This window comes from Meriones unguiculatus, chromosome 5 (assembly GCF_030254825.1).
Source record: "Meriones unguiculatus strain TT.TT164.6M chromosome 5, Bangor_MerUng_6.1, whole genome shotgun sequence".
Taxonomy (NCBI): domain Eukaryota; kingdom Metazoa; phylum Chordata; class Mammalia; order Rodentia; family Muridae; genus Meriones; species Meriones unguiculatus.
In genome coordinates, this window is record NC_083353.1 from 45,042,206 (window position 1) to 45,114,294 (window position 72,089).

The window sequence follows — 72,089 nt, forward strand, 5'->3', positions numbered from 1 at the left end:
TTGCTATTGCCTTGTTTCGTCTCTGAGGTTCCCATTAACTTGGCATTACAATAGCACTGGAGCTGAGAGGAGGCTGAGAGCTTTTTAAAATTAAATTCTGTTGCTTTTGGGGAAGGTTATAATATAGCCCAGGCTGGCCTTACTTCACTGTAGCCAAGGCTGGCAGGCCTGAAGATTGCTCAAAGTCTGAACACAGGCTGGGATGCAACCTGGATCTCAAAGGTGTGAGGGGCCACCTGGGAATGAGAAACAACTGTGAGTATTTGAATTGAAGCCATGTGCAGAGAGCTCTTTGAAGGGCGGGGTGAACTGTTCTGAGAAGCAACCAGCTGTAAACTATCTACAACCATCTGTAAACTATAGAGCAGAGTGATCTGATTTTCAGGTATAAAAACACTGTGCTATGCATGTTCAGGGTCGTCTCCTGTCTTTGGAGGGGCGACCCTATCTCGATAGCAATAAAACCTCTTGCTTTGGCATTGAGCTGTGGTCTGTGAGAGTTCCTGGGAAGGGTGCCATCCTGAGATCCTGAGTAGTGATACTCCAGGTCTTACAGATGAACTCCTCTGCTTGCTCTGAGGACCTGAGATTAAGATGAGGACTATGGGGATTGGGAAAGGTGGAGGGAGGGACCCACATGGAGGATACAAATTAAATAAAGTATAATGAATGAAGAATTTTTAAAAAGATGAGGACTCTGAGAAAACCCTCATTGTTCAAAAAAATCTGTCATGTTTTAAAACTTGAAAAATCATATTTTGACAATTTTTTTCATTTTTAAAATTTTTTTGCTTTAGTAGTTTTATTTATTTTTATTTTCTGTGCATGAATGCATGCCTGATACCTGCAGGATCAGAAACCATGAGATCCTCTTGAACTGGAGTTACTAACAGTTGTGAGTCTTCATCTAGAGGCTGGGAATTGAACTTTGGTCCTCTGCAAGGACAGCCAGTGTTCTTAACTCCTGAACCATCTCTCCATCCCCATTTTTCACTTTATTATTTCAGGGAAAATATACTTCACTGCTTGGTTAAGGTAACTGAACACATTTTTATTTTGGTACAGCACACACAACACAAGAATTTCCCATCTTCAGCATACTGCTTGGCATTGATTACATTTTTACAGTCTGCCTCCACCCAGCAAGACGCCCATGGCCTTCCCTCCTGAGTTGAGGATGAGAGTCTGCTTTTGTTTCCACTCCTAGAAAGTTTCCAAGCTCGTCCTGCTCCCAGTAGTCCACAGAATTTGTTCTGACTAGACTCTCATTGCAGTCAGTACAGTGGCTTCATGCCAATTTGTGTGGGACCATGTCCAGAATCTCCTTCTCTTTTAAAGCTGGAGTAACAGTCCAGTGCAGAGAAGCTGAACTCTGTTTATCCATCATCAGGACTGTGTTTTATACATAGATTCTATGTCTGTCTTTGTCTCTGTCTCTCTGTGTCTCTGTCTCTCACTCTGAGTGTGTGTGTGTAAGCTAAGTGATTTGAACATTTCTGGTTACTTGATAATTATAATGTGTTTACAAACCTCATTTGGCAAAACAGAGATAGCTGAGGGATTTGAATAAATGAAGACTATCATAAGCTGTCACGTATTATAAAGTTCTGTGGATAATCCAGACCGTAACAGGACAGTCACTTTATGTCTCCCCAAAAGACACACTGGGAAGTACAAAAGACTTATGTATCTGGCATGTAGTTTGTCTTTTATGTATAACATCCACGCATCTCATAAGAAATAGGTTTAACAACAGCAAAAAGACAACTCTGTAATTTCATTTAACCTGAAGCTCATGTAAACTACAGTGCAATTCATAGCTCTAATGCCAGAATACCGGCTCATCTTAAGGAATCTTACCTATACCCAAGTAATATGATGTCTACCATCCTTCCATACATGGATCTAAAAATGTTAATTATGTGCTTTTCAGTACTGAGAACCAAAACAGGGCTGACTGTGGCATAGCCATGGACTGTGAGAATATGGACACAAAACAAAATCAGATCATCATCTATACTTCTTAGGTAGGAGATGACACTGTCCAAGGTGTACATCACCATAAAGAAACTCATGAGGCACAGCATGGTCCGTGTGGCTCTTTGTTCTCCAGATCGTCTGAGGGAAAGGCTGGCACTGTGGAGAAGCTGGGACTGGTTCTTATGTCTGCATAGGAAAATCACCATGTACCCACTGGAGAGGGTCATAAGACCTACAAAGATGACATCCCTGGAGGTCAGTAATATAAAAAATGTGTGATGGACAGAGTAGCTCATGGGCACAACACAGCAAGATTGACTGAGGTATGTAAAACCAGATGAGGTCAGATTAGGCGTTGTAGTTATGTATGTTATAAGGGGACTGCTAATGGATGAATAAAAGATACTCAGGAAAAGAAGGCAACCTAGCATGTGGTGTGGAGATTTACATTTGAACTTTGCTAGATGGGAACTTCTGGGACTGAGGGTGATGTCCTGGAGGATGCTGAGCAGGCTAGTGGCACAAAGAGAGAGGCTCCTAAAAGACCTGTACAAGAACATAACAAATTTGCATGTGGAGTCACTCCATCTCTTCCCTGGCATAAAAATGTCTGAAGCTACTAAACTCACGACGACTACCAGCATCAGTATGTGGATTAGGGCCAAGAGACTGATGGGCAGATCAGTGAGTCTGGGCCTCTGCCCACGAATAAACATGAGGATGTGGAAGAGAAGAAGGAAGCTGTTGCCTGAGAGCCCAATCCCAGCTCCAGCATAAATGGTGTTTCTTACCTTGGTGTTACCTGACAGTTTGTTGATTTTGTTCATTTTAAGGCTGAAAGAAGCAGGTAGCAACTGTGAGGGGAGAACAGCAAGAAGATTCCTTAACACCAGTCTAGCCTTGCTCATCAGCTGCAGACAATGGCAGCTCCACTCTCCTTAGAAAGATGTTTATTTCACAGCTCTGCCTTATACCCCTTAAGATTGCCTTCATCTCAAAGTGCCCAGAAGCGATGCCCACTCTCTCCATTGTTCCGACACTTATATGCCCCATCCAGATAGAAGCTTTCTCACCAATACAATTGTCATGTGTCATGAAAATATTTCTTTTCCTACTGTTTCCTATTTGAGGTTTCCTGAGGCAAAAGCAATGTCTTACTTGTCTTTCATCTGCATCATGTTGATTGCCAGACACAGAGCAGCTCTGCAGGTTTTGGTGAAGTTCCATGAGGATTGCAAGAAAGTAGAAATAAGATCCTCAGATGAAGCTGTGCCCTTGTCTTAAACAGGCCCAGAGTCATTTTATTCCAGTCTCTTTGTTCTGCTCATTTACTTCAGACCTTGTGCTCTTCATGTGGTTCTGCAGGGAGCATTAGGTGTGGAAACCCTGAATCAAGACTCCTTCACATCGTACCCAATCCTGCCATATCCTGTGTGTGACCCTGAGAAGTCTGGGGCTGAGCTACAGGGTTAGAACATATGACATCTGTTTGCCTGTGTCAGGGAGATGTGTAAGAAGATGAAGTCTACATACCAAGAATGTCGGTGTTCCCTGTACAGGGCGAACTCTTGGAAGTGTAGGCTGCTGGCTTTATTCTCATGAAGGTTCCTTATGTTTGTGACTTGGGATAGTTAGTACAGATGTAAAAACAACTGTTTCATTTCTCCCAGCCCAAAACAGAGAAGGGTAAGCCTGAACACAATAGACTTCCCAAGCAATCCTTTCCAGAGCATCCTGGTAGCATTTTAGGCCTTCTCTGTGAATCTCACATTGTAACTACATCTGAGATATGTGCTGATGTCACAGCAAACAAAAGCCTCCATGAGAATTTTTCAGTTATCAGAGGCTGCCAGGAATGTGGTCTAAGTTTTGTCTCTTTCCACCTTTGAAAGCAAAACAATTAATAAGAATTATAGTTACAATAGATTGAGGGCCATTCCCATTGTAAGGTTTTAATGAAAGAAGAATTATCCAATTCAGCCTGAATGATGGGCTGCACAGGTGTGTAGGATTTCATACCTCCTTGAGGAAGCAGTGATGCTTCTCAGACTCAGGTGGCCAAAGCCTCAGATATACACCAGAAGATTTGATGAAGTGTCTTCTCAAAAGTTATTTCTCATGCAATGCAAGTATTTACTTTAATTCAAGTATCATAATCCTAAATTATGCAATAATATAAAAATGAAGTCATATAGTAAATAAATAATTATCATTTGAATATCAAGTGTATAAGATGGTTTTATTTTATCTGAAATGTGAGATATGAAGGGAAAGCAAAGTGCCCGTGTTACCAAACCTAATGCACCAGCGAAGTAAGTGCTCAGAGCAGGAGAAATGAGGGAGCCTCAGTGTTCAGAAGCGCTGGCCTCCAGTCATGATGAGGTACATTCTAGAAGGGAAGAACCAATTCCAAAGAGTGGTCCTCTGACCCTGAGATGTGTGCTGTGACATACACATCCTACCCCATTCCACAAAATACATAAGATGAAAAGTAACTTTAAAAAATGAGAGCTAAGGTGGATGGCCAGTTAAGGACTGTAAACATGGGGTGCTTGGTGTGGAGAGAACCTGCTGCTTTGACAGAGGCCCCAGGTACAGTTCTCGCCTGCCCATGGCAGCTCAAAACCATCTGTATCTCGAGGTCCAGGAGTTCCAAAAACTGCTGAGGTCCTCAGGCAGGAGGCATGCATGCAATACAAATATATAGACACAGTAAAATCAAATAAAACAAAACACACAAAAAGTGTAACACACATAACAAAATAACCCAAAAAATTTAAATTGAGATTTTCTAAAATAAAATGGTAAAGCATCATTATGAAAGGTTAAACTTCTAAAGATTAATATGCTGAGTTCTATGTACCAGCAGAGTTATAAATACATTTTACTGAGTGAGTCCCATTGCATTACCATGCTCTTTATATAATAGATCCATTTGATTACCCAGTGTCAATTTCAGCAGAAACAAAACAGAATAGGCAAGAAGAGAAAGAGAAAAAGGAGAAGCAAACTTTCAGGAGTTTTGGGAAATACCCTAAGAGGAAAATTACTCTTGTTTCCCATGAGGAACACAGTCCCCTGTGCTCTCAAGCTTCTCACTTTTGTTCCTCTCAAGCTCTTGGTGTTTGGATCCTGGCTCTTTAGGCAACAGCAGGAGAAACTGCCATGTATCCACTATGTATAAAATATCTAGCATTCCAGCGCCTCCTCAAGGACGTCCTCTCAGAGGACGTGTTTTACTATGCAGTGCACCATGAGCCAAGAGCATTTGCGTGAAATTCCTGAAACTGAAGCTGGCGAAGTTCTCTATAGATATTGATATTCAAGGAGATTTCCTTCCAAACACACTGGGATTACTTTTAATTACTCAAAATACAGAGTGACTTACATCATAACTAGTTTTGTTTCAGGTAAGAATATAACAAAAGTAAAAGGATTTTAATGAAGATATGAAATTAAAAACATGAATTTTTATAATAAGTACACAAATTAAATCACTAAAATATTCTACATGTAAGGATAATTCATGTAGTTCTTCACTGTGAGGTGCTTAATTAAAACAAAATGTAAATATGAAACAACGATGTTTCCAAAGAAAAAATTAACTAATTTCAGGAGTTGCAGGAAATATCCTAAGAGGAAAAGTATTCTTGTTGTCCGTGCAGAGCACAGTCCTCTGTGCTGAGGGGCTGTCAGAGCTCAGTGTCTCCTCTGCACATGCTGAAAACTTCCCACAGCCCAGTAGCCCAGGGCTCCTCCTCCCACAGACTGCCTGGGTCCCTACCACCTTCTGATTCTGCCCTGGGTGCAGAGCACTTACCCAGATGGACATAGCAGGGGAGGACTGTGGCCTGAGGAGATCCTGCATGGCTTAGGCTGAGGGAGAATTTAATGCATCTCTACAGCCTGCAATTTTACTGCTTGTGGAAGGTGACAGATTCCTGTAGGGGAGCATGGAAATGTGGCATCCCAGGGGGGATCTTCCCTGCCTGTTGATCTCACTCACTCTGTCCTGGATAACAGCCATCTGGGGAGGGCTGAGCACACACTTTGAGTCCCCCTGCCAGACCTGAGAAAGGGATCAGAAAGTTTATGACAGCCCTAACTTGTTGCTGTTATTTTAACTTACGGTCTAATGATGTTTATTATTGTCCCTATAATTATCACGGCAGTACACCTGACCTGTATCACAATCAATAAAAGACACAGACACCTGATAGATTTTATAACAGTCCTATTTCACCCAGGACAGGCAGATATTTACCCTCTAAACTACCTTTTCCTCACAACCCCATCCCAGGCTACCTCCCATCCATAATCCATAATGACTTGCTCATACTTTTATTTTTAATTTTATTTTTCTTATTGGTTACATTTTATTAACTCTGTATCCCACTCCCTCATTCCCTCCCCAACCCCACACTCCCTCCCTGGTCTCCTCCCTGCCCCTTTCCAAGTCCACTGATAGGAGAGGACCTCCTCCCCCTTCATTTGACCCTGTTTTATCTGGTATCTTCAGGGCTGGCTGCAAAGTCCTCCTCTGGGGCCTAACAGGACTGCTCCTTCCCTGGGGGTGTGGGGAGGTCAAAGAGACTGCTCTTGAGATCCTGTTAGAAATAGTCCTTGTTACCTTTACTTTGGAAAACTACTTGGTTACTGAGCTACCACGGGCCACATCCGAGCAGAACTTGTAGGTTATATCCATAGATGGTCCTTGGTTGAGAGTCAGTCTCAGAAAAGACCCTGTAACTGGATATATTTGGTCCTTGTAGAGCTCCTATCCTTTCCATATCATACTAACTCCCCTTCTTTCATATGATTCCCAGCACTCTGCCGAAGGTTTGGTTGTGAGTCTTAGTCTCTGCTTTGAAACACTGCTAGGTAGAGTCTTTCAGATGCCTTTTGCGGTAAACCCCTGTTATCCGTTCAATGCACATCCCATTTGTCTTTCTAAATGAGGATTGATCATCTTCGCCCGTGTCTGCTTTCTTGATTATCTTCTTTAGGTGTGTAGTTTTCATTATGTTTATCATATCTTGTAGGTCTATATAAGCAAGTATATGCGATGTTTGTCTTTCTCCTTCTGGGATACTTCACTCAGAATGATCTTTTCTAGATCCCACCATTTGCCTGCAAATTTCATGATTTCCTCCTTTTGATTGCTGAGTAGTATTCCATTGTGTAAAAATACCACAATTTCTGTATCTATTCCTCCATTGATGGACATCTGGGTTGTTTCCAGATTCTGGCTATTACAAATAAAGCTGCTACAAACATGGTTGAGCAAATGTCCTTATTGTGTACTTGAGCCTCTTTTGGATGTATGCCTAGGAGTGGTAAGGCTGGATTTTGAGGAAGTGCTATTCCTATTTGTCTGAGAAAACACCAGATGGATTTCTAAAGTGGTTGTACAAGGTTACATTCCCACCAGCAGTGGAGGAGGGTTTCCCTTTCTCCACAGCTTTTCCAGCATGTTTTGTCACTTGAGTTTTTGATCTTGGCCATTCTCATGGGTGTAAGGTGAAATCTCAGGGTTGTTTCGATTTGCATTTCCCTAATGGCTAATGAGGTTGAGCATTTCTTTAAGTGTTTCTCTGCCAATCGATGTTCCTCTTTCAAAAATTCTCTGTTTAGCTCCGTTCCCCATTTTTTAATTGGATTACTTGTTTTATTGCTTTTCTGCTTCTTTAGTTCTTTATATATACTGGATATTAGCTCTCTGTCAGATAAAGGGTTGGTGAAGATTCTTTCCCAATCTGTAGGCAGTCGTTTTGTTTTGATGACAGTGTCTTTTGTTTTACAGAAGCTTTTCAGTTTCATGAGGTCCCATTTATTGATTGTTGCTCTTAGAGCCTGTGCTGTTGGTGTTCTGTTCAGGAAGTTGTCTCCTGTCCCAATGAGTTCTAGGCTGTTCCCCACTTTTTTCCCAACTGATTTAGAGTATCTGGTTTTATGTTGAGGTCCTTGATCCACTTCAACTTTAGTTTTGTGCGGGGTGATAAATATGGATCTATTTTCATTTTTCTGCATGTAGATATCCAGTTGGTCTAGCACCATTTGATGGAGATGCTGTCTTTTCTCCACTGGATGGATTTGGCTTCTTTGTCAAATATCGAGTATTCATAGGTGTGTGGGTTTATTTCTGGGTCTTCTATGTGGTTCCATCTATCCTTTCTGTTTCTATGCCAATACCATGCAGTTTTTATTACTGTTGCCCTGTAGTACAGCTTGAGATTGGGGATGGAGATACCTCCAGATGATCTGTTGTTGTACAAGATCATTTTGGAGATTCTGGGTTTTTTGTTTCTCCATATGAAGCTGACAATCTTTTTTTCAAGGTCTGAAAAGAATTGAGTTGGTATTTTGATGGGAATTACATTGAATCTGTAGATTGCTTTTGGCAGGATGGTCATTTTCACAATGTTAATCCTACCAATCCATGAGCACGGGCGATCTTTCCATCTTCTGATATCTTCTTCGATTTTTTTCTTCAGAGACTCGAAGTTTTTCTCAAACAGGTCTTTCACTTGCTTGGTTAGAGTTACACCTAGATACTTTATGTTATCAGTGGCTATTGTGAAGGGTGTTGTTTCCCTAATTTCTTTCTCAGCCTTTTTCTCTTTGGTATACAGGAGGGCTTCTGTTTTTTTGAGTTGATTGTGTATCCTTCCACTTTGCTGACGGTGTTTATCATCTGAAGGATTCTCTGGTTGAAATTTTGGGGTCGCTCATGTATACTATCATATCATCTGCAAATAGTGACACTTTGACCTCTTCCTTTCGGGTTTGTATCCCCTTGATCTCCTTCAGTTGTCTTATTACTCTGGCTAGGACTTCAAGTACTATGTTGAAGAGATATGGAGACAATGGGCAGCCTTGTCTTGTCCCTGATTTCAGTGGGATTGATTTAAGTTTCTCTCCATTGAGTTTGATGTTGGCTATTGGCTTGCTGTATATCGCCTTTACTATGTTTAGATATGTGCCTTGTATCCCTGATCTCTCCAAGACTTTAAACATGAATGGGTGTTGGACTTTGTCAAATGCTTTTTCGGCATCTAAGGAGATGATCATGTGGCTTTTCTCCTTCAGTTTGTTTATGTGGTGGATTACATTGATGGATTTCCGTATGTTGTTTTCTCCGTCTATGAGAGTATTACTGGTTATAGTAGCCTGGGCTCACATCTGTGTTCTCTTAGGTCTGGCATGATATCTGTCCAGGCCCTTCTGGCTTTCATAGTCTCAGCTGAGAAGTCAGGTGTGATTCTGATGGGTTTGCCATTATATGTTACTTGGCATTTTCCCCTTGCAGCTTTTAATATTTATTCTTTCTTCGGTATACAAACTGTTTTGATTGTTATGTGGCAGAAGGACATTTTTTTCTGGTCTAATTTATTATTTGTTCTGTAGGCCTCTTGTATTCTTATTGGCCTCTCCTTTAAGTTGGTCAAATTGCTTCAATGATTTTGTTGGTAATATTTTCTGGGCCTTTGAGAAAGGAATCTTCTTTTTCCTAGATTCCTATTATTCTTAGGTTTTGTCTTTTTATGTTGTCTTGAATTTCTTGGACGGTGTGTGTCAGAAATTTTTCAGATTTAACATTATCTTTGACAGATACATTGATTTCTTCCATTGTATCTTCTACACCTGAGATTCTTTCTTCCATCTCTTGTAGTCTGTTGGTTATGCTTACCTCTGTAGTTTCTATTCTCTTCCCTAATTTCTTTCTGTCCATAATTTCCTCCATTTTTGTTTTCTTTAATTTTTTCTGTTCTATCTTCAGATCTTGAGCCATTTTGTTGATTTCCTTCATGTATCTGACTGTGTATTTTCCTGTTTTTCCTTCAACTCATTCAGCTGTTTGTTTGAACAATCCTCTGTTCCTTTTATTTCTTTCAGTGATTTAAGTATTTCCTCTCTAAAGTCCACAAACTGTTTGGCTGCAACTTCCTGTATTGCTTTATGCATGGCCATAATCTGTATGAGTTTATCTTCCTCCAGGTCTTTACACATTTTTTTCTTTGTGTTATCTTCTTCATGAGCATAGATGTTAAGTCATCTTCTTGAATTTCAATTAAACTTGGGTGTACAGGCCTCTTGCCCCTGGATAACTTGGTTCTGGAGATGTCATATTGCTCTGTCTTTTGTTCATTGAGCTTTTACGCTGGCCTCTACCCATTGGGATATCTTCGCTGTTGGGAGTTAGTTTCTGGTGGTTCCTGGAATCCTGTGGTGGAAAGAATCCCCTTAGCAAGAAGATGGATTTCCCTGAAGGAATCTCCTCAACATTTTGGGTATGGTCACTGTATGGCTAGTGTTTTTCAGGAGGTGCCACCGTTCACCTCAGGCGTAGAGACCTGAGTGTTAACTGTGGTCCTTGTTAGTCAAGGGGGTTCTCCTCTCTCCCGAAGTCCTAGAGACAGCTGCCCTGCTTCTGGGTTTCTTGCTGTAAATTTAGTGAGCTGCTGCTGTAACCTGTGTGTCCTGTGGTTTGGTCAGTTATGTGAGGGATAACTGGTTCTCCCTTGGAGCAGTATCTGGGGGTTGATCTCAGGGATTCCAGGCTTCTATAGGTCTGAGGTTGAGTCTCTTTGTCCCAGTACGCAAGTGGTAATCTGTGGCAGGTGAGTACTGCTCTCCTGGTAGCAACAGGCTACCTGGTGCACAGCAGGTCAGTGGGTTGGGCTGGTCTGTGGGACCTTTTCCAGGGATATACTCGGTGGTCTAAATCTGACCCCGTTTGCTTCATTCCCTGTGAGGATTTCTCCCGACAGGGACTCCCAGTCTCTGTTGCCCTGAGTCGCACAGCTCTGTCTATGACACAGAGCTGGGCGTGCAGCCAGACTCTGTGCTCGTGGCTGCAGCCCAGGTCAGAGCAAGTTTAGAGCTGGGGGCGCACACCTGCCATTCTCAGAAAACATTTCCAGGGAAAGACTGTGTGACCTGTGACCAGCCCTATTTCCTTCCTTCCCTGTGGGTTTTTCTACCGACTGGGGCTCCCAGTCTCTGGTGTTATGGTGCCCACCATTCAGCCTGGGAAGGTGATCAGGACATGCAGGAGTGTGACTCTGGTCTAGAGACCTAGTGCCTGCATGACCTGGGATCTCTTTTGGTTCTGGCTGGGTGACCTGAGATTGGACCCGACTGATTCACATGCTGTGGGGGTTTCCTCTTACCTGGGAAACACAATCACTGTTGTTTTAGGGCTCAGAGTACAGTCTCTTGGTCGCTGTACAGAAAATGCTGTCCTGCTCCTCAGAAGCAGTGTTCTCCTGGCACTGCCATCTTGGGATATCTTAGTTCTTCCTAGTACACACTCTGAATCCATCTGGCTGGAATACAGACCCACCCTTCCTACACCCCTTTAATCCTAAACAATGAAGCCTATCTGGTCCTCCTGCTGATTCCTGCTCAGACCACACGGTGGCACCAGAGAGCAGCATACACTTGGGAGAGCACAGGGAGAAACTTGAGCACCTGAAAGGGAAGTGCTGAATGCAGTTTCCAGAAGAGACATGAATCTTCAGGACATTTTACAACCTCTAGTCTCTGCTCCTGTCTCCATCAGAGAGGCCTGTAGTCACTCTTCCTCAACTCCTGTGATTTCCCTGACACTGCCCCGTGGGGTAGTGTATCTCTTCACCCATTCATTTACCCAACTCAGGGCTCCCAGCAGCTCTAGGTATTTCAGGAATATCCACCTCTCCCCCCCAATATGTGTTTTCTGACAATCACAACCACCACCAAATACAAGTGGGAAACGACAACCTATCCAGGGGACCTGACAACAAGAAGAGCCTTGAACACGATTTTGTAGATAAGGATTGCCCCATGAGGCAGCAGTGGATCTCACAACCTCACTTTGCAGAGGCACAGGCGGCCCTAACTGTGGCAGCACAAGACAGCACCTCAGCCTTCACAGCCACCTAAAGAAGTTAGAGCCATGTCCTTCTGGTTTGAGCAGGAGAATAGAAGCGAATAACTTTGCCAAGACCACAGAGATAATCGATGTTGGGGCCTAGATTGAGACCCAGAGGGCAGATCCAGTGAGCCCAGGGAAGTTTCCGGGCATGGCTATTGTTACCCTGGGACTGTTAATGCTGCCCTGGGACTGAGGTGGCCTTTTCTTCTGCTTCCTGCAGGTGGCGACAAAGCACAAAGCCCACTATTCTGACCTGGTGATAGCTTGGATTGCTTGAAGATCTAACACTCACTTGGTCATAGTGGGGGAGCAGGAAGGGAGGTGGGAAATGCCTCCTTCCTGGACCCATACAGAAGTTGCAAATGGGAGACTAGCCTGGACTAGCACCAATCTGCCAACCTTAAGTCTGCAGTCAGTCTGATCTCAGGAGGTACTGGATCTTAGGGTGGATCAAATTCAGTTTCTCCCTCAGAACTCACATCCTGGAAGTTAGTAGCTGCAGAGGACACCCAGTAAGTTCACACATGCACGGCCACAACGCACACAGACATGTTATAGCTGGTGTCAGCACAAGTTGTTTGACTGAGTTCCCTTCTGCTCAGAACATCCAGGGAGAGTCCAGTAAGTTCTATGAAGGAACGGTCTCCCCCGTTTCCCAGCCTCCTTCAAGAATTTACAAGAACCCAGAGCAGTAAAACTTGTTACAAGCAGTGATTTTTAACAGCTCAAAGCCCATTGCCACAGGGAAAGGGGGCCAGACCCTTTCACTCTCCCCAGTTCACTTGCTCACCCCAAACTGATACATTTTCTCCCTATTCCAGCATCCCCCTGCAGGGATCCTGGGAGCCTGAGCTGAGGTGTGTGTGTGTGGAGGAAGGAGAGAGGAAAGGGGAGCTGTGGCTGCAGTGGCCTTGCACACTCATGTGGGCTCCTGCTGTACTGGTTGGTCCAGTGCACAGATCACCTGTGGGACGCCCAGAGGAACTCTATCCACCCCATCCCAAGGGGACCAAGGAGGGATTTTGTGAGGGGCACATGCCATCTTTGTGGTCAACTCTTGGTCAAGGTTGTCTTTGCCTGGTTCATCCTTCATTGTTGCACCTTCTCCCTCTTCCTGCTTTATTCTTTAGAAGCCAGTCACCATGCCTGCCCACCACCATAAATGGAAGGCCCAAGCTTTCAAGCTTCAAGCCCCTGAGAGGCATCACCTATGCACAACCATTAAATTCTTCCTCAGGAAGATTTCCTCTTCTCCCTCACTTACTGTGTGCGGTCATTCTGTCTGTCCCTGTGGAGTGACATGTTCATTCTGTACTGCCAGTTCTGCCTGCTGTTGATGCTCACTCTCCAGTGCTGGCTGTTCAGGGGTCCCTCATCCTCACTCTCCAGTCCTTGGTTGCCCCTGTGTTATCTGGGGGCACTTCCTTCCTGGTAAAAGACAGCCAGGTTCCTTTGTATCTATCTTTTCAGTTCCCTGAATCAGAGAGTTCTGCAAAGAGTTAGGCTCCTTATACTGGCATTTAAATTTTCTTTGAGTGTGATGAGTGTGGCATACTTACTCATTTGTGTGGGTTAATACATATGTGTGTATGTACATGTACAAGTGTGTATATGTGGAGGCCAGAAATGATTGTTAACTGTCTTCCTCTGTCATCACCCACCTTATTTATACATTTCATCATCTGTGTGTGTGTGTGTGTGTGTGTGTGTGTGTGTGTAAGGACTTGTATGTGGAGGTAAAAGGTTAAGCTCAGGTGTCAGATCTTACATTTCACTCTCTGTGGGACAGGATCTTAGCAGGGAACCATTTAGTTGGCCTGGCCTGGCTGACTTGAGCGGCATTGGGTTTCTTAAGTTAGAGTTCATGGCTCCTGGGACACTAAGCGCCTTCCATTCCTGAGAGACTGACACAGTCCAGCAGGCAGCTAAAGTGTTGGGCAGTTTTGTGTTTCTCTGATGCAGGATATTTGATCCTATTGTGAGAGTGCAAAATCTTTCTTGTTTGGTGTGGCTCAGCCCTCACACACCCTTTAATCCAAGAGCTTTCTGTACACAGGATTAAGTAAAGTTAACCCCAGGTCAAGAGGCGGTTGAAGAAACCAGCTGTCAGGAAGTTAACAAGAAAGAGGGGCATTGAGTTGAAGGGAATTTAAGACAGTGTGGAGAAGAAGGTGCTTCCTTCTTGGACATGAGCTGAGTAGGAAGATCAGCTGAGCAGGAAGGTCTTTCTCTGCCTCTCTGAGCTAGCAAGCTTTCACCCCAGCATCTGGATCCTAAGTCTTTATCGGTAATAATTGAATGCTTGGGATTTTGTTTTTAGTAACAACAACATTTCTCTGCATGTTTTTTAGTAGTCAAGGAAACATGGAAACTCTACAGGACAATTACTCTTAGACATAAACCTTGTGTACCCTCTAGTGCTTGCAAATGTCAGTGTATCCTGGCAACTACCACTGTGTTGATCCTGGCAATGGCCATTATATCTGTTTCTGACAAAGGTATGAAAAGTCTGATTGCTCTTCATAAAATTGTCACAGCCTCAACCTTGCTGCGATCCCTCCTACCAGCCTGGTTTAATTCCTTGAAGCCATATTAAGCAATCTTGATCTCATAAGTAATTAGGTCGCATTTGTTGTTCTCTGCTGTATATTTCTGGTTAGTTGCCCTGCAAGATTCTAGGAATTCTCCTATCTCTACTTCCATCTCAACATAGGAGCACTGAGTACAGACAGGTACTACCCTGTCTGGCTTTATGTGGCTTCTCTGCACTCAAGCTAAGGTCTTCATGCTTGCAAGGTAAATGAACCTAATCAATCTGAACCTTATCAGTCTGGCTGTGGTATGTGGTCATTGAGCTCTACGGTCTTACTTGTCTCTGCCCCCTCAGTGATGTGGGATACAAAAACTCACACCCTGCATGGCTTTTACAGCTGTTGAAGATTCAAATTCAGTCTTTATGCTTGTGCAGAAAGCACTGTTACCTCACCTCTACCCAGCCAAGACCCCCTCTACCCCTCCAGCCTGTCATTTGGTTTCAGAAGATTACTGTGTTTTCTTCTTGTTCTGAATGGTCATTCTACACCAATTAAGAATTCTCCACTGTGCCATTCCTCAACCCCTGGCAAACACCATTGCATTTTCCTTTCTTGAAAAATTACAGTACAGTACTCTCAGTTCCATCCTTAGATGTACAGAAGCTTGTCATTCTGTGACTGACAGGTCACGGGAAGTATGTATTCCTCTGTGGTGGACCTACACCTACAGGTGGCTTTCCTTCCTGTTTAAGCTGAGTAATAGTCCATGATATATAAAGGCCACATGTGGTTGGTACATTCATCTGCTTACGGACAGAGAGTTATTTCCATCGTGGCTGTGGTTAAGTGCTGTTACCATAAACAAGCAAGCATCTGAGACTTTGAATCAATTATTTTTCCATAACTATGAAAGAACTGTTGATGAATGATATGCGATTTTGTGATAATGCATCCATATTTAATTAGGTAAAATACAAAGTGTTAAGGTGATTGGCTTATTAAAAAGTGCTATACAGTTTAGGTTATTGATAGGTGCACAGAGCACCCTAATCTGTGATGTGTAAGAGGTGTTCCTTGCTGACGCCAAGCAGAAATTCACATGAAGACATTTGGCTCAAATATCTACAGGTGCTGTAACACACATTTCAATGGAAGCAGTTTGACAAAGCAGGAGTCATTTGTTCACTTATCTGGAGGAGCATGAACACTAGCCTGGGATTCACCATCTGTCAGCGAGCATCTGTCAGTTGGCTCCTTAAGTGAACTCGTCCTTCCCTCACTAGGTAAGCATTTGCTGTCCTCCCCACCAAGGATTGTAAGAAGACAACAATTCGTTTCTCAGTGCCAATGAACAGCAAGGGGCTGACGGTGGCATAGCCATTGGATACCATCATGTGGATACTGTGGTGGTTTGGGGCACTGTCCTGCATCAGTCTTGAGGCAAATATGATGCAGTCCAAACAGTACATCAGGACAAAGAAGTTCATGAGCAGCAGGATGGTCCTGGTGGCTCTTTGCACTGGGGACAGTTTTGCAGAAAGGCTGGTTCTGTGAAGGTGCTGAGCCTGTTTCTTGTGTCTGCACAAGAGAGCCACCATGTACCCGCTGGAAAGGGCCATGAAACCTAGAAAGGACACATCTCGAAATATCCTCAGTATGGAAAATAAGGGTCTGCTGCTATACCCCATAGGTAAAATAATGCAAGATTCTGTGACAAATATGAGACCATGTGAGGTGACATTGTACTCAGCAACATAGGAGAAGGAGAAGTGAGGACCACAGGACATGTAGAAGGCCCATAGCACAGGAAGGGGGGACAGGCTCTGCTGTGGGGATTTAGGTTTGAACTTTGCCAGACAGGTGCTTCTGGGGCTGAGGATGATGGCCTGAAGGATGCTCAGCAGGCAGGTGGCACAAAGAGAGAGGCCTCTCAAAAGCCTGTGCAAGTGAAGCAAGGAGTTACACTTGATGTCATTCCACATATTCTGAGATGCAAGAATGTCAGCAGCTGCGAACCCAATGACTGTTAGAATCCCAAGGTGCATGAGGGCCAAGACACTGATGAGTGGGTCAATGATCCGGAGCCTGCGTTCAAGAAGGAACTCAAAAAGGTGGAAGAGGAAGAGGATAATGTTGAAGGAGATCCCAATGCCTACCTCAGAGAAAAATGTATAATGTGTCAACAACTCCATAAAGGGTCTTGATTCTTCTCATTGTATGAGACAAGGAACTAGAGTAAACATCTGAGAAGAAAGGCAAGAGAAATTATTCACCACAAACAGTAACAGCAACATTGGTACCAAACACTATTGCCTTTAGGAATATTGGTGGACCCAGCCCAATACACCCTCAGTACTCAAGTTTTCCTGAGGTCCAAACCACCTCATTGTCAGTCATGGCTGGATTATGTACCTATTGGTGGGCTCCCTTGCTGCTTCAAGTTTCCTGTACATTAAAATAATCATGTATTACAGAAATGATTCCCTACCACTGCCTCATTTTCAGTTTTTTGGGGGCATTGCCTGGTTTTTGTTTTTTCATCTTGTCAGGTATAGGAAAAACTTCAAAAGTTTTGATTATTTCTCCATTCTGTTTCCGTTGCTGCACTAAAACACCATAACCAAAACTGGCTTAGAGGAGGACAGGGTTTATTTGGCTTAACTCTCAGGTCAGAGTGCACAGTTCATGAGAGATGAAGTCAGGAGCACAAAGCAGATAGTCAGGTCACAGCCACAGTCAAGAGCAGAGAGAGGAGGCTGAAGCCAGGGCTTGGAAGTTAAAAGCTCTGGCTGGTCTGGCAGGACTGTTGAGTTCAGTTCCAGCACTTAAGTCAACTGGCTCACAACCACTGGTCACTCTAGCGCCAGGGCATGGATGACCTCATCTGGCCTCTATGGCACCTGCACTCACTCCCACACAATGCAAACAAATAAATAAAAATAAAAGTAAATAAATCTTGAGTTAAATTATATAAGAAATGTTGATAAAGATGTTAGATAGAGTATTTCCTGTAAAATACATATTTGGCCTGGAGAGACAGCTCAGTGGTAAGCACACATTTAGAATACATGTTTACATGCCGAATTTTGCCCTCTGTGAGCACTGCACATGTAAACAGCACACTGATATACACACAGACATAACACACACACTTCAAATAAGTAAATACAACACAATTTATGATTCCTGTTTATGTTTTTATTTCAATTTTTTAAACACGAAGACAATGTTGCTGTAATTTTTTTTCCCCTCATGTATGGAAAAGGAATTTCATCAGAAAGTTAAGGTTTATAAGGTGCTTGCTTTCTGTAGCTTATTCTATGTCTGTGTGCTTAAGGATCCATAAGTTCCCTAGAGAAGAGGGGTGTGTTTAGCACCCACGAACAAGTTATGCTATTTAAAGTTTCAGAACTGAGGTAGACAATTGTAAAAATCTGGACAAGTGGACTTCTCTTCCATTTTACTTGGCATAGATTTTTACTTAGATGAGGGGTACAGTATCGTACTTCAGCACATCTGTGTGTCCTGCTCTGACCAAGTCAGGATAATTTCCACCTTTTCAAATACTGTCATTTCTCTGTGTTTGACACCTTCAGTTCTTTGGATTCCCTTGGAACATGCAAGCACTTGGTGTGGACAACAGCTATGCTGCAGTGCTCTAAGGCATGAGCACCATGACCTCACACAGCCTCTGCTCTGTACCTACCTTTCAGTCCTGTTCCACCGACTCTTTCTGGCCTTGACTGATCATTCTTCTTGCTATTTTGTGTAATCAGCTTTGTCAGCTTCCATACTGACAGAGAACAGACAGTTTGCTCCCATCAAAAGCTCAGCAAAGTTATCAATACAAGATATTTATCTGTTCCAGTCTTTAATGGGACACAGTTGATCACTAGGACCCAGCACAACCTTTGTGACATGCATGGATTTTAGTACATTTGTTTAATAAAAGGTAAAATAAATATTGATAATATATTGATTGCAATATTATACACTGGAAATATCATAAGATTAACTTCAGATCTGGCTCCCTGCTCCTTTACCTCATTTTAAACACATGAGATTTACAGACATAGCAATATAAAGCTCATACCATCCCAAACTTTATTTACTTGTGAATCAAAGGTGCTGGGTGCTGTCATTTTCAGTGTGCTTTGGCTAACTGCCCTTACAGATATTAAGGGACAGGGTTGCCTGGGTGCTGTGGGCTTAGAATAATGATTATGGTTTGTGAGTTTATTTTATAATTACTTTAAAACCACTGCAAAGTTTTTTCTACATGTTAAATTCACAGATACAACAAAGGGAGAACTAGCCCTTTTCTTCGGAGTACAGTCCAGACACACTCTGTTGGCATCCTAGGCACCAATTCACCTTCCTCAATGCAGCCCCAGGAAATGCTGCAGAAAAATATTCCATTAGTCATCTATTACAGACAACTAAACCAGCAATCACGTTCCTCAGGCAAACATGGCTCATGTAAACATCATGACTCATTAAAAGAAAGACATATAATGACTTCTGAGCCAATGCACCACTGTTTTCTTAAAAAAAAAAAAAAAAGACTTTAAAATGTTTCATTTTTACTTCATGTGTAAGTGTAGTTTTTCTCCTGAATTGCCGAAGTGTCCCTTGCCTAGCCACTGTGCCCTGCACCAACAGTGCATTTTGCACATGGAGACATCACACTCTTTCTGCCTCTGCTGCTCTGAAGAAAGGGAAGGAGATCACGGTCACAGAAAATGAATTTCTGAAATGTCACATCTGACTAACCTGCATCTGGGAATTTTGTGCACTGGGATGGAGGCATGGGGCTATGCAGGCAGATTAGAAAGCATGCCCAATATAGAGAAAGAAGCAACAAGGAGAAATCTGCAGTTTCATTGGTGAGAGCCAGCAGTAAAGGCTGGACCTCAGATCAAAGTGGTGCTAAAAGTCCCATCACACATGGGTCAAAGAGCAGTCTCTTCAGTTTCACAGAGTGGCATCCCAAGAGAAGTCAAGTCCACCATCCTGTGAGACATAGAACCTCACATGGCCCCAAAGAAGGGACACATTTCATAGACAGTGGACTTGATGCAGTGGTCAGGACAGAAGCAGAGAGCAGAAAGCCCTAACAGACTCTGCTCTAAGTTTGGTCACTTATGACCTTTCTGGTGGGCAGAATCCAGGGTAAAGTTTGAGGGCAGGATGTCTGTCTTCTCCTCTGCAGCACAGGTTCAAACATATCTGTTTCTGAATGACAAGATGGTACGTAGTGTGGTTACCCCACACTTACACCTCATGTCCAGACTCATGCCCACAAATACTTTGGTTTGCCGTGATCGTGTTGCCTGACAGCAGCCTGTCACACCATCGCCACCTAAGGTGAAGCAAACCTGGGCAAAAGGCCTGAGGGGTGTGGTTGCACTGTATGTGTTTGGGGTTGGACTGCAGTTAAATGGAGAACCTGTCCTTCCTATGGTGCTGTTCTGCTTGGAAAATTAGGGATACTGGGGAGACATGGCTGGCAACATAGGGAAGGCAAGACAGCCACCAGCCAGGTGTAGATGCTGCCTGCAGAGATACCGTGGAAGGACTGCAGTCCGGGATGCTATGAGCCAACATCTGGGAGGGTTCAATTAAGTTCCAGCAGCTAGCTCTGAAGACAGCTAAGAAATGTCCACTGCATTTGTACATGGATAGGATTGTGAGATTCAGCTTAGGGTCACACAAAGTAGTTACAATAGTCATAATAACCACTGTTAAAAATCTCTCTGTAGAAGTCAGTAGAAAGAAAATACTCTTTAAAAATAGAGAAATAAGAGGACTTAGGGGACTGCCCTATATACTCCAGCTGTTGACACTGGTTTTTGCACAGGTCCACAGCCCAACCTGCCTCCCCCACCACCCAGTGACTCCTCCTGTGCAGCTGTGACCTCCCTCCCAGTGTTCTCATTCTCTCAAGGACAAGGGAAGTTGGTCAGTACCTTTCCATCTCTTCACATAGGTTCTTCAAAAGATGAGGTTTGGGAAAACCAAGTAGAGGCAACAGGACAGGGTGGCGCTCAGTTGTCCAAAATTTTCCTGGAACTAAGAGATAGTTGGGCATTTCTATTATGAAAAAGGAATGTGTATACAATGGCTGGAACACAGAAAATATTAACGGACACACGTATCATCTCCATTAGGACCACATTCACTGTGCAGTTGACAGTCATTGTCCTGGCTACCTCATCATCACAGCCACTCAGTTGACCATTCCAACAAGCAGAGCAAGGTGAAGGGATGACATAAAATTAAACATTGAATGCAAATGCTCCTAAGAAAATTCTAGTAGGTAAAAGTCAACAAGGAGCTGACTGTTAGATAAGGTTTGAACATACAGCCCATTTCCTTTCCTAAGGCTTTTAGTGCCTCTAAGTAGTCAGACTACAGAAGCCAGTGTATCAACAATGATCCTTTTATAGTACATAAACAACAGAAGTGAAATTAATTGTATTTGTTTACATTCGAAATTAAAACCTCACCTCCTCAGAAGATGCACACAAATGAGCAATTCTGAAAACCTTTAGAAATTATACCAAACAACTTACAGACGATAATGTGAAATTGGTAATTTACTTTAGAAAAGTAAATAGAAGTTAAAATTAACTGATATCCTATAACAGTGAAGTAAATTTAGGACCTTAAGCAATTGAACATCCTGGGAAGAAAATGTTTCAGAGCTCAGGTCTCCTCCACAGATGTGAAAACCTCCCTGCCTCCCAGTGCTCCTCCTCCCACAGCCTTCCTGTGTCCAGGCCACCTCCTGACTATGCCCTTGGGTGCAGAGCACTTACCAAGACGGACTCTGTGCAGGGGAGATCCTGCGCAGCTTCGGTGAGGGGTTTTTAATGCACCTCTGCAGCCTGTAGTTGTAGCTGCTGTCACTGACAAGTCCCTGCTGGAGAGCATGGAGATCTGGCCTCCCAGGGGACCATCTTCCCTGGGGAGAGCAGAGCACAAACTTTTCTCTGAGCTTCCTTGCCACATCTGTGTGATGGATCAGGTCACAATGTCGTCAAACCACGCTTGCTAATTTCCCCTCAGACCAAATGAGTCCAAACTAGCCTTCTACTCTCAATTCCTGTGTGGATATTGAGACTCATGGTTCCTTCCTTGAACTTTAGTCTTTCTGATTACACCTCTACAGCAAGTGATGGGTTACTTCTTCCTGTGTCCTTCTGCACACACACACCTGTTTCCAGCTTCATGTTTCTAGATTTCTAGCTTTCTGTTTCCTGTTCTTAGCAAATGTTAAAAATAAATTTAAAGAAAGACCAAAAGCAAATGTTAAAAATGAATTCAAAATGAATAAAGTGTAATTAATAAAAAATAAAAAAATAGAAAAAATGAATTAAAAGAGAGAGACCACAAGTAAAGAAAGGCTTGGAGTTTGGAGCTGTGCAGTAATAGGCAGCTTGAACACAAACGTGCCTGAGGCTGAGGCCATCCCTGAGCTGGATTCTTCTCTCTGAGGCGCTTGAATGGCCAGCTTCCTCCTCACTGGTGGAGGCAGGAAGTCTTAGCATCTGCTGTGACAAAATGGCATGCATGTTTGCTTTCGTCCCCTAGGTTCTTTATACACAGTCTATAAAGCTCCTGACAAATGCAGCTCAGGATCCACAGTCAGAAGAGAGGTCTAGCAGCATCCAGTTTGGCCTACTTCTGTTTCTGGTTCTCAGACTTAGAAGATATTACAGACTCTATAATAATTGTTCTCAGTATGTCAAAGAAGGACCAAAAAATGGACAATTAGCTATTTCCAGAGAGTCCTGAACACTTAAGGAAGTAAACAGATATAAAAAAACCAAACCAAACAAAAAAAACCAGAAAAACAAAAAACGAAGCCTGGGCTGGGGCTGTAGAACAGTGGAAAAATAACTGTGGGCCAAGTGCTAAGCTCTGGGCTATGCCCCAGTACCACATAATAATTAAGTAAGTAAGTAAGTAAGTAAGCACGTAAGCCATATAGGCTTTAAAAAATCCCAAAGACTATAACATCTACTGTTTAAGATTCCACTCAAGTTACCCAGTGGGAGTGGAACTCTCAGAGGAAAGGAACGGCACCCATTATCAGATACCCAACTCATGCCAAGGGGGTAAGTCCAAATGCTGCCACAGTGGCTCCATGAGCATGTTAATGTGCATGCAACAGAGCTCAGCTGGGTGGGAAAAGCCCACACCTCTTCCCCGATGGTGCTGGCTTCTGTCCTACTCTCTGGAACAGGCCATTTGCCATCCAGTTGCAAGTGGTTCCTTAAAGACTTCTGGGGCTGGTGTGGCAGAAGTGGCTTTGTCTCCTTGCTTTATGAAGCCATTGTTCTCTGGAGGAGAGGGAGAGAGATACCAGCACACATTCCAGGCCAACCGCGAACCTGCTGTGTGACCCTGGGGAGCTGAGTCCACCTTCCTGAATGTTCATTTCTCTGAGATCTTAAAAATAGATGCTTATTTTTGAGTGTTTTGCAGGTGTGTATGTAAGTGCACTGCGTGCTTGATCCTTCTGAACTGGAGATACAGACTTTTTGAGAGCCTCAGGTGGATGCTGGGAACCAAACTGGGGTCTCCCCCAAAGAGCAACCAATGCTCTTAACTGCTGAGATTTACCTCCAACCCTTGTTATAAAAAATCCTTTATTGTTAAATATTCAATGTGCATTGTCTTTTGTGTTCATATAAATCCTAGAATGTATTTCCTACTTCTGTCAGTCCCCTTGTGTTTATTTGCACTGAAAAGCATATAATTAAAATTTTGAGGTCCGTGTGGGACAGGACAGTAAATATGTGATTATTCAGGAATGGGTATGATCCCTTAATACAGTCCAATATGTTGTTATCAGAGCTATGATCATGACATAGTAGGAACATTCCAAGGTTTAAACTGATATGTGAAAACATCCTTTTCCCATTACATCTGTTTACTCTGTTTGTGGATGGCAAGTATGTAAAAGAAGATTAAACTGCATTTCCACTCAGATATCACATGAGGTTTATCTTTCTCAATTGGTTTTCCACAAAGATCTGTGAGATGTCTTTCATCTGACCTTCATTAGCACATTACTTTTTATTATTTATTTATTTATTTATTTAGGAATTTGAGGCAGGGTTTCTCTGTGTGGCCCTGTCTCTTCTGGGCTTTCTTTGAAGATCAGGCTGACCTCAAACTCACAGAGATCCACCTGCCTCTGCCTCCCTGAGTGCTGGGAACAAAGGTGTGTGTCACCATGCATAGTTTATTTTTAATTTTTTGAACAATGATTTAAGTTTTAACTGTGTGTGTGTGTGTGTGTGTGCGCACTTGAGTGCAGATGCTCTTGGATCCCAAATATGTCAATTACTGTTAGAGCTAGACTTATAGGCAGTTGTGGGCCAGCCAAGTGTGAGTGTTGGTAATTGAACTTGAGTCTTCTAGAAAACAGTTCACTTATGTGCTGAGCCAACTCTCTGGCACAACCATTACTTTAAATATGTGGCAACTATGACATTTTCAATAAATGAATGCCTCAATTGTTTATATTTGAAAAAATACACAAGGAAACATTGTTTTGAGAATAAATTATCACAGGATGCAGAACACACACACAAATACACAGAGCTAAAATGATATGCAGAGAACCATAATGTCATTTGCATAATGGTGCTCCTATGGCCAAATTTAAAATAGTCAAAGGTAGGAGCAGCCACTGTCTAGTCTAGGGGTATCGGGATGTGGGATCAGGTCATGGCCTCCCTGTGCCAAGGAGTGCTAGTCAGAACATGAAGAACACCTCGAATGTCTGCCATGCCAGTCAGACACACTGCACAAACTTGATGAGTTACTTATGAAAGATGAAGCTTAGGGGTGTGAAAGGAATAGAGACCATAAACAAAGTGCTTTATCTGTGCTCAAAATATCATAGCCAAATGTAAATAGTAAACTAGTCACAGATAGTTACTCATCTGTACTATTGATATACTCCAGGGAACTGAGGGCTTGCAGCATGCCTGCTTATTGGAGACTAATCAGATACCTCCTCAGAGTACCCTTCATGTGAGGGAACACAGACTCAGTCACACAAGTCACACAGCTGAGCAGACTCACAAGAAGACTTCACACAACCAAACACAATCAGCAGCATAATTCACAATGATGAACACTCTCAGAGGCACAATGCACACTGCTAAACACAATCAGAGGCAAAATGCACACTGCTGAACACTCAGAAACTCTTCACACAACGGAACATACAGTGAAAAATTTACACAGCTGAACACACCCAAAGGCATACATTACAGAGCAGAACACAGACTTAGAGGCATACTTCACACAGGAAAACTGTTATCTGTCACTCAAAGCAAGGGAATGTCACAAACATGAACCCCACCCTCACCTGGAATCCAGTAATTTCAGTGTTGACACTTATATAAAATCTAAAAAAAAAAAAAAAATAACTGGAACCTGGTTGTTGGAAAGAGAAATATCAAAGAAGATCTATTCCATGTTCTGTCTACACTTTGAGTAAGGCCTATAGCCTCAAACAGGCTGTATTGTAATGCAAGGATCATGGGATCCTCAGAGACCTCCAGGAGACAACTTGATGCAAGAGCATGAGAGCTTCATGAGGAGAGCAATCCAAATCAGGACCCAAGTCTCACTGACACAGCAGTACAGAAGTGGGACTCTGAGCCCTGATTTTTAAAGGAAAAGACTGAAAGAAGGGGGTTTCCATGACAGCAAGCAGAGGTTCATGGTTCCATGATAGAAAGCAGGAGGGTTCATGCCTTGACGTTACAGAATTTGGTAAAAGCCACAGAGGAGAGGTGACTGTTTACATAATCACAAATGCCAGGGAATTTGTCTTTATTTTTTACTAAACATTTATTCTGTGATATTTCCTGGTTTCCATTGCTTAGAGAGATAACTTTGTTTTCTGCCAGGTGCATATTCTGTGATATTTCTTGGTACCTGAGATCAGCTCCCAGTCAAGATGGATTCTTATTTCAAAATGGAGTCACCCAGGCTAACTTAAACTCTTCAAAAGGGAAGGGAATTTAAGAAGCGAAATGAGAGAACATTTCACACATCAATGACTTGGAGGAGGAGAAAGAAACCACACAACTGTAAGTTGTATAAACCCATGAGCAGAGGTTTGCCTGATGGCTCAAGTCTATAACCCTGAAGTCGAAACAGGATAGTGAGTTCAAGGTCCACCTGAGCTACAGGAGTGAGTCCAGACTAGCACACAACAGTCACAAAGCAAAAAATAAGTATAAGAATAACATATATTTTTTTTAAAATCCAAAATAAGATGAGCGGTGGAGGTGTATGCATTTAATCCTAGCACTCAGATGGCAGAGGCAGGGGAATCTCTGAGTTCAAGGCCAGCCTAGTCTACAGATCAGGTTCCAGGCCAGCCAGGGCTATGCAGAGAAACTCTGACTCAGAAAAAAAATCCCAAAATAAACAGAAGGAAAATATACACAGGAAAGGATTAATCTTACTTCTTGATTCTGGGTTAAGAGCATAAATGTTCCAATGAAATGTGTAACTGCACATCAGAACAGCACCCTCACTGACTGTCTGAAGGAGTGGCAAACACTTTGAGCTTGGGGGAAAGATATGGACATTTCTCACCCATAGCACTGGACAGAGTACCCTCAGCCACAGGCACCTTGTGGGAACACACCCACAGCCCCTCATCTTCATGCCGAGAGATTTGAAAAAGGATGAAACAGGTAGAGACCAATTAAAGTTGACATTAAGAATAAGCAAAGTTGGGTCGCTTCTGTGATGTGACCCTTTCATTCTTCTGTCAGATGAGCCAATTAAACAAAAACTGCAGTTATTACAATGTATCATGTAAAAAAAAAAACCCTATAAAATATGTTGTTCTTCATTTAAAAAGGTTTTTTTTTTTTTTTTTTTTTTTTTTTTTTTTTTTTTTTTTTTTTTTTTTTTGGAGATTCTTCAATACAAAATGTTTGCTTATGCTCTTTTACAGGACAAAAAGGACTACAGTTCCATGTTAGCCCAGGGTTATATTCAGATCATTGTTAACCATTATATAAAACATATGCCTGGCTGCTAGTACCTAAATAAATTATATAATGCTGTTACTTTCTGGCCTATAGATTTGGTATGGCCAGAATAGTCCATTTTTGCTGAGGGCTACAGGCAAAGTTTAGTTCTCTGTTTAGTGCTAAATAAAACTTTTGTCCTTTAATATTATGCTGTTAAGTTTTAATACAATATGATAGGATTAATAAGATTTGCTAGCCCCTTTATAAATTATGTTTAATTAAAAGTTTTGCTTCCATTTTAGTTTAAAAAGAGCAGATTTAAAGTTATGCTAAAGATTATAGTTGAGTTCAAGATTAAGTTTTATCTAGTCTCTTTGTTTAGGTTGCTTTTTCTTAAGGTTGAATTAAAAATGGGTAACTATCACAAAAACACCAGAGAGTGGGAGTCCCAGTCGGGAGAAAAACCTACAAGGAAGGAAGGAAGCTGGATTGGCCTTGGATCGCCCAGTATTTCCCTGGAAAATGTCTTGCAAAATAGCGGGTGCCAGCCAGCATCACTGCACTGGGCTCTAACAGAGAGCACAGAGATTGCTGCACACCAAGCTCTCTGCAACAGACAGAACTGTGTGCTTCAGGGCACCAGAGACTTGGTGTCCCTGTTGGGAGAAATGCCCCACAGGGAAGGAGGCAAATGGGGCAGATTTAGGCCACCCAGTATATCCTGGAAAAGGTTACACAGAACACCCCAACCCAGGGAACTGATGTGCACCAGCTAGCCTGCTGCTCCCAGGAGAGCAGTACTCACCTGCCACAGATTACTGCTTCAGTACTGGAGCACAGAGCCCCAACCTCAGAATTACAGAAGCCTTGGATTCCTGAGATCAACCTGCAGATGCTCCAAGTGGCAACCAGTTATCCCTAACAAAGCTGACCAAACGAAGGGATACCCAAGTTACAGCAGCAGCTCACTAAATTACAGCAAGAAACCCAGAAGCAGGGCATCTGTTTCCAGGACTTCTCTGGGTGAGAGGAGAGACTTCTTGACTAAAAAGGACCCCAGTTACCACTCAGGTCTGTATGCCTGAGGTGAGCTGTGGCAATTCCTGAAAAACACCAGCCATACAGTGACCATACCCAAAAAGCTGAGGAGGCTTGCTTCAGGAAAAACCATCTTCCTGCCAAGAGGATTCTCTCCGCTACTGGATTCCAGGAACCACCAGAAACTAACACCCAACACCTAAGATAGCCCAATCTGTAAAGGCCAGTGTAAAAGCTCAACCAACAAAGGAGAGGGCAATATGACATCTCGAGAACCCAGTTATCCAGAGGCAAGTAGCCCTGGACACCCCGCATAAAGGAAATTCAAGAGGATGACCTAACCTCTATGCTCATGAAGAGGATCACAGAGGAAACAAATGCTTAAAGACCTAGATAAAGTTAAACTCAAACAGCTTATAGCCAACTGTAAAGAAATAGAGGAAGATAAAGAAAAACAGATTATGGCCATCCATAAAGAAATACAGGAAGTTGCAGCCAAACAGTTTGTGGCTTTTAGAGAAGAAATGCTTAAATCACTAAAAGAAATAAAAGAAACAGTGGATTGTTCAAACAAACAGCTGAAGGATTTGAAGGTAAAACAGGAAAATACAGTCAGACAGGTGAAGGAAATCAACAAAACGACTCAAGATCTGAAGATAGAATTGGAAAAATTAAAGAAAACACAAATGGAGGATATTGTGGAGAGAAATAATTTAGGGAAGAAAACAGGAACTACAAAGGTAAGAATAACCAATAGACTCCAAGAGATGGAAGAAAGAATCTCAGGTGTGGACAATACAATGGAAGAAATCGATGTATCTGTCAAAGAAAAGGTTAAATCTAAAAAATGCCTGACACAGACCATCCAAGAAATTCAAGACAACATAAAAAGACAAAACCTAAGAATAATAGGAATAGAGGAAAAAGAAGATTCCATCCTCCAAAGAGAATATTTTCAACAAAATCATTGAAGAAAATTTACCCAACTTAAAGGAGAGGCCAATAAGAATACAATTGGCCTACAGAACCCCCAATATATTAGAGCAGAAAAGAAAATCCTCCTGCCACATAACAATCAAAATAGTAAGTGTAAGAACAAAGAAAAAAATACTAAAAGCTGCAAGAGAAAAAGGCCAAGTAACATAATGGCAAGCCCATCAGAATCACACCTGACTTCTCAACAGAGACTATAGAAGCCAGAAATGCCTGGTTGAATATCATATAGACCTTAAGAGAACACAGATATCAGCCTAGGCTACTATACCCAGCAAAACTGTCAGTCCTCATAGACGGAGAAAACAAGATATTCAATGGCAAAAACAAATTTCAATAATAACTACACACAAAATCAGTGTTACAGAAGACACTAGAAGGAAAAATACAACCCAAGGAAAGTAGCTACTTTCAAGAAAACACAGGAAATAATTAACCTCAATATAGTAAAAGAAAAAGCAACCAAGTGCAAAAACTTATAACCACAGCCGACATCAAAATCAAAGGATCTAAGAGCCACTGGTCATTAATCTCTCTTAACATCAGTAGACTCAATTCTCCAATAAAAAGACACAGACTAACAGAATGGATGTGTAAACAAGACCCAGCAATTTGTTGCTAACAAGAAAGACACCTAAGTCACAAAGATAGACATTACCTGAGGGAAAAGGGCTGGAAGACTGCTTTCCAAGCAAAAGGACCCAAGAAGCAAGCAGGAGTAGCCATTCTAATGACTGATAAAATAGGCTTTCAAACAAAATCAATCAAAAGCGATGGGAAGGACACTTCATACTCATCAATGGAAAATTCCACCAGGAAGACAGCACTATCCTGAACTTCTATGCCCCTAATACAAGGGCACCCACATTTGTAAAAGATACATTGATAAAACTTAAACCACACAAAGATCCCCACACATTAATAGTGGGAGACTTCAACACCCCACTCTCAACAAAGGACTGATCAACAAAACAGAAATTAAACAAAGAAACAATGTCTCTAACAGAGGTTATGAATCAAATGGACCCAACAGACATTTATAGAACTTTACACCCAAACACAAAAGAATTTACCTTCTTCTCAGCACCTCATGGAACATTCTCTAAAATAGACCATATGGTTAGTCACAAAGCAAGCCTCAACAGATACAAGAAGATTGAAATAATTCCTTGTATCCTATCTGATCACTATGGAATAAAGCTGGACCTCAATAACAACAGTAATAGTAAAAGGCCTCCACAATCATTGAAACTGAATAATTTGCTACTAAATGACAGCTGGGTCAGGGAAGAAATGAAGAAAGAAATTGAAGTCCAGCATACTTTCATTGACAGCCAGGTTGAGCGATTTGCCATAGGGTATCAATTTGCTCCTGCAAGAGGGCAATCCTCTGATTGAACACCATCAAGCTTCCTTTTAGTTGAGCATTAATTCCTTTATGTACAACTAAGGCATGAGCTACATTGGCTAAATGATTATTCAGGGTCTGAGCAGTCTGCCCAGTATGACTCATGGCTAATGCCCTGGTGGTAGCTCCAACAGCCGCCAATGAGATGGTAGTAACAATGGTGGCTGTAGTTCCAAGATCCCTTTTCTGTCTGAAGAGAGTCATAGCGTGAGGGGCATCAATGGGCATAGGCACCCAGTGAGGCATGCGAGTAACCAGGGCATACCTAACTTTACTAGCATTCCAGCATTGGGCAAAAAAGCAAGTATCATTACCACAATTACTTGGCTCTATCTGGCTAATAATGAATAAAAATGGGGGATATAGACAAACAGGTGTGGGCTTATAGGAAATATTATGAGAAGCCTTAACCCCTCGTTGGAACATCCTGCGTCAGTTCTAGAACTAGCAGTGGTGGTGTCCGAGGTCTGAGTAGGTTCAGGAGACCATTGCCCCCAGGGGCGAGACGCGCTCCATGCCAATTGACTAACTCCATGTTTTCCTCCAATTTTGAAAATCATTTAAGGTTCTTAAATTATTTTTTTCCCTTTTTTCTTAAATTTTTCATCAATTACACTTTATTCATTCTGCATCCCCCCATAAGCCCCTCACTCCTCCCATCCCAATCCCACCCTCCCTCCTCCCTCTGCTTGCATGCCACTCCCCAAGTCCACTAATAGGGGAGGTTCTCCTCTCCTTTCTGATCTTAGCCTATCAGTTCACATCAAAAGTGGCTGTATTGTCCTCTACTGTGGCCTGGTAAGGCTGCTCCCCCCCCCCCCAGAGGGAGGTGATCAAAGAGCAGGCCAATCAGATTATGTCAGAGGCAGTCCCTCTTCACATTACTATGTAACCCAATTGGACTCTGAACTGCCCTGGGCTACATCTGTGCAGGGGTTCTAGGTTATCTCCATGAATAGTCCTTGGTTGGAGTATGAGTCTCTGGGAAGTTCCCTATGTTCAAATTTTCTTGTTCAGTTGCTCTCCTTGTGGAGACCCTGTCCTCTCCAGCTCTTACTATTTCCCAGTTCTTACCTAAAATTCTGTTCACTCTGCCCAACAGTTGCCCATCAGGCTCAGCATCTGCTTTGATAGTCCGAAGGGCAGAGGCTTTCAGAGGCCCTCTGTGGTAGGTTCCTAGGTTGTTTCCTGTTTTCTTCTTCTTCTGATATCCATTGCTGGACTTTGTGTCACTAGCATACAACATGAGAATTTTTCCTGTGCTGCAAATCTGTCTAAACAATTATCGAGCTATATTTTAGGTAATTGGACTGGAGAATTCGATACTACGATGGAGCAGCTGAGAGTGGCCATTGTCACAGTAAATTCTACCGGAGTGGACGCAGGACTAGCCACAGGATTATCAACATGGATTGCTGCAGCCATGAATCATCTGAAGGAATGGGCGGGCATGGGAGTGTTAGCAGGCCTTCTGGTGTTGGTCTCCTTGGTTTGCCTGTGGTATATATGCAAGATTAGAGTCTCACAACAGTGTGATGCAGCCATGATCATTCAGGCCTTTACAGCCATTGAAGCAGGACATTCTCCCCAAGCATGGTTGGATACCATAAAAAGCTAAAATGATACACTCAGGATGCGAGGCTAAGCACTGCACTCAGGGTCAGCCGCTTTGGACCCAGAGAAGAGCATGTCTGATTGCATGCGGGTTGATGCCCCAGGTCCCGCCTCTGAGAAAAAGGTATCGGACGGTCTGATGCTCTTTGGGTGGATGACACCTAAATGAACATCTGTACAAAGTCCCAATTTATTTCTAATATCAGAGATCAGACCTCTACTCTTGCCTGATGCGTCTAAAACAAAAAGGGGGAACTGTAGAGAGCTGCGGAATGCTATGCCTTAAAGATGGAGCTGGTTTCCGCCTTCCACCTTCCCGATGGTGAGTGCTCTCTGTCACGAACAACTCCACATTTGGCTAAGGCCGAGGATCTGGCTTGCTTCCATGTATGTGGACCTATCTGCATTGCCCCCGTGGCACGCCTGGGTTGGCTACCCAGAGGCTATTTAAGCTGTGGGCTGGCTTTCCCCGGGGTCCGAGGATTGTACAATGTTCCTGAATAAACTGCATTGAAAAAAAAAAAAAAAAAGAAATTGAAGTTTTCCTAGAAATCAAAGAAAATGAAGGCACAACATACCCAAACTTGTGGGACACAAGGAAAGCAGTGCTAGGAGGAAAGTTCATAGCACTAAGTACCTTCAAGAAGAAATTTGAGACAGCTCATTCAAGCAACTTAATGGCTCAGCTAAAAACCCTGGAAAAAGAAGAAGCAGACACACAAAAAAATGAGTAGACGGCTGAAAATAAACTCAGGGCTGAAATCAATCAATTAAAAACAAATAAAAAAATTCAAAGAATCAATGAAACCAAGAGCTAGTTCTTTGAGAAAATCAACAAGATAGAACAACTCTTAGCCAAGCTATCTAAAAGGCAGAGAGACACCATCCAAATCAACAAAATCAGAAATGAAAAGGAGGATATAACTACAGACACCGAGGATATCCAAACAATTATTAGGTCTAATTTTAAAAGTCCGCATGGCATGGCACAAAATTTGAAAATCAAAATGCAATGGACAATTTTCTTGATCGATTCCACTTAAAAAGCTGAATCAAGACCAGGTAAATCAATTAAATGGTCCTATATCTCCTAAGGAAATAGAAGCAGTCATTGAAAGTGTCCCATCCACAAAAAGACCAGGACCAGATGGTTTCAGCATAGAATTCTACCAGACCTTCAAAGAAGAGTTACTTCCAGTTCTCTTAAAACTATTCCACAAAATAGAAACAGAAGGAACATTACCAAACTCATTCTATGAAGCCACAGTCACCTTGGTACCTAAACCTCACAAAGATGCAACAAAGAAAATTTCAGGCCAATCTCCCTTATGAACATTGATGCAAAAATACTCAACAAGATACTTGCAAACCCAATACAAGAACACATCAAAGATATCATCCAAGTAGGCTTCATCCCAGGTATACAAGTGTGGTTCAATATATGGAAATCCATCAATGTGACCCATCATATTAACAAACTGAAAGAAAAAGACCACATGCTAATCTCCTTAGATGCTGAAAAAGCATTTGACACAATCCAACATCCATTCATGTTTAAAGTATTGGAGAGATCAGGGATGCAAGGCAAATACCTAAACATAGTAAAGGCAATATACAGGAAGCCTATAGCCAACATCAAACTAAACAGAGAGAAACTTAAAGCAATCCCATTGAATAGGGACAAGGCAAGGCTGCCCACTCTCTCCATATCTCTTCAACATAGTTCTGGAAGTCCTTGCTAGAGCAATAAGACAGTTGAAGGAGATCAAGGGGATACAAATTCGAAAGGACAAAGTCAAATTATCACTATTTGCAGATGATATGATAGTATACCTGATTGACCTCAAAAACTCTACCATGGAACTCCTACAGTTGATAAACACCTTCAGCAAAGTGGCTGGATACAAAATTAACTAAAAAAAAAAAAAATCAGTAGCCCTCCTGTATACAAAACACAAAGGGCTGAAAAATATATTAGGGAAACACCTTCACAATAGCCACAAATAACATAAGGGAACTTGTACCTAACCAAGCCAGTCAAGGACATGTATGAAAAAAGTTTCCAGTCTCTGAAGAAAAAATTAAAAGTAGATGTCAGAAGATGGAAAGATCTCCCATACTCATGGCTTGGCAGGATTAACATAGTAAAAATGGCCATCTTACCAAAAGCAATCTACAGATTCAATGCAATTCCCGTCAAATTACCAATACAATTCTTTACAGACTATCAAAGCAGATGCTGAGACTTTTGGCTAATTGTTACACAAAGATCATGGAATCTTATGAAAGAAGTGGGAAATAGTAAGATCAGGAGAGGACAGGAACTCCACAAGGAGAGCAACAGAACCAGAAAATTTGTACACAGGGGAATTTCTAGAGACTCATACTCCAACCAAGTACCATGCATGGAGATAACCTAGAACCCCTGCATAGATGTAGCCCATGGCTGTTCATTATCCAAGTGGGTTCCATAGTAATGGGAAGAGGGACTGTCTCTGACATAAACTGATTGGCCTGCTCTTTAATCACCTTCCTTTGAGGGAGGAGCAGTGTGACCAGGCCACAGAAGATGACAATGCAGCCACTCCTAATGAGATCTGATAGACTAAGATCAGAAGGAAGGAGAGGGGGAACTCCCCTATCAGTGGACTTGGAGTGGTGCATGCGTGAAGTAGGGGGAGAGAAGTTGGGATTAGGAGGGGAGGAGAGAGGGATTTATGAGAGGATACAAAGTGAATAAAGTGTAATTAATAAAAGTTAAAAAATGACATTAAATTAAAAAAAAAAAAAAACAGTCATGTACTCGACAATGCTCCTGACAATTTTTCAGCATTCCAACAACCTAAGATCTAGAACACTCTGAACACAGGAACACAACTGTAGCCTGTGCATGAGTGAACTGTTATTTAGCATTCAGAAAGGAGGAGACACCTGCACATGAATCAATGCCCATGAGCCCCAAAGCTAAATTTCACTTAGCAAAGTGAAATTTCAGTCACAGAGGAGCAGACATTGTATGAATACATTTATAGATGACAGGACTCAGAGTAACCAACAGGAACAAAATCAGAATGTTATTCTAGAGTTTCAATAGCATACGCATTGTGGAAGTTTTGCTGGTGGGGTCTTTAGAGGCATTCGCTCTGGCTGGCCAGTAATGTGACTGTTCTCACCAATGTATGTCCACAATATTCAGAGGGGAACTGTGTATCTTAAGTCCATTTTCTCATTATGAAAATGTATACAGTTAGTTTAAACATGCTGCAAAAGCATTGCCGCTGCAATTAAAAACAAAAGTATTCTAAAAGTATCAAGCTGTCATTTCTCAACAGTTTACAGTCCTTAAGGTAAATTTGCCTCAAGCAATGTATTGTCTGTTATTTCCTAATGCTCTGACTCTTAGTCTCAGGTTTCCCATGAAAGCAGAGAAGTCCTTCAGTTAAGCAGTGCTCTTAGGAAGCTACTCCTCCACCCTGGAAGGGTTTCCTACCTTGTGCTGGCATCCAGTTATTACCTTCTGGATGAGATATTTTAAATTCAGTCACAGCCATAAAAAAAATGTAGATTAAACGTGGAAAATTACCTAGCTTGAAAACAAGTGATGGTATGTAAATTGTGGGCTTTTTCTTTTGTTATGTGGAAAAATCAACCAAACATAAAACATACCCAGCCCTGTATTTTTACATCAGTGATTGAAAAATCATATGTCCCTTAATGTTTCAAAAGAGCAACTCTGTAAGAGATTATGAACTAATAAGACTTATGTCCTATTACGTAGACATGCTCTTTATATGTCAATATGGTCATTTAGCTTTCAGGATTGTCACTTCTTTCTTAAACGAAAACTTTAATTATTTCTGATGTTTCCATCATGGGCCCCATTCCAACTCATGTCTCTGTTCCTTGGTTTCCACCCTGTACCCTTGCAACCTCTCCTCCAAATGAAATGAAATGAAATGAAAAGTTTTGCTGTGGAACCGTAGTGTGGCATCTTTTATTTACGTGCTTATGTTCACTGCAATGAGTCATGGGTCTGGATTGAAGCCTCTGGCTTCTGCTACACCATCAAGACTGCATCCACATGGGGACTTCTCTCAGATGCCCTCTTGTTGCCCTGTGTCTTCGGAGCTCCGGCAGCTTTGGATCTACAGGACCGGCCCTTTCATCCTCTCCAGCAGGTCACAGAAGGACAGGTGTTGGGGTGGACCAACTCAAAGCTCTGGATCTGCCTGGGTGGTAGCTGAGTTGGTGAGCCACCAGCTCTCCTGCACCCACACCCCAGGGTGAGCCCACCAGCTCTCCTGGACCCACACCCCAGGGTGAGCTCAGCACGGCCCTGGATATCTCACACAGTGCTGCAGCCGGCAAGGAGCAAGGTCATCTTTCCTGCTCTCCTGCTCTTGGGGCCAAATCACCCATGCCTTCACTACCAGGGCCAGCTGTGCTGTGCTGCCCAGGGGAGGTGCTCTTCTGAGTTCTGCAAATGGGGAGAGGCAGAGACAACTCTCCTGCTCTCATGACCTTGGAGCCATGTCTCCAACCTGCTACAGCTGGTGAGAGACAAAATGTGAGGAGCGGGGAGGGGATCTCTTCCTTGCCCAAGCCATCCCACAGCAGAGCAGGGGCAGGCCCAGCTCTCCCAAGTTCGTGGCCATTGAGGGGTGGAGCCAGCTCAGAACAGTGCTTCAGTTAGCATTCCTAACCAGGGACACCTGCATGGCCTCTGGTGGAAACATGGGCCTGGGTCATCGAACAGACCCTGGCTGCCATAGGACCAGGGACCCAGACTTGGCTCCTGGCAGCAGCATGGTTCCACATGTCCCCATGGCCTAGGTGGCAGTGGAGGCCATTCTGATCATTATATCTTCCTCAGCAGCACATCCTTCAGACAATCACACGGTCTTCAATGGCATCCCTAACCCTGACATTCACTTGGCCTTTGTTGGTAACTTAGGCTACAGACATAGCCAAAGACCCAAGCTGCAGAAGGACCTCACCTTGGCCTCCTCATGGATGTCTGTGACATCCACAATTCACCTTCACCTCACTGCCATTAAGTCTCCAATTCTGCCATTTTCTACAGTGAATAAACCCCTCCACTTCACTTTCTCTTTCATCTTTCTGCCATGTACTCCATCTTCCAAATTTTTCCTTCACACATTTTTTTCCATTGAAGGGTCACCTGTTGCAGCGCTGGGAGGCCACATATGGATACAAGGCCTGGGTTGTCGTTTCTTAAAGTAACTTTACAATTGGGTGCTGGCCTCTTTATTTTGGATATCATGAATACACACACACACACACACACACACACACAGACACAGACACACACACACAGACACACAGACACACACACACACACACACACACACGCACACACACACCAGAGAGAGACAGACACAGAGTAGACGGACAGCAAACAGAGATACAGACAGAGACACAGAGACAGAGATAGAGAAAACCTCCTAAGTTTAAATGCAGAATAAGACATGGAACATAACACAGTTTTGACCTCAACTAATGCCATGAAAAGTGGGAGCTTGCTCTATCCTGATTACTTATAAAGATAAATCAATTGCAAGCCTCTAACTCAGGTGGGCTTTTCTATACTAATTACAGTTTCATTTGTTATTCAGTAACTGAAAAGAGCAATTTGGGGAGATATTACAAATCAAAGCACACTCATATCCATGAGCAGTGATGTCACTGTCCATGTGTAGATCTCATAAGTTAGCCTTAAGGATCATTTAAAGAAATGACTTAAGTACTAGGTAATGTAGGCAGGGCAGCTGGAGAAAAAGATCACATGTCCTTTATACATACTGGGTTGGTCAGAAATGCTGATGACAGGCTATATGCTCGCAAAATTGAATGTTGTGAATGACTCTAAGGGAGGGAATATTTACAGATACATAAAGATGGAGAAAATGGGGAGAAATTAATAAACTGTTAAAACAAACATGTGAACTCATGAACAGGTCCAAATGTGTGTGCACATGCCTTTAGTGCCAGCACTTAGTTTGCCGGCAGGGGCAGAAGTTGGCAGAGATCTGTGAGTTCAAGGCAAGCCTGGTGTATATAGTGAGTTCCAAGCCAGCCAGGGCTACATGGGGAGACCCTGACTAAAAATAAAAGAACATTCAGTATCATCTCTGAATTTCCAGTTCTCTCTAGAATCATGTTTCCATCTATCCTGTATATTTAATTGTTGACATAAGACAGGAGGTTTATATTTTTAAAGGCTTCTCTTCTAATTCTAGTGTCCTTAATGTAAATCATCCACCTGAAAACATTATGTTTGTTTAACTTTTGTAAGTGAGAATGTCATTGTAGCCAGGATAGCCTTGAATCCTCCTGGCTCCACCTCTGGAGGCATCCCTTTATTCAGACTTTAGAGCTCGGCTTGTCCTCAGCCTCAGCTGGGTCCCATCTGCCTCTGGTCACCCTGGCTCTCCAGCTCTGCCTTGAGCTCTCAGCATTCCATCTGATTTCTTCTACAATTCACCTTCAGATTTCACTCACAGCTAACATCCTGCAACTAGGAGTTTGGATAGACTGGAAAATACATCAATAAAGCAGGTGCTCCATGGGAAGACTGACCTGGGGAGAGGCTGTCACACACTGTAGAAGGAGGACCCTCAAGTGGGCATGTAAATCATTGGAGGACTAAAAGTTCTGCATCTCAGAAGAGAGGCAGTACAGTGGAGAAATTGCTCAAAATTAAGCCTAAGGTGTAAAGTGAGAAAAGAAACTGTTGTCTATTTGGTGCAAACTTTCTGATCACTCCTGCAGGTGTGGCAAGGGAGCTCAGATAAAGTTTGTTCTCAGCCCTCCCCAGATGGCTGTAATCAGGACACAGGGAGTAAGATCGACAGGCAGAGAAGATGCTCCACTGGGAGGCCAGGTCTCCATGACCCCAGCAGGAACGTGTCATCTTCTACAGACACAGAAATAAATGTCACAGAGGGGCCTTAAATTCTCCATTCACCTAAGCTGTGCAGAATCTCCTCAGGCGCACTGTCCTCCCCTGCCACGTCCATCTGGGTAAGTGCTCTGCACCCAAGAGCAAATTCAGAAGGTGGTAGGAACCCAGGCAGGCTGTGGGAGGAGGAGGCTAAAGAGGGGTTTTCAGCAGCTACAGAGGAGTTGCAGAGCTCTGACAGATCATCAGCACAAGGGACTGAGTTCTGCATTGGCAACAAGAACATTTTCTTCTCAACATACTCATTTCCTTAATTTTTAGACTTTCAAATTGCTTTAGAATTCATGTTCATTCCTGTGAACTAAGTAACTCACACTGTATACCTGGATAAGCTGTTAAGTTACATTTCTTTTACTAATTTACCTATTCCTAGGACAAATTATCAGGGAAGTGAAAGGTCTGGAGAGCTCACTTTCCTCGGTTGTGCATCTGTAACTTTGGTGTGCATAGAACTGTTTTGATGTAACATCTTCTGTGCTGTGAAGTATAAAAACTTCCAAAGTCTGTGTAAGTAATAGAGGCTGTAGATTCAAAATCTCATTCCACAGAGGGAGGCCCCACAGGACTGCAAATGTTCCTTCTAGTGTTTGCTCATGGCCTCTATTCTTCTCAGCTCAATTTCAGAGATCACAAATTAGTGGTGTCAGCCCTTAGCCACTACTGGCTTGGTAGGAGGTGTCAGTAAATGGCTATGATGGTGAGGTTTCCAGGACACTAACTATTAATGCACAGTGACAGTGGCAGATTCCCTTCCCTGACTCACTGAGATCAGGAATTCTGGGAAGAGCTGGTTGCATGTTTTGTCTTTTCTCTATGTTCTCCACATGCATCTGTGCAATTTTTTATGATAGAAAAACTTGAATCTCATTTTATTTGAGGAAATTTGGAGAAGTGAACCCCCTCACCCTGTCCTGCTGTCTTTATTTCATTTCCAGACTTATCCCAAAGCTCAAATTTTCATGAACCTATGTGAAGAGATGGACAGGAACTGACCCCCCTCTCCTTTCTCTTAGGCAATGAATGCACTGGGAGGGAGGTCAGAGCTCTTAGCAGCAAAGCCAAGCCTCTCCTGAGGCTCCCCTGGGTGCTGGGGGAGCAGGTTGTGCTGCAGCACCATGCATGGTCCAGTGTTTGTGTCTGGAGTCTGTGCCATCCTGCTCCTCAGGGTCATCGAATCTTTCTGTTTCTGGAGGCTGATTTGGAAACCTTGGGGTACAGCCTCACTGACACTCTGAGCTCAGAGATGCTGTACAAACACTTCAAAGTTCAAAAACACAATTCTCAGTCAGGCTTTCAGACAGAGCTGTGATTCCTTAACCAAAAGGCTCTTCATGATTTGCCTATAACGTTACCACAGTTCATTTATTTCTTGCATCTCTGAAACAGCACTGGCCTATGCTTGGTGAAGGTTTTGCCTTCCCTGGAGTACTGGCCATTTATCCCTAGAGTCTTCCTATTTTTAAAGTTAGGATTGTGCCAAAGGTAGACATCCTGACTGAGTAACTTTCAGCCATTTTCATTGAGCATGGACAGTGTCTCCACCAACCCCCTCTATGTGCTGATGCTATGGACTGTGAGTTGTCCATGATTTGGGTAACTGTGGGCTAACACAGGCTAAAGTCGCGGCTTCTTGAATTCCTGCAGTACAGGGAGTTCAATTCCTCCCCCCACCTCCTGAGCAGCTGTAGTCTTCACAACTGGTTTTAACTGAGGAGATCTCAGGTTCCCCGTTGGTCATTTCTTGCTCTGTGCAAGTTTTATTTTCCTAATCTTTCCAAATGCTTTCCCTTTCTCTTCTCCAATACAGCCTTTCCTAATGGGACCTATTTCACAGATTGGTGAGTTTTCCTGGTGCCATGTACAGAGTTTCTTGCCTCTAGGAAGCAGCCTATTTTGTTGTGTTGTGTAAAGTGCAATCATAGTACATGTTACAACAGGTCATCCCAGGCTGGGCACAGCTTTCTTCACTCCAGTCCTCTAGGTTGGATGAGGTGGCCCTTGACCCATTCTGCAGGTCTGAGAATGTGGGTCCTATCTCCTGGTTTCTTACAGCATACACAGGCTGGCAGGTGGGCTGATGAGGCTCAGCTGGGAGGAGCCAGGCTAGAGGATTCTCTGTGGCTTGTTCCTGAGGAGAGGAACACTCACCAGAAGGTTTTCTCTAGAAATTATAATCTGCCTGCCTTACTGGTCCTGATTGTATAAGACTTAGATGTAGCTGTCAGTGCATGCTATGTGTAGATATTTGGATGACTAAAGACATGTCTATCCCTCCTGACAAGCCTGTATGTTTTCTCTTTTGCTACTATTGAATTCCATTTCCAGGACAGAAGTGGTTTCAAAGCAGGAATCCCTGAAGCCATGATGTTAATATTAAGACTCATAACCTAACCTTTGGCAGAGTGCAGGGAATCATATGAAAGAAGGGGGAGTTAGTAAGACCTGGAGAAGACAGGAGTTCCACAAGGCCCAAATATATCAGGGCACAGGGGTCTTTCATGAGACTGTTTCTCCAACCAAGGACCATGTATGTAAATAACTTAGAATCTCTGCTCCTATATAGTCCATGGTAGCTCAGTTTCCAAGTGGGTTCTCTAGTAAGGGGAACAGGGAGTGTCTCTGACATGAACTCAATGGCTAGCTCTTTGACTCCTCTCACCCCCCGCTGAAGGAGGAGCAGCCTTGCTAGGCCACAGAGGAGGACATTGCAGCCAGTCCTGAAGAGACCTGATAAGTTAGGGTCAGATGGAATGGGAGGAGGTTCTCCCCTATCAGTGGACTTTGAAAGGTTCAGGGAGAAGATGAGGAAGGGATTGTGGGACTGGGAATGAATGAAGGAGGTTGCTACAGCTGAGATACAAAGTAAATAACCTGTGATTGATATAAAAATAAAAATTATAAGAAAAAATGAAATTAAAAAAGAAAAGAAAAGAGTATCAGGGAGGATTCACAGTCTCTGTGGCTGCCTTTCTCTCCTAAGAGCTTTTGGTTTGTAGGGCTGTGGTTTCTGAAGAGATGCTGAAAACAGCACAGCCTGTGCCCTGCTCTGCAGAGCTGACAGCTCACTGCCTGGGCAGTCTGATAGTGTGATGTGCTCATAAAGACCAAGTTCCTTTTTCTTATTTCTTTTCTTGTTAACTCAGTGGAATTAAAGAAAAAATATATGCATTTCCAGAAACGACACGAGAAAAAGCATGTTAGAATTCTTTTGCTTCTTAGTTAGCCAGTGCTAATACACATGCAATGCAAACTATTAGTTAAAATCTACAAGTGTGTTTTCCTTCCATGAAATAAGTATAGAACATGCACCTGACACTCAGTGCAGAAACCATAAAATGACATTCAGAGCGTGTGCTTCCGATGACATTTGTAAATGTAGTTTGTAATTTTAAAAAGTTGTAAATAAAGCTTGGAAACAATGGAGCCCCATCAGTCTCTCCATTGTTTTCCTGGTCTATCACATCACAACTCTAATGTCTGAGTTGCTCAAAGTAGAGACAACTGCCATTTTACCTGATCATTGGAAAACAGAGCTGCCCCCAACCTACTGTGTTCTGCTTCTTGTGACTGGGATTTGGAAAACAAACACATGAGCTTTATAAAGAATAATTGAGCACCACTCATTTAATCAACACTCTACTGCTATCTGGAGTACATGGTCCATAATCTAATAAAGGATTAACCATTTCTATGATGCTACAGAACATTTATTTCAGAAAATCTGCTTTATTCAATGTTTTCACCAACCATCTGCTTCAGGTATAACTCCTGTCATGGTACCCCATACTTGTGAAATTTTAAACCCTTTGCCTATCCTTAGTATCTTCCATGACAATGTCCCATGGTTGTCACACGCGGTAGGATTTGCCAGTTGTGGTGACAATGTGACATAGTTTAAATAAGTGTAAAACAATTTCACTGTACACACTTGACTTTCAGTGATAAGTTTTTACTATGTCACTGGAATTTATTTACAAAATTACATCTCCTGCATGCATGGTGTCTATGCTGGAAAGTTTTATGTTAGCTTGAAACAAGCTAGAATTATTTCAGACAAGAGAACCTCAGTTGGGGAAACATCCCTACCAGACCGGCCTGTGGGCAAGCACCTGTACATAGTAGGGCTGTGGTTTCTGAAGAGATGCTGAAAACAGCACAGCCTGTGCCCTGCTCTGCAGAGCTGACAGCTCACTGCCTGGGCAGTCTGATAGTGTGATGTGCTCATAAAGACCAAGTTCCTTTTTCTTATTTCTTTTCTTGTTAGCTCATTTTCTTGATTGATGATTGATTTCATATGGCTGGGCCATGCTCACTGTGAACAGTGCCGTCCCTGTCTGTTGGTCCCAGGTGCTACAAAAAGTAGGTTGAGCAAGTTCTAAGAAGCAAGCTGCTGAGCAACACTACTCCATGGCCTCTCCATCAGTTCCTGCCTCCAGGTCCCTGTCTTGAGTTCTCTCCTAGCTTCCCTGGCTGGAGAACTACAGGCTGTGTGGTGAAATAATCCCTCATCTCCCCACAGTAACAGAAACTCGAGAAGACAGAAAGTGGTACTAGGTCGTGAGATATGACTATGATAGACCTGACCTTGGGAGAAGTGTGGAAAGGTTTTGAAACTTTGGAGTGTAAAGTACATAGAGTGCTGATACTCCAGTGGATTATTTGGTGTGATATTAGAATGTAATGCTGAGAGCAGAGCAGATGATGGAGGCTTCTCTTATGCAGTTCCATGGGGAAGCTTGAGAGTCCCTTAAAGATTCTATGAGGGTCACTCATATTTTGAGTTAAAAACCATTAAAATGATTTGTCCTGTGCAGCTCCTGTCCTCTCCAAGTCATACTAACTCCCCCTTCTTTCATATGATTCCCTGCACTCTGCCCAAGTTTTGGTTATGAGTCTCAGCATCTGCTTTGATACACTGCTAGGCAGAGTCTTTCAAAGACACTCTGTCCTGGGCATAGAGGGCTATTCTGAGACTGTTTCTCCAACCAAGGACCATGCATGGATATAACCTAAAACCCGTGCTTGGATGGAGCCCATGGCAACTCATTATCTGAGTGAGTCTCCTAGTAAGGGGAACAGGGACTGTCTCTAACATGAAGTCAATGGCTGGCTCTTTGACCTTCCCACCACCCCTGAGGGAGGAGCAGCCTTGCTAGGCCACAGCGGAGGACATTTCAGACAATCCTGAAGAAATCTGATAAGCTAGGGTCAGATGGAAGTGGAGGAGGACCTCCCCTGTGAGTGTATTTAGAGAGGAGATGAGGGAGGGAAGGTGAGATTGGGAGGAAATGAGGGAGGGGCTACAGCTGGGATACAAAGTAAATAAACTCTAACTAATATAAAAATAAAAATTTAATTAAAAAAAGGAACCACTAAAATGAAACCTTTGCCTTGCAGGAACAATTAAAATCCTCTGAAGTATTTTCTCAGCTTCAGCCTACAGACATTGTGGCCTAAATACTGCTGAGGCTGCATCTCATGCTGGTAGCCAAACTTGGTAGCTCAGGAGTCTCTCAGGTGTTCAAGACCAGCCTGTTCTAGGGAGGGAGTTCAGCACAGCCAAGGCTACATAGAAAAACCTTGTGTCAAAAAAAAAAAAAAAAAAAAAAAAAAAAAAAAAAAAAACAAAAGAACAAAACAAAATAAAAACAAAACAAAACAAAAAAAAACAACAAATAAACAGAGTTTCTCAGGTGGTACTGTTCTGAAACATGGAGGGATCATGGAGTGAAGCTGTGACTTGGCACCATACGACTGTATAGAGTCCCTGAAGAGAGCCAAGAGGCCATTGATGAAGGCTCGGCCCCTTTGCAGTGCAGAGCCAAGCCATTTGGAGATGTCAGTATCACATGCCAGCAGCAGCTGCTGTGGGACGAGGCCAGTTTAAACCTAGGAGACAAGCTGTGTGGAAGGCTTTGCCAGCAGTGTGGAGGACCCCAGAAGATCACTGGTGAGTCCCAGAAGCCTGGCACTGAGAGTTACACTGTTGGACTTTGTTGAACTTGATTGTGACTGTGCCCTGGTTCTTCCCTTTTACATAAGAAAATATTTATTTTTATTTTACAGGAGCCCACAAAGTCTCTTGACTCTGAACACTTAAAGGGATTTTGGAGATTTACAGAGAGTTTGGAGTTCTAGAGAGACTGTGGGTATTTTAGAGAGACTTTGAAAATGTTAGTGAAACTAAATGTTTTAGAGGCTTGAATATTTTGTAGAGGCTTTGAATGTTGAAAGAGACTTGAGAGATAGAACTTTTAAAAAAATGGAACTTTTCTATTGCAATGTTGACATTAGTTTAATATCTTGGGAACAACAAAATTGAGAGACAAAGTTATAGTGTAACAGAGATGTGTTTAGTGTCAGGTAGATAGGGGGTCAACTGTGGCAGCTGTTTTTGTCTTTTGTTTGTTGAGTCAACACACTAGACTCATTTGGGAAGGGAACCTTAGTTGAGAAAATGCCCCCACTAGATTAGCCTATGGGCAAGTGTGTGATGCATTTTCTGGATAGATGATCAGTGTGAGAGGGCCCACATCACTGTGGGTGCAGGCTCTGGGCTCAGGGTTCAGGATACTTAAGAACACAGACTGAGAAAACCATGAGACACAAGCTTGTAAGCAGCGTCCTTCAGTTCTTGCCTCAAGACACGTGCCTCAGTTCTTGCCCCAGGTTCCTGCCTCAAGTCCCTCCTCAGCTTCCCTGCACAATGGATTATCAGCTGTAAGATGAAATAAAGGCTTCCCAAGCCAATTTGGTTTTGGTCATGGTGGTTTATTTAGTCTGTGTCTAAATCAAAAAACTACAATAATTCAACAGCATGTACACCACATTTATTAATATAAACCTGGAGCCAGCATATCAGGTACCTGGTAAGTATAAACTGTAATAATTCAACAGCATCTACACCACACTTACTAATATAAACTTGGACCAACAAGTTTATATCAGGTATGTGGAGAAGTATCGCAGCTCCATTATGGAGAGAGGGAATGTTGACTCCTATGGAGTCTGCCTTTCAAGACTGAGTTGGACCATTTTTCTTTAATTAATTCTGTAATATGGACAGCTCCAAGTCTGTTAGAACTGTAGTTCTATTTACTCCCTGACTTCACACGCTGAAGGAGAAAGACACGGTATATGCTCCTGCTGACATTTGCCCACCTTGCCCTTCTCTTGTAGCAGCTCTGGACTGAGATCAGAACCAAGCAAGATGGAGGTACAGAGCAGTGATCAAAGACTGAATCATCCACCAGAGTTTTCTGAAAGGACTCCGTGCCAATGTGCTATTGTTTTCTGATTTGTCTTTTATCTTCTGTTTCAGGCAGTGACAGAGCTGAACAGTCTTTATGAGCTGCCTGAACTCTCCCAGACCACAAACATAAGCCACCAACACATCCACAGAGACCATCATGTGCTGGAATTCTCCCATGTTTGGTGTGTAAACAGTGTGTTCTTGCTCACCCAGTGTCTCTCTGACACAAGCACTCTGCTGTCCACATGTTCAAGAGGAGGTGACTGGGACCCGGCCTCAGAGTATTGAAGGACATACTTGGAGGAAACAGCAGATCATGAATAAAATCAGAAACATCTGGATTCATAGACTACAACCCCCAACATTTGCTATAGAAATTTTCTAAGAAATTAGGATTTTCAATAGAGTACAGATAGCCCTGAATAGAATAAGTGCATACCCAATCCATGGGACCGCTTTAGTTGGCAAGGTCTGCTTTTTTTTCTTTTATACAATCCTTCTCATTCAGACTCTACCCAAAATAGGAAAACTGTCTATAATGTGTCTGGCCATCAAGATGTTGTGGGTAAAAACCAAGTAAGATGCTGCTCCTGCTCCAGGAAAACCCAAACCTGCAAACATGAGAACACATAATTGCTGCTGTTTTTAATGTTGAGGGAGCTCACACACTGCAGCCACCATGGGACACAGGGTCCAGCCATGGCTCAGCTTAGGACAAGTGAGAGCAGGAGGATGGTCTGTGGGGTAGGAGTTAGAATGGAGGTCTTCAGCGGAATAAGCATTCAGGAGCATCTGCATGTTTTCCTGAGGCCAGAAGACTGGTCTGGAGTGGTATGTGAGGTCTTGATCATGGTGAATCATTGTTTTACTTTTCTCCTCAGCCACTCTTTGTTTCCACATAAGATGACTTCACACTCTTCTGACATAAGGAACACCTTCTTCTCTGAAATTGGCATTGGGATCTCAGCCAACAGCTTCCTTCTTCTCTTTTACATCCTCAAGTTCATTCCTGGGCACAGGCCTAGACCCACTGATGTGCTCATTGGTCTGCTGGCACTAATCCACCTACTGATGCTAATGTTCATAGCATTCATAGCCACGGACATTTTTATTTCTTTGAGGGGATGGGATGACACCATATGTAAACTCATTGTCTACCTGTACAGAATTTTTAGGGGCCTCTCGCTTTGTACCACCAGCCTGCTGAGTGTCCTCCAGGCCATCATCCTCAGTCCCAGAAGCTCCTGTTTAGCCAAGTTCAAGCACAAATCTGCCCATTACATCTCATGTGCCTTTCTTTTTCTGAGTGTCCTTTATGTCCTCATTAGCAGTCACCTCTTAGTATCAATTATTGCCACTCCCAATTTGACTTCGAATAACTTCATGTACGTTACTAGGTCCTGTTCTCTCCTACCCATGAGTTACCTCATGAAAAGCACATTTTGTACACTGATGGCCGTCAGGGAAGTCTTTCTTATTAGTGTTATGGTCATCTCTACTTGGTACATGGTGGCTCTCTTGTGCAGGCACAGGAAGCAGGCCCAGCATCTTCACAGCACCAGGCTTTCTCCAAAAGCATCCCCAGAGCAAAGAGCTAACAGGGCCTTCCTTCTGCTCATGAGCTTCTTTGTGTTGATGTCCATCTTGGATGGCTTTATCTCCTGCTCAAGAACTATGTTCCTGAATGATCCAACATCTTACTATATCCGACTCTTTGTTGTCCACAGCTATGCCACAGTCAGCCCTTTTGTGTTTATGAACACTGAAAAACATGTCGTTAACTTTTTCAGGTCTATGTGTGGAAGGACATAAATGTTTGAATATTCATTGATCATTGATGGGCCTATTTCTTTATAAGAGGACCCAATACACTGCCATCAGAACTGTCAGTCATGGCATGGTGTTCATGTGCTTTGGTGTACATGAAAATCTAAAGCAGTGTTTTTGTTTTTGTTTTTGTTTTTCTGTTAAAATTATTTACTTTAACCTGTGTGGTAACAAACATGTAGCAGAAAATTAAACCTCATCCCTTTTCTGATATGACCAGGGCATTTTTGTTTCATTTTATTTTATTTTATTTTATTTTATTTTATTTTATTTTATTTTATTTTATCTTTTTCCTCAATGCGTCATTATGGGAATCCTATGAGGTGGCTCTCATGCATCATGGCCGTGGACAGCTCACACTGTTTTGAAGGATGTAACCATGTCTAACACATTTCAATATTTTAATTTCCTGTGGTATAGCTATTTTGACAAATTAAATGAGGAGGCATTTCTTGCCATAGTTACACACTCCAGAAAGAAAGGAATCATACACAGAACTTTCAGAAGAGAATTCTTTGCAAGAAGCACATGTGATGTATACAGCAATGCGAACAACAGCTGGATTTAAAACTCTCAGAGTTATCAAAACTTTTGACCCAAACACAGCCTCTGCACAGCATAGGACCACGTTCAGTTTTACGGTACAAGGCAGTTAGTTCCAGCACTGGTCACCAAGGTATGGTGCCCTGGAAAACAGGAAAGACCCACACCACTGGCCAGCTCCCTTGAGGTTCAACACTCTACACAACATTTCTTCTAAAACCAAATTCCTCCTCCTTTCACCTCTGCTATAAATAGATTGGGATAAAGTCTGTTGCTTGGGGAAACATTTATATCCATGAGGCAGTTTATCAGACTATAATAAGGAAGTTTAATAAGCCAATCAAACATATGTCATCTAGATTACTATGCAAGGGGACATGGCAACACAGGGGGCATGAAAAGCCTTGTTTAAGTTAATTTGGGATTCAACTTTTGGACTGATGTCCCCTGGGCCTATTGTTCCCATACACTGAACTTCTTCCTGGCTTCAGCCTGGTTGTCCCATCTCTTGGTTGTTTTCTGTGTCAGTTGAGCATAGACAAACCACCCATTGTTACCCATTGTTAAAGGGTAGGAAAACTTTTTTTCCAAGCAAATGGACCCAAGAAGCAAGCTGAGGTTGCCATTCTAATATCTTCAAAACAAAAAGACTTCTAATTAAAATTAATCAAAAGAGATGGGAAAGGACTCTTCATACTCATCAAAAGGAAAATCCAACCGCAAAAAAATGTTAATTCTGAACATCTATGCCTCAAAATGAAGGGCACCCCCATTTGTAAAAGGAACATTAGTAAAGTTTTAACCACACATTGAACCTTATACATTAAAAGCAGGGGACTTCAATACACTACTCTCATCAATAGACAGGTCATCCAGACAAAAACTAAGCAGAGAAATAATGGAGCTAACAGCCATTGTGAGTCAAGTGGACCAAACAGAAGTCTAGAGAATATTTCACCCAAACAGAAAAGAATATACACTCTTCTCAGGATCTCACAGATCTTTCTCCAAAATTGGCTACATACTCAGTCACAAAGTGAGTCTCAACAGGTACAAGAAAATTGAAATAACCACCTGTAGCCTATCATACTCTCACAGATTAAAGCTATATTTTAACAATAAAAGAAATAACAAAAAGCCCACAAAATCATGGAAACTGAATAACTATCCTCTAAGTGACCACTGGGTCAAGGCAGGAATAAAGAGGTTAAAGACTTCCTAGAATTCAAGGAAAATGAATGCACAGCATACCTGAACTTATGAAACACAATAAAAATGGTAGTCAGAGGAAAGTTCAGACTCCATACTAGCAACTTAGTAGCACCCCTGTAAGCTCTAGAACAAAAAGGAAGCAAATTCATCCAAGAGGAGTAGAGGAAAGTAAATAATCCAACTAAGGACTGAAATCAATAAAATAGAAACAAAAAGACCAATACAAAAAAAAAATCAGTGAAACAAAGAATTTGTTATTAGAGAATATAAACAAGATAGACAATCCCCTGTCCAAACTAACTAAAAGGCAGAGACAAACTATCCAAATTAACCAAACAAAAAATAAAAAGGATGACATAACAGATACCAAGGAAATCCAAAGAATCATTAGGTCATACTTCAAAAACATCTACTCTACAAATATGGAAAATCTAAAAGAAATGGACAGATATCTTGATAGATACCACTTACCAAAGATGAATCAGATAAACAACTTAAATAGAAGTCTAGCTTCTAGGGAAATAGAAGATGTCATTAAACGTCTCCCAACTAAAGGAAGTAAAAAAAGCCCAAGGTTGTTCTGTTGCTCTCCTTGTGGAGACCCTGTCCTCTCCAGCTCTTACTATTTCCCAGTTCTTACCTAAAATTCCATTCACTCTGCCCAACAGTTGCCCATTAGGCTCAGCATCTGCTCCGATAGTCTGAACGGCAGAGGCTTTCAGAGGCCCTCTGTGGTAGGTTCCTAGGTTTTTTCCTGTTTTCTTCTTCTTCTGATGTCCATCCTCTTTGCCTTTTTGGATGGGGATTGGACATTTTTGTTAGGGTCCTCTCTCTTGCTTAGTTTCTTTAGATACACAGGTTTTAGTGGGTTTGTCCTATGTTGTATGTCTATATGAGTGAGTATATACCATGTGTGTCTTTTTGCTTCTGGGACACCTCACTCAGGATGATCCTTTCCAGATCCCACAATTTACCTGCAAATTTGAACACAGGGAACTTCCCAGAGACTCATACTCCAACCAAAGACTATTCATGGAGATAACCCAGAACCCCTGCACAGATGTAGGCCAGGGCAGTTCAGAGTCCAATTGGGTTACATAGTAATGTGAAGAGGGACTGCCTCTGACATAATCTGATTGACCTGCTCTTTGATCACCTCCCCCTGGGGGGGAGCAGCCTTACCAGGCCATAGTAGAGGACAATGCAGCCACTTTTGATGTGAACTGATGGACTAAGATCAGAAAGGAGAGGAGAACCTCCCCTATCAGTGGACTTGGGGAATGGCATGCAAGCAGGGGGAGGAGGGAGGGTGGGGTTGGGAGGGGAGGAGGGAGGGGCTTATGGGGGGATGCAGAATGAATAAAGTGTAATTGATGAAAAATTTAAAAAAAAAAGGGAAAAATAATTTAAGAACCTTAAATGACTTTCAAAAGTGGAGGAAAACATGGAGTTAGTCAATTGGCATGGAGCGCGTCTCGCCCCTGGGGGCAATGGTCTCCTGAACCTACTCAGACCTTGGACACCACCACTGCTAGTTCTAGAACTGATGCAGGATGTTCCAATGAGGGGGTTAAGGCTTCTTGTAATATTTCCTATAAGTACACACCTGTTTGTTTATATCCCCCATTTTTATTTATTGTTACCCAGATAGAGCCAAGTAATTGTGGTAATGATACTTGCTTTTTTGCCCAATGCTGGAATGCTAGTTAATTTAGGTGTGCCCTGGTTACTCGCATGCCTCACTGCGTGCCTGTGCCCATTGATGCCCCTCACGCTATGACTCTCTTCACACAGAAAAGGGATCTTGGAACTACAGCCACCATTGTTACTACCATCTCATTGGCGGCTGTTGGAGCTACCACCGGGGCATTAGCCATGAGTCATCCTGGGCAGACTGCTCAGACCCTGAATAATCATGTAGCCAATGTAGCTCATGCCTTAGTTGTACAAAAAGGAATTAATGCTCAACTAAAAGGAAGCTTGATGGTGTTCAATCAGAGCATTGACCTCATGCAGGAGCAAATTGATACCCTATGGCAAATCGCTCAACTTGGCTGTCAATGAAAATATGCTGGACTTTGTGTCACTAGCATATAACATGAGAATTTTTCCTGTGCTGCAAATCTGTCTAAACAATTGTCGAACTATATTTTAGGTAATTGGACTGGAGAATTCGATACTACGATGGAGCAGCTGAGAGTGGCCATTGTCACGGTAAATTCTACCAGAGTGGACACAGGACTAGCCACAGGATTATCATCATGGATTGCTGCAGCCATGAATCATCTGAAGGAATGGGCGGGCATGGGAGTGTTAGCAGGCCTTCTGGTGTTTGTCTCCTTGGTTTGCCTGTGGTGTATATGCAAGATTAGAGTCTCACAACAGCGTAATGCAGCCATGATCATTCAGGCCTTTACAGCCATTGAAGCAGGAGAGTCTCCCCAGCATGTTTGGCTACCATCAAAAGCTAAAATGTTATGCTCAGGATGCGAGGCTAAGCACTGCACTCAGGGTCAGCCGCTTTGGAACCAGAGAAGAGCATGTCTGATTGAATGCGGGTTGATGCCCCAGGTCCCGCCTCTGAGAAAAAGGTATCGGTCCGGTCTGATGCTCTTTGGGTGGATGACATCTAAATGAACATCAGTACAAAGTCCCAATTTATTTCTAATATCAGAGATCAGACCTCTACTCTTGCCTGATGCGTCTAAAACAAAAAGGGGGAACTGTAGAGAGCTGCGGAATGCTATTCCGTGAAGATGGAGCTGGTTTCCACCTTCCACCTTCCTGATGGTGAGTGCTCTCTGTCACGAACAATTCCACATTTGGCTAAGGCTGAGGATCTGGCTTGCTTCCATGTATGTGGACCTATCTGCATTGCCCACGTGGCACGCTGGGGTTGGCTACCCAGAGGCTATTTAAGCTGTGGGCTGGCTTTACCCAGGGTCAGATGATTGTTCAGGGTGCTGAATAAACTGCATTGAAAAAAAAAAAAGCCCACGGTTCTATGATTTTAGCACAGAATTTTCTGGATTTTCAAAGAAGAGATAATAACAATACTCCTCAAATTATTCCACAAATTAGAAACGGGAGAAACATTGTCAGATTTATTTTGTGAGGCCATAATCACCCTGACATCCAAACCAGGCCAACTCAACAACAGAAAAAGAAAATTACAGACCAATTTTTCTTATGATCATTGATTCAAAAATACTCAATAAAATATTTGAAAACCAAATCCAATAACACGTTAAAAATATCATCTATCATGACTATCGTCCCGGGATCATCCCAGGGATGCATAAATGGTTTAAAATACAAAAATCAGTCAATGTAACCCAACACATAAATGAACGGAAAGAAGAAAAAACATATGATCATTTTATTGGATGCTGAAAAAGCCTTTGAGGAAACTCAACACCCCCTCATGATAAAAATCTTGACGAGATCAGGAATACAGTTACATACTTCAACATAAAAACAGCAATATATAGCAAGGTGATAGCCAACATCAAATTAAATAAAAATTCACAGCAGTTCCACGAAAATCTGGAACAACAGAAGGCTGTCCACTTTCTTCATATCCATTCAATATAGTACTTGAAGTTCTAGCTAGAGCAATAAGACAACTAAAAGAGATCAAGGGGATACAACCAGGAATGGAAGAAGTCAAAATATCATTATTTGCAGATGATATGATACTATACATAAGCTACCCCAAAAATTCTACAGGGGAACTCCTACAGCTGATAAACACCTTCAGTAAAGTGGCTGGATACAAAAGTAACTCAAGAAAAAAAAAATCAGTAGCCCTTCTTTATACAAATGACATGTAAGCTGAGAAAGAAATCAGGGAAACATCATCCTTCACAATAGCCACAAATAATATGCAATATCTTGGGGTAACTCTAACTAAGCAAGTGAAGAGCTGAATGACAATAACTTAATGTCTTTAAAAAAATTGAAGAAGATATCAGAAGTTGGAAAGATCTTCCATGTTAATTGGTCAGTAGGATCAACATAGTAAAACTGGCCATCTTACCAAAGCAATCTACAGATTCAATTCAATTCCTCACCAAAATTCCAACACAATATTTTACAGACCTGGAAAGAAAAAATACTCAACTTAAAATTGAAAAAGAAAAAGCCAGGATACCTAAAACAATCCTGTACAAAACAAAAACAAAAAACAAAGAACAACAACAACAAAAAAAAACTACTGGCAGTATCACCATTCCTGATTTCAAACTCTACTACAGAGCTATAGTAATAAAACAAACAAACAAACAAACAAAAAAAAAACAACAAAAAAACATAGTATTGGCATTAAAAAACAAAACAAAACAGGTGGGTCTAAGGAATTAAATCAAAGACCCAGATGTAAAGCCACAAACCTATGGACACCGGATTTGTTACAAAGAAGTCGAAGATGTACAATGAGGGAAAAGGCATGTTCAATCAATTGTGCTGGCCTTACTGGCAAATATACCCATTCAATCAACCTGCATAAAATTCACATCCAAGTGGATCAAGACCTCAACATAAAACCAGATACTCTGAACCTGACAGAGAGAAAGTGGTCAGTAGTTTTGAGTACACTGGTATTGTTTTCTAGTACCTGGCTATATGAGAGTCTCCATAAAATGACTGCCCTTCTTGACAAGGGCTCTGTGAGTTGCCCAGGCTGCTCTTGGACTAAGTATGTTCCTTCCTCCTCTCCTCAGTCCTGGGTGCAGGTGCGTGCACCATGTCTGTTGGGGAGACTGAGACACAGAGCATAAAGTTCCACTAAAGCAAAGCACAGCCTCTTCCTGAAGTCTTCAATGAAAATGAGGTCTCCATTCCTGCTCCTCAGAGACTGGGGTCCATTCAGACATGGCCTCAGCCTCAGCCTCAGCTATATTCCACCTGCCTGTGACCACCTCAGCTCTGAGCTTTGCCTCTACTTCTCTGTTTTTCAATCTGTTTTGTTTCTGACATCTGCTGAAATTGACATTGGGTAACCAAACGGATCTATTATATAAAGAGCATGGTAATGCAATGGGAATCACTCAGTAAAATGTATTTACAGCTCTGCTGGTACATAGAACTCAGCATATTAATCTTGTAGAAGTTTTACCTTTCCTAATGATGCTTTACCATTCTATTTTAGAAAATCTCAATTTAAATTTTTTAGGTTATTTTGTTATGTGTGTTACACTTTTTGGGTGTTTTATTTTGTTTGCTTTTGCTGTGTCTATATATTTGTATTGCATGCATGCCTGTTGCCCGAGGACCTCAGCAGTTTTGGGAACCCCTGGACCTAGAGTTACAGATGGTTTTGAGCTGCCATGTGAGAGGTGAGAACTGTACCCGGGGCCTCTGTCAAAGCAGCAGGTTCTCACCACACCAAGCACCCCATGTTTACAGTCTTTAACTGGCCATCAACCTTAGCTCTGATTTTTTAAAGTTACTTTTCATCTTATGTATTTTGTGGGATGGGGTAGGGTGTGTATGTCACAGCACACATCTCAGGGTCAGAGGACCACTCTTTGAAATTGGTTCTTCCCTTCTAGAATGTAACTCATCATGACTGGAGGCCAGCACTTCTGAACACTGAGGCTCCCTCATTTCTTCTGCTCTGAGCACTTACTTAGCTGGTGCATCAGGTTTGGTCACTCAGGCCCTTTTGCTTTCCCTCATATCTCACATTAAAGATAAAATAAAACCATCTTACACCCATGATATTAAAATGATAATTATTTCATTACTATATGACTTCATTTTTTATTATTGCATAATTTAGGATTATGATACTTGAATTAAAGTAAATACTTGCATTGCATGAGAAATAATTTTCGAGAAGACCCGTCATCAAATCTTCTGCTGTACCTCTGAGGCTTTGGCCACCTGAGTCTGAGTAGCATCACTGCTTCCTCAAGGAGGTATGAAATCCTACACACCTGTGCAGCCCCTCATTCAGGATGAGTTAGATAATTCTTCTTTCATTAAAACCTTACAATGGGAATGGCCCTCAATATATTGAAACTATAATTCTTATTAATTGTTTTGCTTTCAAATGCGGAAAGAGACAAAACGTAGACCACATTCCTGGCAGCCTCTGATAACTGAACACTTCTCATGGAGGCTTTTGTTTGTTGTGACATCAGCACATACCTCAGATGAAGTTACAATGTGAGATTCACAGAGAAGGACTAAAATGCTACCAGGATGCTCTGGAAAGGATTGCTTGGGAAGTCTATTGTGTTCATGCTTACCCTTCTCTGATTTGGGCTGGGAGAAACCAAACAGTTTTTTTTTTTAAATCTGTATTAACTATTCCAAGTCACAAACATAAGGAACCTTCATGAGAATAAAGCCAGCAGCCTACACTTCCAAGAGTTCGCCCTGTACAGGGAACACCGCCATTCTTGGTATGTAGACTTCATCTTCTTACACATCTCCCTGACGCAGGCACACAGATGTCATATGTTCTAACGCTGTAGCTTAGTCCCAGACTGCTCAGGGTCACACACAGGATATGGCAGGAGTGAGTATGATGTGAAGGAGTCTGGATTCAGAATTTCCACTCCTAATGCTCCCTGCACATCCACATGAAGAGCACAAGGTCTGAAGTAAATGAGCAGAACAAAGAGATTGGAATAAAATGACTCTGGGCCTGTTTAAGACAAGGGCACAGCTTCATCTGAGGATCTTATTTCTATTTTCTTGCAATCCTCATTGAACTTCACCAAAACCTGCAGAGCTGCTCTGTGTCTGGCAATCAACATGATGCAGATGAAAGACAAGTAAGACATTGCTTTTGCCTAAGGAAACCTCAAAAAGGAAACAGTAGGAAAAGAAATATTTTCTTGACACATGACAATTGTAATGTGGGAGAAAGCTTCTATCTGGATGGGGCAATAAGTGTCAGAACAATGGAGAGAGTGGGCATCCCTTCTGGGCACTTTGAGATGAAGGCAATCTTAAGCGGAATAAGGCAGAGCTGTGAAATAAACATCTTTCCAAGGAGAGTGGAGCTGCCATTGTCTGCAGCTGATGATCAAGGCTAGATTGGTGATAGAAATCTTCTTGCTGTTCTCCCCTCACAGTTGCTACCTGCTTCTTTCAGCCTTAAAATGAACAAAATCAACAAACTGTCAGGTAACACCAAGGTAAGAAACACCATTTATGCTGGAGCTGGGATTGGGCTCTCAGGCAACAGCTTCCTTCTTCTCTTCCACATCCTCATGTTTATTCGTGGGCAGAGGCCCAGACTCACTTATCTGCCCATCAGTCTCTTGGCCCTAATCCACATACTGATGCTGGTAGTCGTCGTGAGTTTAGTAGCTTCAGACATTTTTATGCCAGGGAAGAGATGGAGTGATTCCACATGCAAATTTGTCATGTTCTTGTACAGGTCTTTTAGGAGCCTCTCTCTTTGTGCCACTAGCCTGCTCAGCATTCTCCAGGCCATCACCCTCAGTCCCAGAAGTTCCCATCTAGCAAAATTCAAATGTAAATCTCCACACCACATGCTAGGTTGCCTTCTTTTCCTGAGTATCTTTTATTCATCCATTAGCAGTCCCCTTATAACATACATAACTGCAACGCTAATCTGACCTCACCTGGCTTTATATAAGTCAGTCAATCTTGGTGTGTTGTGCCCATGAGCTACTCTGTCCATCACACATTTTTTATATTGTTGACCTCCAGGGATGTCATCTTTGTAGGTCTTATGACCCTCTCCAGTGGGTACATGGTGACTTTCCTATAAGACATAAGAACCAGTCCCAGCTTCTCCACAGTGCCAGCCTTTTCCTCAGACTATCTGCAGAACAAAGAGCCACACGGACCATCCTTTGCATCATGAGTTTCTTTATGGTGATGTACACCTTGGACAGCGTCATCTCCTACCTAAGAAGTATAGATGATGACCTGATTTTGTTTTGTTTCCATATTCTCACAGTACATGGCTATGACACAGTCAGCCCTGTTTTGGTTCTCAGTACTGAAAAGCACATAATTAACATTTTTAGATCCATGTATGGAAGGATGGTAAACATCATATTACTTGGGTATAGGTAAGATTCCTTAAGATAAGCCGGTATTCTGGCATTAGAGCTATGAATTGTAATGTAGTTTACATGAGCTTCGGGTTAAATGAAATTACAGAGTTGTCTTTTTGCTGTTGTTAAACCTATTTCTTATGAGATGTGTGGATGCTACACATAAAAGACAAACCACATGCCAGATACATGAGTCTTTTGTACTTCCCAGTGTGTCTTTTGGGGAGACATAAAGTGACTGTCTTGTTAGAGTCTGGATTATCCACAGCCATTTATAATACGTGACAGCTTATGATAGTCTTCGTTTATTCAAATCCCTCAGCTATCATTGTTTTGCCAAATGAGGTTTGTAAATAGTTATTATTATAATTATCAAGTATCCAGAAATATTCAAATCATTTAGCATACACACACACACACACACTCAGAGTGAGAGACAGAGACACAGAGAGACAGAGCCAAAAACAGACAGAGAATCTACGTATAAAATGCAGTCCTGATGATGGATAAACAGAGTTCAGCTTCTCTGCACTGGAGTGTTACTCCAGCTTTAAAAGAGAAGGAGATTGTGCACATGGTCCCACACAGATTGGCATGAAGCCACTGTACTGACTGCAATGAGAGTCTAGGCAGAACCAATTCTGTCTGGACTACTGGGAGCAGGAAGAGCTTGGAAACTTTCAGGAGTGGAAACAAAAGCAGACTCTCATCCTCAGCTCAGGTGGGAAGGCCATGGGCGACTTGCTGGGTGGAGGCAGACTGTAAAAATGTAATCAACGCCAAGCAGTATGCTGAAGATGGGAAATTCTTGTTTTGTTTGTGCTTTACCAAAATAACAATGTGTTCAGTTACCTTAACCAAGCAGTGAAGTATATTTTCCCTGAAATAATAAAGTGAACAATGGGGATGGGGAGATGGTTCAGGAGTTAAGAACACTGGCTGTCCTTGCAGAGGACCAAAGTTCAATTCCCAGCCTCCATATGAAGGCTCACAACTCTTAGTAACTCCAGTTCAAGAGGATCTCATGGTTTCTGGTCCTGCAGGCACCAGGCATGCATTCATGCACACAAAATAAAAAATAAATAAAACTACTAAAGTAAAATACAATTTTAAAAATGAGAATAAAATTGTCAAAATATGATTTTTCAAGTTTTAACACATGACAGATTTTCTTGAACAATGAGGGTTTTCTCATAGTCCTCATCTTTTAAAAAATTCTTTCTTCATTATACTTTATTTAATTTGTATCCCCCCATGTGGGTCCCTCCCTCCTCCTTTCTCAATCCCCATAGTCCTCATCTTAATCTCAGGTCCTCAGAGCAAGCAGAGAAGTCCACTTGTAAGACCTGGAGTCTCACTGCTCAGGAGTTCAGGATCACACACTTCCCAGGAATTCTCACAGAGCACAGCTTGACGCCAAAGCAAGAGGTTTTATTGCTATTGAGGTAGGGTCACCCCTCCAAAGACAGGAGATGACTCTGAACATGCAAAGCACAGGGTTTTTATACCTGAAAATCAGATCACTCTGCTCTATAGTTTACAGCTGGTTGTAGATAGTTTACAGCTGGTTGTTTCTCAGGACAGTTCACCCCACCCTTCAAGAGCTTGCTGCACCTGGCTTCAATTCAAGTAATCACAGTTGTTTCTCATTCCCTTGTGGTCCCTCACACCTTTGAGATCCAGGTTGCATCACAGCCTGTGCTCAGCCTTTGAACAATCTTCAGGCCTGCCAGCTTTGGCTACAGTGAAGTAAGGCCAGCCTGGGCTATATTAGAACCTTCCTCAAAAGCAACAGAATTTAATTTTAAAAAGCTCTCAGCCTCCTCTCAGCTCCAGTGCTATTGTTATGCCAAGTTTATGAGAACCTCAGAGATCCCCAATAACAAGACAGAGAGCTTTATTAAGAGAACATTCAAACTCTGGACTCAAGTCTCACTGATGCAGCAGCAGAGAAATGGGACCGTGAGCCCTGAGTGAGCAGCATTTTTAAAGGGAAAGTCTGTGATCAGGGGGTTTCCATGACAACAAACAGGGGTCACATGTTTCTATGACAGCAATGGGGGGGCATATGCCTTGACATTACAGGATTAGGTAAAAGAGGGTTGAGGTGATCTTCTTTGAATCACAATTGCCTAAGGTATATGCTTCTCTTAGGCACAATTGCCTAACACATATGATCACAATGGCTATTCTTTTAATCTATTAATTCTTTTATTCTGAAACATTGGGGAGAATTTTCCCACCAGATTCTCAACTGATTCACAGTGATTATTACCAGGAAGTTTGACTCTATTTTCTATGAAATATTTATTCTGTGATTTTCCTGGAGGCTATTGCTAGGAGAGTTAACTTTGTTTTCTTCCAGGTGGACATATTGTGATGTTCCCTGGTTCCTGAATTCAGCTCCCAGTCAAGATGGCTCTTTATTGCAAAAAATGGAGTTAACCTCAGGCTAACTATACCCAGGCTAACTTAAACAATTTATTTTTCCCTTTCCATGAACCTGAATAGGCCACTCTTGGGCACTTATAGTTCAAGGGCATGTCCAAGCTGGCATTACTGGGTTTTCATTATCATCAACTGTATAGTCCTAGTCTTTGCCTAATATATCCTAACAACTTATTAAGTAAGCATAATCCAAAAATGACCAAAAGCAAAAGATTCTGCTTTTGAGATGCTATAATTCTGGCTTTGTACATCTAGTATGGCAACACTAATTTCTGATCCAGCTAAACTGGTCCCCAAGATAATAGGTAATGTCAAGGAGCTCCCTTTGACCTAGCATTTCAGCCTTTTGTTGGGATTTTGGGCTGATGGTCTCTTCTTCTGAAAATGCTTTAATTATGATAATAGCACCGTTGGCATCAGGGGCTAGGAAGACTGAAATGCCAGCGAAAGGCTGCACAGTGGGGCAGTCCTCAGAAACGTCTGGTTAGGTGATCCATCCAAGGAGGCTGTGAGCAATCATGTCAGCTTCCAGCAAGTTCAGATCTCAGCTTGCAGTCTCAACCAGGTGAAAATCTGCTGAGACAAATTCAAACTAGAAACAGAAGTTAAAATTGTGTAATAAATGGGAAAAATGAGGAATCCCAAGACCAGGGAAAAACTCAACTGAGGTCTGTTTGAGCTATGTCAGATTCAGGTCTCATGACCTTTTGATTTCCTGAAACATTTTGTGAGTAACAGTTAAAACTACATCCAATGGAATGAGTATCAATTTTTCTTAGCTGTTTGTTTTGTGACCTTTATAAACAAGTTAAATTGTCCATGGCCTGAAACTCTTAACATTTTAATTAATGTGGGCCCTGTTGTTGGTAATCAGCCATCAAAGAGCTTGGCTATTTTTTGTCATATTTTCTTAGCATTTACTTTTAGTCCCCATCTCCATGTTACATTGGAAAGTTAGGCAGAAATACATTAATGGCTTTAGTATTAAACTCTGAATGGTTGGACTTTCCTTAACAAAGCAACTAGAAGAAACATATTTAAAATATTCTTAAATCCTATATCAAAGTCTACCTCAGAAATGGCAGATATTAAAAATATCATTGTAAAAGCTCAGATATACACATTGTATAGACGTGTTTAGCATGATGAAATACACTTCTAAATCTACCTCCAAAAGACAACCAAAAGGTAATTAAAATCTCAAGCTTGAGACTGGGTAATAAGCAATCAGTGTTTCATCAACATATCAGAACTCTATTGGTCAATGTCAAAACTCTAGACTTCTGAAACCTTATAACATCATAGGCACAACAATAGCAGAGAGAGGCGAGAAATCTGACATATCTCCCGTTTTTAATATGCCTCAAATCATTACACTCCACATTCATATACCTTAAAACACCTCCTTACACCCTCCAATGTTTCTTGCATTTATCAACCCTGAAACATTTTTCCACACCAAACAACATTCTCTAGATTCTCAAAACCTAAACTCCTATATCCTCAAACCCTACATAAACTCTATTATCTTTCTATCCAGCCATTCATCATAAGACATAAATAATGAAGATGGAGCCTGTAGACATGGCAACCCTTTTTTAAATAGAAAGCCTAGTACCTGGTAATTTTAACTAAGTAATAAATTAACCAATAAACTAACACTGGATCTAACTATCTGGTCTTTAGCTGCAAAGACTACAATTAGCTTAGCTTAGCCATCAATGTAATCAGAGACCTGAGAAGGATAAATATGTACCAATCCAAATGACAGTGACAGCTAGTCAGTGAATCACTCCAGTCAGCTGTCCCTGGGTCCTGTGGTCTTATGGCATCATGAGCAGGGAAGTCCAGCAACCAGGCCCAGATAATGAGAGGGAAGAGAATGGCCTCACCTCGCCCTTAGCAATGTGAAACATTGACTCTTCAGGTGTCCACAGTTTTGTCCATAGTTTAGGCTGGGCCCTAGCATTGGGCCAGTTGGGGCAGTCTGGCCCAGTGGTTAGCATACCATAATACAGAGTTGCAGTGTGTCCAAATCTTCTTGGAGACCTTGGGGGAGCTACTGTCAGGATTTTAGAAATCTCTGTCAAAATAATCTTACAAATGTTAAAATGCCATATTCATCAGATCTCTGACAAGCTTGTGGGCCAGGATATCTGAATTATTCTTCATCTCTCTTTTAATTATCAATTTTAAATTGCATCCTATGAAATAGAATGTCATAATCTCTAATTATGGCATATTCTTTAAATAAATGTTTTAGAGCCATATTCATCTCAAGTAAATCTCTATAGGCAAACTTTATAATTACCCATCCTAAGCTTAACTTCAAAAACATAAACAGAAGACTAGATAAAACTGATTCTTATAGCATAACTTCAAATACCTTTCTGAACTAGAATCAAAGCAAAACTTTTGATCAGATACAATATATAGAAGGGGCAGCAAATCTTGCTCATACCAACATACTGCATTAAGACTGAGCAGCAAAAAAGCACAAAGGACACAAGTTTCATTTAGCCCTAAATCGAGAACTAAACACAACTGGCAACCTTAGCAGAGATGGACAGTTCTGGCCATATCAAACCTATCAGCCAGGAAGAAACAGCATTAAATCATTTATACAGGAACTGGCAACCAGGCATACATTTTTATACTAATTAACAATGACTTGAACATTACATTGTATAAACCTGGGTGAAAGAGCATAAGAAAACAATTTCATTGAAGAATCACCAGCCTTTGAAATGAAGAGCAACATATCTTACAGTTCTTTCTCAAATCATGCTTGCAGGTGTAAAAACAAAAACAAAACAACAACAAAAAAATACACAAAGCAAATACAGTTTATATCTTCTCTAACATCCTGTGTATCTTCAAGTTAGACTTTTCTCAGCTTTGTTTTTTGATTCAACCGACATATTTCTTGATTTCCAGACCATATAAAATTTTCATCAGAACTTTTTTATTATTTTATCATTTTGACATAATACATTATTAAAACTGCAATTTTCTTAATTGGCTCAAATCATATGGCTTGGTTTCATTTGGTAAAACTAACAAAATAAATACCAAAGTCTTTTGTCTTCCCCCAAAGGACTGAGTAATTGTTTCAAGTTCTCTGTTAGAATGCCCACGGCCATTGTCTAAAATACCTGATAAACTTTAAAATATTTCATAACCTTGAACATATTTTTTAACATCAGTTTTTGCAATATCAAAATAAGGTATCCTTTTTAGAAATGAAGTCACAAAATATAACCATAATTTTAAAATTAAAAACCAGATTTTATCAATGCAAACTATTCAGTACTTTTAAAATCAATACCAACTACATTATTTTGATGTTGGCTGCCAGTAAGAAAAGTTCTTGTAATCAAACACACGGAGATGCAGTTTTAATATTTTATATAAATGTAGTTTTAAACATTATTATTTTTATAAACCTGGTTTTTAATACAGGACCAAAATTATGTAAAGTCTTAGTACATTTAATAATCAATAATCAAACATCAAAATATACATAGAATATAGTAAACTTACATATTTAAAACAAACACACAAAGTTATAAAACTAATTTTTTACCCCCTTTAGCTGTAATTTCAAGGGAGGAACGTCTTGCTCCCGGTTGAATACTATTTTATGACCATAGAGGCTTGCAGCTTTCTTCCCTGAGAAGCTGCTGTTGACACTTTAAGAGCTGTCTGCTTGCACAGAAGCCTTAAATATTTCTCAAAACCTGTTTTTTTTAGCATTTTTAAAATTTTATTTTATTAATTACACTTTATTCACTTTGTATCCCCCCATAAGTCCCGCCCACCCCACCTCCCAGTCCAACCCTCCCTCCCCTTTCTTCACGAATGCTCCTCTCCAAGTCCACTGATAGGGGAGGTCCTCCTCTCCTTCCTTCTGATCTTAGTCTATCAGATCTCAACAGGAGTGGCTGCATTATCATCTTTTGTGGCCTGGAAAGACTACTCCCCCCTCAGGGAGATGTGTTCAAAGAGGAGGCCAATCAGATTATGTCAGAGTCAATGCCTCTTCCCATTACTATGGAACCCTCTGGACACTAAACTGTCATGGGGTACATCTGTGCAGGGGTTCTAGGTTATCTCCTAGAAGAAGAAAACAGTAAACAGTAAACAGGAACCTGCCACAGAGTGCCTCTGAAAGGCTCTGCCCTGCAGACTATCAAAGGAGACACTGACACTTATGGCCAACTGTTGGGCAGAGTGCATGGAATCTTGTGTAAGAAGTGAGAATTAGTAAGATCTGGAGAGGACAGGAACCCCACAAGGAGAGCAACAGAACCAGAAAATTTGAACACAGTGGTCTTTCGAGAGACTCATACTCCAACCATGTACCAGGCATGGCGATAATCAATATCTGTTTTAATCTACTTCAGAAGTAGCATCATTCTTAAGACTGGGCACTATAGGGGCTGGCATCTTATATATAATCTCAAAGGGAGTTAAACTTAGCTGGTAAGGGGAATTCCCAACCCTATAAAGGGCAAAGGGGAGGAACATCACCCAGTCAGTGCCAGTCTCCAAGGTCAATTTCATCAAGGTCTCTTTAGATGTTTTGTTCATCCTCTCTACCTGTCCTGAACTTTGGTGGCTATATGCACAATGCAATGTCCAATCTGCCCCAATAAACTTAGCTACATTCTGACTTACCTTCAACACAAATGCTGATCCTCCAGAGCCAGGAACTTAGTCTGAGTCCTTGGTCCCTTTTTGTGGCAATATCTGACCCAATGACCTTCCTCCTTGCATTATGTGCACTGGTTTTTACATAGTGATGGTTTGCATTGTCCTTCACGTCCTTTGCCTTGGGCTATCCGCTGAAGTTGGTGCTTTCTTTCTCTGGGGTACAAAACATTGTTGGCCAATAGGACACTTGCAGATCCCAGTTCAAAGTCTTTCCTGACTTCAACTGCTTTTTCTCAGAACTGTCCCTGTTATTGTACACTCTCTCAGCTACCTGGACTAAATCTTGCAATGTCATCTGTCCTATTCTTTCCTGTTTCTGTAGTTTCTTTTTTATGTCTGGAGTGGACTGGTTAATGAAATCCAAAGCAACTGTGCCTGTATGTTCAGATTTTTCTGGATCTCCATGTGTATATCTGCAAAAGATTTCATTAATTCTTTCCAAGAATGGACTTTCATCCATTCCCTGTCTGACATCATATACCTTGGCCAAATTATCGGGCTGCCTTGTGGTAGCCTTGAGACCTGACAACAGGGCCTGACAATAGACTAGGAGATGTTCCTTATCTGCAGCAGTGTTATAATCCCAATTGCACCTCTTGTAGGAAACTAATCATCAATATGGCCTTCATGTGTGGTTTCAACTCCTGTAGTGTCTGGGACAATTTTTGGTTTTCTGAAATAATATGTCCGTACTCCTCTATGGCAGACAAAACTTTTACAAGCTGCTGAAATCATCCCAGGTTGGCTGGTGGGTGAAAGGAACAGTTTCAAAGAGATCAATCAAATCCTTAGAATTGTCAGAGAACTTGGCATTCTGAGTTCTCCAGTTATCTGGTTCCCCAGAGGGAGAGGCTGCCAAGAGGCTGCCAAGAGGCTCTGGGTTTTTGGTGCTGGGACAGATGGTGGTTCCAACCTAGATAAAGGGCTGGAGCTGTCTGAGGAATGTGAGGAGGAGGGGTTGGAAAAATTATTTCCATGGGAGTCTCATCCTGAAAAATAGAGTAAAGGGGATATGAGGGAGCCAGGGCAGTGGCCTCTGGTTTTGGAGAGGCTGCGGAAGGAGGATTGTTAGTGGGGGTCAGAAAGGGCTTAATCCATGGAGGTGGATGAATCATTAGGTCTTTCCAGACTACAATAAATGGAAATTGGTTGGGTGCCCACATGTTTTCTGAAAAACCCCATTTACCACTGCAAGGATGGTGGTAAGGTGGAAAGTTCCTTCAGCTGGCCAGCCCACATTAAATGTGGGCCATATTGAGCTACAAAAAGTCATCATTTTTCCTCTCCTCACATCAACTGTAAGACCATGAGCTCTAGTCTTAACTTCTCTAAAAATGTGTCAGAACCAAGTCAAGGGGTTTGGAAATATTCTGTCCCATATCATCAGCCAGTCTTTTCATCAAAAGAATTCAGGATAACACAAAAGAAGTAAGGAGAGCAATTTCAACAAATAGTAAATCACACATACACAAAAAGGAACCAGCCATCCCAGACAAAAACCAAACTAAAGGCAACAACTCACAACCTATACCTGGGCTAATATCTAAAATCACTAAAGCAAGAAGAGCTATGGCTTCAAAGGCAAATGCAAGACCACAAGCAATTAATCACAAAAATACAAAAGTAACTCCTGGCACACCACCAAGAAAAAGACAATTAATCCTACACAGAAACAAAGTAAAACCAAAAACCTGTCATTTCCTGTACTTCTCTGCCACAGAAGTGCCAGAAAGTCTATGAAAACCAATCCTTACTCTCATTTCCCCATCCCAAGACTTCCAGGGAGGCAGAAACTTACAAGGCCCAAAATGTCTTTTTGACCCCTGAGGCCCTGGACCTCAACAGGTCTCTCTTGTCCACTTTTGGCTGCCTCTACATCACATCGAGGCTTTTCAGATCAATGAACAGAAACAAACACTTTAAGCAGACAGACAACACAAAAGACATTTACCCATGGGATTAAGTTCTCTGGGTCGGGAGTCCTAGAGGTCCTGAGGCACCCTGGACCAGACCCCAAATGTAATGCCAGGTTCAGGGGATCCTCAGAGCCCCCAGGAGACAACTCGGTACAATAGCAAGAGAGCTTTATTATGAGAGCAATCAAACTTGGGACTGAGTCTCACTGATGCAGCAGCAGAGAAGTGTGACCTGGAGCCCTGAGTGAGCAAGGTTTTTTAGGGAAAGTCTGTGATCAGGGAGTTTTCATGACAGCAAACAGGGAAGCACATGTTTCTATGACAGCAAACAGGGCATATGCCTTGATGTTACAGGATTAGGTAAAAGTTAGATGGGTGAGGTGACCTTTTCTGAATCACAATTACCTAAGGTATATGCCTCTCTGAGGAACAATTGCCTAAGACATATGATCACAATGGCTATTCATTTAATCTATATCTGAAACATTGGGGAGAATTTTCCCACCAGATTCTCAACCGATTCCCATTGATGATTGCAAGGGAGATTGTCTCTATTTTCTATGAAGTGTTTGTTCTGTGATATTTCCTAGAGATGGTGCTGGGAGAGTTAACTTTGTTTTCGGCCAGGTGCACATTTTGTGATATTTCCTGGTACCTGAATTCAGCTCCCAGTCAAGATGGCTCTTTATTTTATAATGGAGTTATACTCAGGCTAACTATACCCAGGCTAACTTAAACTCTTCACCAAGACTTTCTAGATGGTGTTTCTTATGAAGTTAAACTGTGAAACTCAGTATAAATCACACATAAAAGTCACCCAGCTGAAGGGAAATTTTAATCTAGCAACATGGCTACTCTGGCAGGAGATCACATGGGAAGACCTAGGTCTGTGCAATCTGGCTGAAATACAGACACACTCTTAGTACACACTCTTTTTTTTAAGTTTTATTAATTACACTTTATTCACTTTGTATCCCCCCATGAACTCCACCCTCCTCACCTCCTAATCCCACCTTCCCTCCCCCTTCTTCATGGATGCACCTCCTCAAATCCACTGATAGGGGAGGTCCCCCTCTCCTTCCTTCTGATCTTAGTCTATCAGATCTCATCAGGAGTGGCTGCATTGTCATCTTCTGTGGCCTGGTAAGGCTGCTCCCTCCTCAGGAGAAGGTGATCAAAGAGCAGGTCAATCAGTTCATGTCAGAGACAGTCCTTCTTCTGATTACTATGGAACCCACTTGGACACTGAACTGCCATGGGCTATATCTGTGCAGTTGTTCTATGTTATCTCCATGCATGGTACTTGGTTGGAGTAGGAGTATATGGAAAGACACCTCTGTTCAAATTTTCTGGTTCAGTTGCTCTCCTTGTGGAGCTCCTGTCCTCTCCAGATCTTACTATTTCCCACTTCTTTCATAAGATTCCATGCTCTCTGCCCAACAGTTAGCCATAAGTCTTAGCACCTGCTTTGCTAGTCTGCAGGGCAGAGCCTTTCATAGGCCCTCTGTGGCAGGCTCCTAACTTGTTTCCTGTTTTCTTTTTCTTCTGATGTCCATCCTCTTTGCCTTTTAGGATGGGGATTGAGCATTTTAGTCAGAGTCCACGTTTTTGTACGGACTTCTTTATATGTACAGATTTTAGTAGGATTGTCCTATATTATATGTCTATACGAGTGAGTATATACCCTATGTGTCTTTCCGCTTCTGGGACAGATCACTCAGGATGATCCTTTCCAGTTGCCACCATTTACCTGCAAATTTCAGGATTTCCTTATTTTTCATTGCTGAGTAATATTCCATTGTATAGACGTACCACAATTTCTGTATCCATTCTTCAGTTGAGGGACATCTGGATTGTTTCCAGGTTCTGGCTATTACAAATAAAGCTGCTACAAACATGGTTGAGCAAATGTCCTTATTGTGTACTTGAGCCTCTTTTGCAAATATGTCTAGGAGTGCTATGGCTAGATCTGAGGAATGCTATTCCTATTTGTCTGAGAAAGCGCCAGATTGATTTCCAGAGTTGTTGTACAAATTTACATTCCCATGAGCAGTGGAGGAGGGTTCCCCTTGCTCCTCAAACTCTCCAGAATGTGATGTCACTTGAGTTTTTGATCTTGGCCATTCTGATGTGTGTAAGGTGAAATCTCAGCATCGTTTTGATTTGCATTTCCTTTATGGGTAATGAGGCTGAGCATTTCTTTGTTTTTCTGCCATTCAATATTCCTCTACAGAGAATTCTGTTTAGCTCTGTTCCCCAGTTTTTAATTGGATTACTTAGTTTGTTGCTTTTCAGCTTTTTTAGTTCTTTATATATATATATATATATATATTGGATATTAGTCCTCTGTCAGAAAAAAAAAAAAAAAAAAAGGTTAGTGAAGATTCTCTCCCAATCTGTAGGAATTAATTTTGTTTTGGTGATGGTGTCCTTTGCTTTACAGAAGCTTTTCAGTTTCATGAGGTCCCATTTATTGATTGTTGCTCTTAGAGCTCGTGTTGTTGGTGTTCTGTTCAGGAAATTGTGTCCTCTATTAATGACTTCTAGGGTCTTCCCCACTTTTTCTTCTAACCGATTTAATGTGTCTGGTTTTATGTTGAGGTCTTTGATCCACTTGGAATTTAATTTTGTGCTTGGTGATGAGTATAGATCTATGTGCATTTTTCTACATGTAAACATCCAGTTAGACCAGCACCATTTGTTGAAGATGCTACCTTTTTTCCATTGTATGGTTTTGGCATCTTTTTCAAAGATGAGTTGTTCATAAGTGTCTGGATTTTTTTCTGGGTCTTCAGTTTGTATCCATTGATCCACCATTCTGTTTCTATGCCAGTACCATGCAGTTTTTATTACTGTTGCTCTATAGTACAGCTTAATATCAGGGATGGAGATACCTCCAGAAGATCTTTTATTGTAGAGGATTGCTTTAGCAATTCTGGGTTTCTTTTTTTTTTTTTTTTTTTTTTATTAATTACAAAGTTTATTCGGTTTGTATCCCAGCTGTAGCCCCCTTCCTCATCCCCTCCCAATCCCACCCTCACTCCCTTATCTCCTCCTATGTCCCTCTCCAAGTCCATGGGTAGGGGAGCTCCTCCTCTCCTTCTTTTTTTTTTTTTTTTTTTCAATGCAGTTTATTCAGGAACATTGTACAATCCTCGGACCCCTGGGAAAGCCAGCCCACAGCTTAAATAGCCTCTGGGTAGCCAACCCAGGTGTGCCACGGGGGCAATGCAGATAGGTCCACATACATGGAAGCAAGCCAGATCCTCGGCCTTAGCCAAATGTGGAGTTGTTCGTGATAGAGAGCACTCACCATCGGGAAGGTGGAAGGCGGAAACCAGCTCCATCTTTAAGGCATAGCATTCCGCAGCTCTCTACAGTTCCCCCTTTTTGTTTTAGACGCATCAGGCAAGAGTAGAGGTCTGATCTCTGATATTAGAAATAAATTGGGACTTTGTACAGATGTTCATTTAGGTGTCATCCACCCAAAGAGCATCAGACCTTCCGATACCTTTTTCTCAGAGGCGGGACCTGGGGCATCAACCCGCATGCAATCAGACATTGTGTTTCCCAGGTGAGAGGATACCCCACGGTGGGGGATTCAATCCCCTGGGTTTCTTGTTATTCCATATGAAATTGAGAATTTTTCTTTCCAGGTCTGTAAAGAATTGTGTTGGTAATTTGATGGGAATTGCATTGAATCTGTAGATTGCTTTTGGTAAGATGGCCATTTTTACTATGTTATTCCTGCCAAGCCATGAGCATGGGAGATATTTCCATCTTCTGATATCTTCTTCTAATTCTTTCATCAGAGACTTATTTTTTTTTTCATACAAGATATGACTTGCTTGTTTAGGGTTACACCAAGGTACTTTATGTAATTTGTGGCTATTGTGAAGGGTGTTGTTTCCCTAATTTTTTTTTTCTCAGCCCTTTTATCTTTTGTATACAGAAGGGCTACTCTTTTTTTTTTTGTGAGTTAATTTTGTATCTGGCCACGTTGATGAAGGTGTTTATCAGCTGTAAGAGTTCCCTGGTAGAATTTTAGGGGTCACTCAAGTATACTATCATATCATCTGCAAATAGTGATAATTCTACTTCTTCCTTTCCAAATTGTTTCCCCTTTATCTCCTTCAACTGTCTTATTGCTCTAGCAAGGACATCCAGAACTATGTTGAAGAGATATGGAGAGAGTGGGCAGCCTTGCCGTGTCCCTGATTTCTTTAAGTTTCTCTCCATTTAGCTTGTTGTTGGCTCTAAGCTTGCTGTATATTGCCTTTACCATGTGTAGGTATGTGCCTTTTATCTCTGATCTCTCCAATACTTTAAACATGAATGGATGCTGGATTTTGTCAAATGACTTTTAAACATGTAAGGAGGTTATATGTGGTTTTTTTCTTTCAGTTTGTTATTTTGGTGGATCACATTGAAGGATTTCCATGTATTGGACCACCCCTGCATACCTGTGATGAAGCCCACTTTGTCATAGTAGATGATATCTTTGATATGTTCTTGTATTCAGTTTGCAAGTATCTTGTTGAGTATTTTTGCATCAGTGTTCATAAGGGAGATTAGCCTGAAAATTCTCTTTTTTTTGGGGGGGTGTCTTTGTAAGGTTTAGGTACCAAGGTGACTCTGGCTTCATAGAATGAGTTTGGTAGTGTTTTTCTGTTTCTATTTTGTGGAATAGTTTGAAGAGAATTGGAGTTAACTCTTCTTTGAAGGTCTGGTAGAATTCTGCCCTGAAACCATCTGGTCCTGGGCTTTTTTTGGATGAGATACTCTTGATGACAACTTCTATTTCCTTGGGAGATATAGGACTATTTAGTTGATTTACCTACTCTTGATTCAGCTTTGTTAAGTGGAATTGATCAAGAAAATTTTCCATTTCATTTTGATTTTCAAATTTTGTGGCATATCCACTTTTGAAGTCTATTAAGTCCTAATGGCTGTTTGGATTTCCACAGTGTCTATAGCTTTTCATTTCTGATTTTGTTGATTTGGATGGTGTCTCTCTGCCTTTTAGTTAGCTTGGCTAAGGGTTTGTCTATCTTGTTGATTTTCTCAAAGAACCAGCTCTTGGTTCCATCGATTTTTTGAATAGTTTTATTTGTTTCTAATTGATTTATTTCTGCCCTGATTTTGATTATTTTCAGCCATCTAGTCCTTTTTGATGTGTCTGCTTTTTTTTCTAGGATTTGTAGGTGAGACATTAAGTTGCTTGAATGAGTTGTCTCAAATTTCTTCTTGAAGGCTCTTAGTTCTATGAACTTTCCTCTTAGCACTGCTTTCATTGTGTCCCATAAGTTTGGATATGTTGTGGCTTCATTTTCATTGAAGTCTAGGAAGACATTAATTTCTTTCTTTATTTCTTCCCTTACCCAGCTCTCATTGAGTAGCAAGTTGCTCAGTTTCCATGTGTGTGTAGGATTTTTGCTATTTCTGTTGTTGTTGAGGTCCAGGTTTATTCCATGGTGATCAGATAAGATACAAAGAATTATTTCCATCTTCTTGTATCTGTTGAGGCTTGCTTTGTGACCAACCATATGGTCTATTTTTGAGAAGGTTCCATGAGGTGCTGAGAAGGAGGTAAATTCTTTTGTGTTTGGGTGTAAGGTTCTGTAAGTGTCTGTTAGGTC

General features: G+C 41.8%; 2 protein-coding genes and 1 pseudogene across 2 annotated transcripts; 1 reads left to right on the forward strand and 2 right to left on the reverse strand.

The window, feature by feature from the left end:
- Positions 1–1,856: 1,856 nt before the first annotated feature.
- On the reverse strand, positions 1,857–2,807 carry LOC110542383 (vomeronasal type-1 receptor 54-like). The gene has a single exon (XM_021628975.2). It carries the CDS (start codon positions 2,805–2,807, stop codon positions 1,857–1,859), a length of 951 nt encoding a protein of 316 aa, XP_021484650.2.
- An 11,171-nt stretch (positions 2,808–13,978) lies between these two features.
- Positions 13,979–16,647, reverse strand: LOC132654126 (vomeronasal type-1 receptor 90-like; annotated as a pseudogene).
- A 20,144-nt stretch (positions 16,648–36,791) lies between these two features.
- LOC132653977 (vomeronasal type-1 receptor 48-like) lies at positions 36,792–47,574 on the forward strand. The gene is given in 3 exon segments (XM_060383296.1): positions 36,792–36,820; positions 46,661–47,543; positions 47,545–47,574. Coding segments are annotated over 3 exon segments (942 nt in total).
- The last annotated feature ends 24,515 nt before the right edge of the window (positions 47,575–72,089 follow it).

Bases quoted from the DNA above. Each gene is read 5' to 3' on its own strand.
- LOC110542383 (XM_021628975.2), bottom strand. From the start codon at position 2,807: ATGAACAAAATCAACAAACTGTCAGGTAACACCAAGGTAAGAAACACC.